Here is a 72,089-nt window from a genome sequence, read left to right on the forward strand (position 1 = left end):
ACGGCCGACAGCGGGCCCCGGCCCCCTCCTCTCCCTCTTCCTCTCTCTCTCTCTTCCTCTCTCTCTCCCTCTTTTTCCTTGGCCGCCGGCGACAGACGGCCGCGGCGGGATGCGCGCCCTGGCGGCGGGCCCCGGCCCCCTCCTCTCCCTCTTCCTCTCTCTCTCTTCCTCTCTCTCTCCCTTTTCCTTGGCCATCGGCCACAGACGGCCGACGGCGGGCCCCGCGCCCCGGCCCCCTCCTCTCTCTCTTCCTCTCTCTCTCCTTTTCCTTGGCCATCGACCACAGACGGTCGGCGGCCGGCCGCGCGCCCGGCGGCCGGCGCGCGCCCGGCGGTGGGCCCCGCACCCCGACGGTGGGCCCTGGCCCCCTCCTCTCCCTCTTCCTCTCTCTCTCTTCCTCTCTCTCTCCCTTTTTTTCCTTGGCCGCCGGCGATAGACGGCCGGCGGCTGGCCGCGCGCCCCGGCCCCCTCCTCTCCCTCTTCCTCTCTCTCTCTCTTTCCTCTCTCTCTCCCTCTTTTTCCTTGGCCGTCGATGATAGACGGCCGACGGTGGGCCCCGACAATGGCGGCGGCAGCGGGCCCGACGGCGGCGGCCCATGCAGTCGCGGGCCCGTCGGGGGGGGGCTGCGGGCCCCACCGGGGCCCGACGCGGCCCCTGTGGCAAGCCCCGGCCCTCCCCTTCTCCGGCGGGCCGGGCCCCTGTGGGGGTCGGGCGGCGGGCCCCATCTGGGGGGCCGGGGCGGCGGGCCCCACCGTGGCGCGCGGTGGCCCCTGTGGCGGGCCCCGACCCTCCCCTTCTCCGGCGGTGGGATACGGCAGGTCCCACGCGATGGGCCGTGATGGCGGCGGGCCCCATCGGGCTCCGGCGGTCGCTCTGTGATGGTTCCCGACGGTGGCTCCGTGACGGCCCCCGCGACGGATCGTCTATTTCAATCTTTTTATTTTTTTATTTTATTATTTTATTATTTTTATTTTTATCTTATTAGATTCAGATGTATTTTAAAATTCAATTCGATCATATTTTAAAATTTTTAAAATATATTGCATTTCATGAAAACGTAGATCCATCAATTGATCAATGTAGAATATTCTATGTTATCCATATAAAATATATATTTAAATATATATTTTTGTACGGATATCATAAAATATATATTGGTCAATTGATTGTCCAGTTTGGACAGTTTGAGAATTACATTTAATTCTATAGATAATTACATTATTCGAATGATATGCGGAGGGTTCGAGAGAAATTTCGGACAGTATTTTTCTTTAGTTCTCCTCACACATTTTGAGTCGTGTGGGGAGAACTAAGGAAAAATACTGTCGAAATTTCTTTCGGTCCTTTTTGCATATCGTTTGATTAATATAATTAATCTATAGAATTAATACAATTTTCGAATGGGATAAGATCTATCTGTACCTATTTGTTGATGATATGATGCATGTATCATGTAAATCTTTTGAAACGATAAAATAATTAATAATATTAAATATTTTGATTTTGATTTTATCGTAGATTTCTCTGAGAAAATGGTCAGTACTCGAGTTCGTGTACTATTGTATTATGATGGCATGATACAGAATGATGAAACTGGTGTGCAGTACAGTCACCCTGTAAATCGGATGATTAGAGTATCTTCATCATTATCACGTCAAGAATTATTGGATCATTTATACAGCAGTATTCCTGTAGACAAAGAAAAATATGAAATAAAATTGAAATGAAAATCTCCTAATCTGTCGGAACAGTTAATGCAGAGTAAATATATCTTGGTTCCAATTGATGACGATGAAGATGTCGAAGAAATGCTGACTTTTCCTTTGAAATATTAAGAATGTCGATTTTTAGAATTATATATTGAAAAGGAAGATGTACCAAACTTTGGATATCATAGTCAGCTTTTAACTCAACGGACAATAATGTTGGGCCTTCCTCACCTTTCGTAACTCCTATGGTGCAAACCGATAGTGTTGAGGCCATTTTTGCAGAACAACATTCCACTACTGTCGGTCCTAGTTGTCCAATTATTCCAAGTCCTATGGTGACTTCTCTTATGTCTTCTGCTATGTGACTTCTCCTTTGCTAGAAGTAGTGGTAAGTGCGGGAAACGACACTCATATAGGAAACGATGATTGGGTAGTCGGTGGAATAAATGCTGATAGTCTAGGCTTTGAGTCAGATGAAAATGGAGATGAAGACTGTTGGATGGATGAGGACAGTAGCAGTAATGATGATGATGGTGAAGATGAGAATGATGATGAAGATGTTCAGGCTAATATTAATGTGGAAGAACCTTAACCTCGTTTGCACGAACCTCATAATATTTTAACGATATAAATTTAGATGATGGTGGTTGTGTTAGTGCTGGTCGAAGATTGAACTCTGACAATCAGTTTTGGGACTCCTCGATGACTGAATTTTCTAAAGTCTAATGTTTGAGAGTAAAGATTATGTAAGGAGAGCTGTTGATCTTTATCACATTATGAAGCATCGGACATACAATGTAGTTCAATCGCATTCGAAATTATGGTCTGTACGATGCACATCATCAGATAATATTCAACATTGTAAATGGAGGTTTCGTGCTGCATTGTTGAAAAAACATGGATATTTTCAAATCACAAAATATGAGGGTCCTCACACTTGTTTATTTACGGGATTGAGTCGAGACCACAAACATGTCAGTGGAAGGATGATTAGCACATTAGTCCGACATATTGTTGAGAAAGATCCCGGTGTTAAAGTTGAAGCTATTATGGCAGTCGTTAATGATCAATTTCAATATACAGTGTCATACAGGAAAGCATGGTGTGGAAAGCAGAAGGCATTAGTTGATATTTATGGAGAATGGGAGCTGTCTTATACTAAATTACCTTATTATATGGCTGCACTTCAACATGCAAATCCCGATACAGTTGTTTCATGAATTTTTTTTCAAGCTGTGAATTCAATGTCGAGTTTTAAATTATATTTTTGGCTTTCAAACCATCTATCCAAGATTTTACGCACTATCGTCCTGTAATCAGCATTAATGGCACGCACTTGTATGGAAAATTTAAAGGTAAGATGTTAATTGCAACAGGAATTGATGCAGAGAATGGATATTTCATTAGCATATGCAATTGTGGATGAAAAGACGACTGCAAGTTGGAGTTGGTTTCTTTTCCAGCTCAGAAACATATCGTTAAAGATAGAAATGGAATATGCTTAATTTCTGACAGGCATCCAGGTATATTAAATGCCATCGCAGATGAGTCTATTGGATGGAGTCCACCACGTGCCTATCATCGATACTGTTTAAGACATATCTACAGTAATTTCAATACTCATTTAAAAAATGTGCAGCTGAAAAGAGCAGTATGGCAAGCAGGAAGCGCTCATCAAGTTCGCAAGTTCAACTTTATCATGGGTAGGATCAGAACAGTGAATGAAGAGGCTTGGAGCTGGTTGTCCGAGATAGAAAAGAGAAGTGGACGTTGGCACATGATGATTGCCTGCGCTATGGTGTCTTAACTACAAATTTGTCGAGATTTTTAACAGTATTTTACAAGGAGCTAGAAATGTGCCAATTACAACTTGTGTTCCAATGACATTTTATCGTCTTGTGAAATACTTCAATACGAGGTATGTTCAAGCCTTGAGATATGTAGAGGAGAATCCAAATAATCTTTTTACTCCTTATGTTGCAATTAAGATTGCTGATGATCAAGTTAAAGCTAACCAGCATCGAGTAACAGCATTCAACCTTCAAAGAGGTATATATGAAGTGCTTACGAGGAGAGCAAGCGGAGGGTTACGAGGTGGAGAAAATTCTTATACTGTTATTTTAGCTGAAAGAAAATATTCTTATAGAAAGTGGAGCATGTACAAATATCCATATTCACATGTTTTAGCTGTGTCAAGAAATTGCTGTACATTTTAGTAATTTTGTGGATGATGCATATACAATTACAGCATATATGAATGCTTGGAGTGGTGATTTTAATCCATTACCACATGAAGATTATTGGATGCATATACGTATGTTCAAATATATTCCTGATCATCATCGTTTGAGACCCAAGCAGAAAGGTAGATCAAAATCAATGAGACTACGAAATGAGATGGATGATAGACAAATAAGAAGTAAGAACCACTGTGGCATTTGTAGGAACAGGGTCATGACCGCCGTCGCTGTCCTAGGATACTTCAACATACTTCAACTTCAAACAGTGGACGAAATTAAAGGCTTCGAAGATTTATTTTCATCATTATTTTATGTATTTCTGTGAGATTGTATTTGAATTTACGTATTTAATATCCTGAGATGAACTGAATTTTGTGTTTAAGTGTATTGTGTGACAATATTGTGTTTAAATTTTTTTTTTAAAAATATATTGTGCCTTATTTTTTAATACATCTGTGATAATATCGTTATTTTAGATTCATTAGCGTATTATGACTTACGATCCACGGTATCTCGATTTTCGAGACAACAGTATTCTTACATTGTAGGAGCACCATCGATCACAGACTATTTTAAATGGCGACGTAAGCATTACAATCCTATTTACAATTTAAATTTTTATTTTAAAATCATGTACGTTATCTAATTATTATATTTTATTGCAGGAGCCCAGACACCTTCGTCTACGACGATCCGATGCTGACTTCTGGAGGATAGAGGACATCCCACATAGAGTGTTAGATTATTTATGATATCTGGGATTTTATGGAGTCTATCGGATTGGTCGTATACAGATGGATGTTGGTCTTATTACTGCTTTGCTTGAGAGATGGTGTCCAGAGACACAAAATTTCATCTTCCATTTGGTGAGGCGACCATCACTTTACAGGATGTCAGCATCCTTACTGGACTACCAGTTGATGACGATCCAGTTACCGGAGTTGATCCCATGCTTACCATTCCGGAGTGGCAGGCTTTGTGCTTGCGATTGCTAGGGTTTGAGCCCGACACATATTTTTTCGATCATTCACGACTCAGATTGAGTGTTTGGATGATCGTTATCGATATTTTCATATTGCGGATGATGCACTAGAGGAGATGGTGCAGCAGTATGTTAGGGGTCAGGTGCTGCGTTGTTAGGTGGTGTTTGTTACCCGATACTTTATCGAATAAGATGAAGTTGATGTTTTTGCCATTATTAGAAGATTTAGACTTCGCTCGTCGACTCAGTTAGGACAGTGCAGTACTAGCTTACCTATACAGAGCTATGTGTCGGGGTTCTTATGCTGATCAGAGCGAGATTGATGGTTATCTTATATTATTATAGATATGTGAATTAAAAATTTTTATTTTTAATATTTAATTATATTTTATATTGGGTATATCATCTATTTAATTTTTAAAATTTGCAGATTTGGGTATGGGAGCGTATACCGACTATCAGTCCATTACGACGACAGTTGCTCGAGATGCCATCAAAGTAGCAAGATCCTGATGTTCCATTCAGACTAGACGGACCATTAGGATATAGGTATCGAAATGTTATTTTTTTTATTTCAAATTTACTATTTTAAATTCGATAAAATTTATTTAACATTAATACATTGTGAAACAGATGGAACGTTACATTCAACGTTCATACGTATCGACGAGAGTGGCACGGGTTTATAGGTGCCAGTTGGATACATTAGTTGATACATATAGACGGATAAATTTTAAATTTTTTATAAATATTATTTTATAGTATTCATAATCTATTAAAATTTTAGCTTATTAATTTTTTTTATTTTAACTATATCAGTTTTTGTGTGAGCCATATACAGATGAGATATTGGCTATACTGCCGCAGATGTGTATAGTTGGACACGACATATGGACTGCTAGGGTGCCACTTATTTATTTTGATATGGTAGAGTGGCATCTTTCCGATCGTGTCCTGCAGCAGTTTGGTCAGATTCAGGGTATCCCAGAGTAGTTTGATACTAGTCAGGGACTTTATCGTATTGATCGACGAGGGAGAGCTCGTATTGACTGGCGTATCAGACATGTAGAGTACATTGATATTTGGGATGCACGTCGAGATCACATTGTTCATGGTGATCCTATTTTAAGAGCCGTTCATATACCGATGACTACATGGCTTGGTTTTTTAGCATTACGATGCAAGTCATTGGACAGTCTCGGTATGCAGTTCCTGGATACGAGGACGAGAGTTCTACTGTGCGTCTTTTGGTAAGATTACGAAAATTACTTTATGTTATTTGTGTGATATTTTTTTTTATATTTTACACTATACTGACTGTTTTATTTTTATTTTGTAGACTGATTCTATGTGGATCTCATGTTGGACGCTCGTCGTGCTTTATCTACGACTGATGAGGACGAACGGATTCGGATACTGCAGGAGATAAAGAAAACAAGTTTCGAAACATTGGTGGCGATTGGTGTTGATCCATATAGCTATGTGCCTTGGTATGGAGCAGCTCCGGCGCCAGATATGAGATATACGCCGTCACCATATGTTTCACATATGCATCACCGCATATTCCGCAGATGTCATCATTAGATGCTGCACAGATGCCACCGCCTTTTGATCCACAGATGGCAGCGCCTTCTTCTTCCTACATCCCCCAGATGACATCATCGGGTACCAGTTGGCCACATGAGTATGATACTTTCTTTTCAGGTCCATCCGTGTATCCAGATGAGAGGGTTGAACGGGTCTCTCAGTCCGTAGATGATCCGACAGCATCAGTTATTCCTGAGCAGTATGATCAGCAGATCTCCTCCATTGATATAGGGGAGGAGCCATCACAGCAGGAGCAGCTGGCGAGGACCTTCCTGAGAAGGTCCAAGCGACCACGGGCACCGCGATGTCCTTGTGGGATTTAGTCTTTGTTATATTTGTACTTAGTATTTTTTACATTTTTATTGTACTATTTTTTATACGTTTGATATTTTTATTCTATTTAATAATATTAAATATTATTTTATTTTATATTATTTAATTTCAAGTGATCGGATATTATGCTTTGTGCATATGGATACACATACTTGAATGTGTCTCAGAACATTAGGAGAGAAAAAGTTATGCTAAAAGGACTATAAAAATTATAACGTAAATAATAATATATCAAATGTTGCTTTTTGAATTAATTTTGATGATTACAAAGCATTTGAGGGATTACTAATGATTTTGGCTTGAAAAAAGATTTATTGTATTTCAGGGATAAAATCGTAATTTTATCAGATCTGATTCGGAAGCCTCAAGAGCAAGAATAAAAGATGTGTAATCTATTGGAGGTAATTTCAATATTTTTGGAAGTGTATTTTGTAAGAAAAATAGGTTTATATTTTTGAATCGATCCCATGAATCGACTCATGGCTAAAAGGACTGAACGGCACGTAAAATTTTTGGATGGTACACTCTGTGAGTCGACCCCATGAGTCGACCCTTTGGCTTCTTTATGGTAATTTTTATTTTTTAAATTTATTATTTTTTTTGATATTTTTTTTAATTTTAATTTTAAATGAGAAAAGTAAGTGAAATGATATTTTTTATTTCAATTAAAATTAGATTTTTTTTTAAATTCAAAATTATTTTTTATATTTTTTTACCGACCCTCTGATGCCAGCGGCCAACGAAAAAGAAGGAGAGAGAGAGAGGAAGAGGGAGAGCGAGGAGGTAGCTCACTGCCGTGCCGCTGTGCCGCGGAGAGACGTCGGAGAAGGGAAGAAGAGGGAGAAGGAGAGAAGAAGGGAGGGGGGAAGGAGAAAACGCCATTCCCTTTGGCGTTTTCTCTTTTTTTTCTCTTTTTTTTTAATTTTTTTTATTTTTTTTTTAAATTTTTTTAATTATTTTTTTAATAAATAAATTTAATTAAAATTTATTTATTAAATTTTTTAATGAGGAGAGTAATTTAAATGATAATTTTTAATTTAAATTAAAGTTAAATTTTTTATTTATTTATAATTATAATTTCTATTTTATTATCATTTTTTCTCTTTTATTTACTTCTTTTATGACATTTTTTTTAAATTCAATTTAAAATTTTTATAATTTTAAATTTTAATTTTAGTTTTCTTCTATTTTTATCTTTTTGGCATTCAATTATGTATTTTTTTCTGTTATTTTTAATATTTTTTAAATAATTATATTTAAATTAATTTAGTTATTTAAAATGATATTTTTTATTTCAATTATAATTAAATTTTTATTTCTTAAAATTGAAAATTATAAATTTTGTTTTTCAATTAGAATTACAATTTCTATTTTTTTCAATTCTATTTTTTTCTTTTTTTTTTAAGATATTTTTTATTTTTTTACAATATTTTTTTCTTTTCTTGAGATAATTTTTTTAAAAAATAATTTGAAATGGACAACGTAATTTAAAATAATATTTTTTATTTGAATTAAAATTAAAATTCTTATTTTTTTAAAATTTAATTTATAAATTTTTTTTTCATATTTTTTTCTCATTTTTTCACTTTTTTATGACATTTATTTTTTTTATCAAAATTTAATTCAAATTAAAATTTATTTTTTTTAATTCAAATTTATAATTATATAATTTTTCTATTTTTTTCATTTCTTTCTGTTTTTATGAAATTTTTTTAGGCTATTTTTTTTATTTCTTTCGAATATTTTTTAAATAAATTAATTTGAATTTGAGAAAGTAATTTGAAATGATATTTTTATTTCAATTAATTTTAAAAATTTTATTTTTTTTAAATTTCAAATTATAATTCTTATTTTTTTAATTTTTTTAAAATTTTAATTTTTTAATGACACTTTTTATTTTTTTTATTTTTTATTTTTTTGAACATTTTGGCAAGAATTTGAAATGATGTTTTAGAATTAAATTTAAAATTTTTATTTTTTTTAATTCAAATTTATAATTTTTATTTCTTTCGCATTTCTTTCTTTTTTTTTCTATGATATTTTTAATTTTTTAAATTTTTGTTTAGATATTTTTTAAAAAAAATAATTTGAAAAAAAATCATCTAAATTATCTTTTTTTATTTAAGTTACAAATTCAAATTTTTATATTTTAAATTTTATTCAAAATTAAAATTTAATTTATTTATTAATTTAAAATTTAAAATTTATTTTTTTATATTTTTTTTGAATTTTTTTTTGAGAGAAAAAATAGAAAATGCTATTTTGAATGACGTTTTTAAAAATATCATTCTAAATGATATTTTTAAAAATATCATTTTAAATGATTTTTTTTTTTTTCGGACAATGCCAATGTAAAAAAAGAGGTGCCGTAAAGAAAACGTCATTCAAAATGATATTTTTCTTTTTATATTATTTTTATAAATAAATTAATTTTATATTATTTATATAAATATTTTTTTTATATTATTTAAGAAAAGAGCTCTGATAAGTTGCATATAAATATCTATTTGGACATTAAACCCGTCATTCTCCCTAGAACTTTCCTCCTTGACATCGCGCCCTAGCATGTGCGATGCCATATGTAAGTTAATGGGCACGTTTTTTTTTGCTAAGTGGTCAATGGCCATGTTTGGTGAGGATGCAGACTGTCCATTCAGCATTCACATCGAAAAACCCACGCACTAATCTGAAAGCGGATTTTTTTTTTTTTTTTTTTGCAGTCAAAGCATAATTAATTTCAAAAGGTGGCTGTACCGGAGGTACAGGACGAGATTGTCCAGTTTTTATGGTCGAGTCCCTGAAAGCATCTCAGCTGTTGCCATAGATGAAGTAGCTTACAAATTACGAGTACCTATACTGACATTTAGATGTGTACCAACTGCATCGAGTGTAATGGACTGAGAATCAAACAGGAAGCCATAAGAATCACGGTTTTGTGTTGAACAGTTGAAAAGGGAGAACTCTATATTTGCTGAACGAAACTGCAAAAAAAAAAAAAAAAAAAAAAAAAAAAAGCAATTTTGTTTTTCATAAAACAGATATTTTAATGCAGAAAATCTGATACCCTGAGGCCTAATAAGTCTATTATTCATCTACAGGAAGCTACTAGAGTAACCTTGTCCCTCGAACTTATATTATTACAGCACAATAATAACAAATGAATTCTTGAAGTTTGAAAGAAATACCTAGAATATCTTGGAGAAAAGTGCGCTTCGTGGGGGAAAAGTGTGCCCACCATTCCCCCCAGCATGCCAGTCAAATCCACTCTCTTTGTATCTTTGTAGATCATATAAGTCAATGGAGCATGCATGACCTAACCTTGACATCTTATGCTGAGAAGAACCACAGCTTGCATTCTCTTCTACCATGCGCATTCCAACAAACGAAGAAATAACAGTATCACTGATTATCCAAAATCATACTGAAGAAGGGATGAGTAAAAAAAGAACTTTCACAATGAACGTCTACTTCTCTTCAGCAATGGGGAGATGTATCGAAAAAGATGGTCGCACTTTTCACGGTGGTATTCGATCAACAAGCACAACTGCCTTATGGCCTCCCTTTTCTCATCATTCTTAGCCAGCACCTCCTCTTCCTTCTCCTTGACCCTCTTCTCCAAAACCTCCTTCTTCTTCTCAGACTCGTCCATATTTCTCATCAATTTCTCCAGGTCTTTTTCCTTTGCTGCCAACTTAGCTTCAAGACTCCCTGCCTTATCTTTTAACATCAAGATCATCCCATCCTTGTATTTCAATCTCATTGTCAGCTCATGTTTCTCTTTTATCAGTATCTCCTTCTCACAAAGCAGCTCCCCCAACTTACTCTTGAGGGTCTTTAGCTCTTCCGTACAAATTGATAATCTACTTAGGATTTGGCAGTGTTTCTGTTCAAAGAGAAATTGTAGCTCATCAAGTTTTGTATCTAGAGCTAAAGTCCCAGAGTCGACTTCCACTTTCACTCTTATAAGCTTATTTTCCACGAAATCCAACTTTTTATCAGATGACTGCTTCTGTTCTTCAAGCTCTGCACATTTCTCCTGCAACACTTCTATCATCTTCTTATTTTTTTCTTCTTTGTCCTTGTTTTCAGTTTCAGTTATTTTAAGCTTCTGGTTTGATAGGCGGAGCTGGACTTCGAGCGTTTGAACTTGTCCTTGTAACTTTGCAATCTCTTTATCAGCATCTGCCTTTCTGATTCAGAAAGTGAGAGTTTTTCCAGGAGTTCATTATGACTCTCCAACAAATTCCTTATTTCTTTGTTCTGCTCTTCGCTAACAGTCTCTGCACCATGGAATTTTGTATGCAACTCCAGATACTGATCTTTGAATTGCTTGCATGTCTTGAGCAATTCAAGGAAGCTACCGCTCAGCGCCTCTAGCATAGTTTCCTGATTGGAAATTTTACTAGTCAGCTTGTCTTCCAAGTCAGTCATCAAAATCTGATTTTCTGAGCATCCATCCCTAATAATTCTCATCTGTTCTTCCTCTCTGTTTTTCTGGATGTGCAGCAAATCCAGCTCTGTTTGAAGTTCATTTGCATGGATGGATGCTTCCTTCATTACTTCTTCAAGCTTCTCCTGGATGGCTAACACATCAGCTCTTGTTTCTTGCAGCCTTCTCTCTAGATCAGTGTTTTGATTGCACAGATCTTCATTACTTTGCTGCAGCATGGAATTTTCTTCCCTCATCTGTTGCAGCTCAATTTCTAGTTTCTCAACGGTAGCCTCTGCCTGCTCTAAATTTGAGGCCAATGTAATTTTTTCTTCCACTACAGCTCCAATTTCTTTGTTCAGATCAGTCAATTGGAGATCTGCTGCTTCCAATTTGACATTCAGATCATCCACTTCAATCTGCAACTGAGATTTACCATATCTTAGTAGTTCTGTTCCAGCCTTTAAACCGTCTATGACCTTCTCAGCCTCCTCTAGCTTGTTTCTGCACTCTTGAAGTATCAAATTTTCCTCTTTCAACTGTTTCAGCTCATTTTCTAGTTCCTTACTTTCAATCTGCAACTGAGCTTTACCACATCTTAGTTGTTCCACTTCAGCCTTTAAATCGTCTATGATCTTCTCAGCATCCTCTAGCTTGCTTGTGTGCTCTTGCAGTATCAAATTTTCCTCTTTCAACTGTTTCAGCTCATTTTCTAGTTCCTTACTGTTAGCATCTGCCTGCCTTAACTCACTCATAGACCTTGAATTTTCCAGGGTCAGTTTATTAATTTCTTCTGCTGCAGCTCCAAGTTCTTTGTTCAGATCAGTCAGTTGGAGATGGGCTCCATCCAGTTCAACACCCAGGTCACTGATTTTGACCTCCAACTGAGATTTATCATATTCTAGTTGTTCTATCTGAGCTTTGAAATGGTTCAGATTAATTTCCGCCTGCTCTATTTTGCTTGAAAGTGCCAGATTTCCTGTGGTCAACAAATGCTTCTCATCATTTGTTGCTTCCAACCTCTGTTTTAACTCATATGCTTCCTGATTTCTAGCCTTGAATTCCTGCTTCAGCTCCTCACAGTTAAGCAACAACTGAGAGCTCTCATTCTTTATTTTCTCTATTTCCACCAAAAGCATTTCTTCTTTATCCCATGCTTGTTGAGTCTTTTCCACAGCTTCATTATGCTCCACTTGCAAAGCATAAAGTTCCTCTTTCTTGGTTTTTAATTGCTGGTTCAGATCATCGACAATATTCAGCATTTTTGATTGCTCGTCTTTCAGTAGTTCAGAGTCAGTGGTCAGATTTTTAATGGTATCCTCAGCTTCTTGCATCTGAGATGATGACCTTAAAATTTGTGACTCCAAAGCTCCCTTCTCTTTCTCACTAGCTGCCAATTTCTGGTTCAGTTCATCACCTTGTCTTTGAGAATCCTCCAGCTTAAGTTTCAATTTTTCATTCTCGGATGACAGGTGCTCATTCTCAGAAGACAGCCTATCAGTAATCAATTTCAGGTTTTGGTCAGTTTCATCCCTGAGGTCTGCCAAAGCTTTATCTGCATCCTGTATCTTGCTCAGAAGTACCAAGTTTTCAGAACTTAATGCTTCCTTTTCTTTGTTTGTATTGCTTAATTGCTGATTCAAATCATCCACCAGCTGAGCCTTCTCTTCCATTTCTTGCTTCAATTTCCTGTTCTCAGGTATCCATTTTGATATCTCAACTTTCATCTGTTCAATTTCAAGTCTACATTCTTCTATGGTTTTTTCTGCATCATGTAGCCTGCTGAAAGCCTTTGTATTTTCTGATATCAGATTTTCATTTTGTTCATTAAAACTTCTTATCCTTTGATTCATGTCAGCTTCTTTCTGAGAGAAAATTTCTAAGCTTTGCTTAAGATCTCCATTCTCATCTTGCAAGAGCTTGACACTCTGAGCAGTTGTTTGGAGATTGTTCTCTAACTTCTCAATTACTGCTTCCCTTTCTGCCAAATTAGCTGTGAGTCTTTCGAACTCAGAAAGCTTTGCATACAGTGTGGCAGCTTCAGTCTGCAGCTCATTATTTCTCCTCTTGCATCCCCCAACTGTTCCTGCAAAGTTCGGTAATCTTCTAACGAGATCTGCACTTCCACTTCTCCTTCTTGAATCTTGCTTGATCTCTTCTTATGAGAAAATTCTTCGGATCCCGAATCTGATGAGTCTGATTCAGAGGAACTGAAGGTAAATGAAAAGCTTCCATTGTCTTCTCTTTTGTGGTGAACTTTCTTCTTTAACTTCCCAATCAAATGATCATAGTGTTCATAGAGAGCTTGGTAGCCATTGTGAAAATCCTTAATAAGTGAAGCTAGTTCGGACTTGTCAAATGAAGTTGCAGATTCACCATTCTCCTCCCCACTCATCAGCTTGAGTATTTTCTCCACATTCTTCTCAACGTCTGCAAAAAAGAAAAATGAAACTGTTTTTCTCGCACTATTTTTTTGGAAAAAAAAAGTGAAATGACATGGAAAAGAACACAGATTACCCTAAACGTACACTATCAGACAGTAGAACAATGGGAATATGTTTGCATGTCAAAAAACTGGGCAAACTGATGTAGCAATAACCATATGAAGGCAACAGTCTTATAGACTATAACGAAAAAATTCTTTAAAAATCTCAGGTACTTGCACTGGTATAAAAGTTCAATCAAAAGACAAGTTGAAACATAACCAGACATCATTTTGATCAATGGAAGCAATTTGTAGAAAGTAGTGACAAAAATCTCAGGACATAATTCAACAAGAGCAGGATTTACAAAGAGTTTATGCTGGAGCAGTACCTTTCTTGTTCTCCAACATTTCTGAGTTCTCAGGATCAACATGGGTCCCAAAAATGGAAGTTAAGAATTTCTCGAATCTGTGTTTATTCTTCATCCCTAAAAGCCTAGCTTCAGTTAGAACCGCTCACAGTAGTCTCTGAGCAAAACTTATTCCATTAACTTGTCTGTGTTTGAGCTCTCATGCACCAGGAATCTAAAAAATACAAGAAAAGAAGGTTTTATCCAGGACACGCAGATGGTAGCAGTGTCATATCTTTTGTAGTATAAACTGCACAAGTAACAAATTAGGTCAGAAAGTGAAATTCACTTATAAAGAAAATTATCAAGACTCATTGAAATTGACTTTTTTTTCTGGGTCAAATGAACAGTTAATTATACCATAAAATGCAGGGACATGGCCATTCTACAGAGACAGGTAAATAGTGCCCAAAACAGTTCCCGTTATTACAATATTTGTAATAAGCAACGTCTTTCACTTCTAGAGACTAATTAAAAGCCTAAGCCTAAGTCATTTTTACTTTGTATGAGATAGTTAACAGGCATTGAATTTAGAAAACAAATTGCAGCAACAAGATTCACCAACATGATAAAATCATGATAAGCAGGGATTGAACATTTTAGATGCATGTTTGCCTATGAAGCCCAGAAAGAAGAAAACATGTCGGCTGTTGAGTGAAAAACTAAATATTAACACCCCAACTCAGATTTTTATAGATAGAATATAGAGGAGAAATTTATGCTCTCCTGTAAATCCAAATATGCACAGCAAGGAGGTTTAGTGGTAGTGTAGAAAAGGTTGCAAGGAAATGTAGAATTTCTTAAGAAGATCATGTTCAACTGTGGAGTTCTAGGAGGCCCGGAAATGTGGCCGATTAGGGGATCATCATCATCATGGTTAAGGGCTTGAATGACATGCATATCATCATTTTCTGCTCTGGTTCCCTCTTGAATTTTTGTACCTTGTGTTGTATTATTCATCAGATTCCATTATTTTCTAACAGAATTAAGAAAGCCTGTGCATAGATATATGAAATTTGCCAAACCAGATAGCTTGTTTATTGTACTTTCTTGTTACTTTGACTTTTGGTATTTTAAATAACTCTAGGTGTCAAAGCCAATGGTTTGAGCCATATTCTATGTTAAAATGTTTGCTTTCGTTTCAGACAAGTCAAGCTAATCCAACCAAGTAGATATCCCATAATCAGTGGATCAAGTTCTAGAATACTGGTAGGGGACGTCATGTAGATCCAAAGGGTAATAAGAATTTGATCCATAGGTTTGTTGATGATGGTCAATTTCTTTTGCCTTTGGATGATTATATTTGCACCAACATTTGCAATAACCACAATGTTGATGTCAGACAAGCTCAACAATGTGTACTAAGGCAAGTCCTACTTAAATAGAAGTTTGCTTTGCAAGCAATCGTACACTTTACGAGAGCACGGTTGTCCTTTATAGAGGCACAACTAAAATAGATCTGAAAGTCTATTTGATAAGTTTATCGACACATAATTGTAGTTAAAGTTGAGACACTCATGCAAATACTGAATAACTTTATAAACTAGCACACTAAGCTATTTTGGTCTTGAAGGCTAGATGACTCATGGATCTACAATACAAAATGCTGTGTCCTTGATGGTTGTTGCATGTATACAAGGTTCTAAGTTTTGAATGAGAATAATTCGAGACATGCCTAGTTTTTAGAGTTCTCATTAGTTTCAGTCAGTTTCAACTAGTTTATATTTCAGTCAATTCCAATGAAGGTTCGCCGAACCAGTACTGGAGATTGTACCAAATGGTGATTGGTTCGGCATGGTATGGGTCCATACTGTGCCATTCTAGGGCATATAGAAATAGAGAGAGGGAGGGGAAGAGGAAAGAGAGAGTGGAAGAGAAAGAGGGGGAGAGGGAGGGGGGGAGGAAGGGGGAGAGATGGGGGGAAGGTTTACTGATGGCTCTTCCGAATCTCCACCATGAGTGGGAGTGAGCAACTATTTCATGGCTTCCTAACCCTATTGATAAATAATGGTCAGTTCGAAGAGGGGCAGGTCATTCACTGTACCCCTTTAACCATGACAGCAGAGTCCGTTGAACCATGCCGAACCAACTAGTTCAAAATGTACAAACCAGACTCATTCGGGACCAGCATGGTTCCACCTTTTAAAATGGTTCAACACTTACTTCCCCCTCATGACTACGTTTCGACACTCCCGTCCCTCCTCATGACTTGATTCTGTGCTCTCCTCCACGCGACTTGGTTATGGGACTCCCCTCCCCCCTCACGACTTGATTCCACACTCCCCTCCTCCTCGTGACTTGATTTTGTGCCCTCCCCTACGCGCAAGCATAGCCCCACCCCTCCAGTTGCTTGTGAAGGTCCACCCCTTGCCACCTGCTGCTGAGCTCCTCCCTCCCAACCTCTCCTTTTCCCCCTCTCTCCCTCTCCATTTGTGGGACAAAGAGAAAGGAAATGAAGCAGCATATCACAAACATGATCCTCCGTTTCAAAACGTTTTTTATTTTTAAATTTCGAATTGAAGTCGGCAAGCATGTTTTTGTGTTTGCAAATGTGGGTTCTGAACCCACACTTCTGAGGATTCTCAAGGGAGGTCATGTCGCTCGTATGGAGAGGCTTGGACTGAAATTCAGGATGAGATCTGACGTCATTGTTGCAGTGAATAGCTTGAAAGGTTTCATCAAGATGACTACTATTGTTGGTTTTCTATGTTACTCTTCCACAAGGTACATGTACAACAGCAAACATGAATTCTAAAACCTCCTCTTGCTTTCAAATATTATTTTTCCTTGAATTCCTGTTAAATACCAAAAGTAACTAAAAATAATGGATGGAAAATCCAAACTTAAGGGTGCCAGCAAGCCAGGCTTAACCTGTCATAACAAGCCTTGGAGAACATGTCCTCAGTTGGCAAGCTTTCTTTTAATGGACTGCTAATAAATATTTAGTTGCAGATTTCCTCAAACTTGTTAGAAATGAGCCTTGTCCCCCATGTGGGCAAAGTTCATTTCTAACTCGTTCAAAGAATTTTCTAACAAGTTTCAGGCCCAGTGCAACAGAGAAGATAGGCCTGAAACTCAAGTCCAACCACACCACACTAGCCCGAATACATTGCAAAAACCACCCAAAATAGCTAAGACGCGGAAAATCCTTCACGCTGATCCAACCCACTCCACATGCAAATTCCTCAAAACTATCAAATCCCATCAAGAAATAAGGACATATTACACAAAAGCAATAGATGTTACACAAAAGCAATCTACTTTACTTTACGAAAATTCAAAAAAATAAAAATCAAACACCCTTTAGGGATCATCATCCCGCTCTGCTTCAATCCAAAGAAAACAACCATAACATGGTCCATCAAGCTTTTCTTCCAACTTTCAACCTAATCTCCTCCAACCTTCATTCGAATCATCTAAACTCAATACAGAAAGTATATCTCCTTCAGACTAAACACCATAAACTCCCATCTGAACTCACATCTAAAAAAGAATAAAAGGAATGGAACTACAAAGCACAAGTCACAGCACATCCCGCTAAAATTTCATAGTTTGCAGATTAAAAAACAAACGATTCTATCAATATTCCTCCTTTCTTGACACCAAAAAAAAACAAAAAAAATGAAAAAAAATCGAAACATACCTCAAATCTTTTCCCCTCCTTCCAAAATCCACCCGAGAAAAGAAAACAAACAGCCGCAAAAGATCTGAAACAAACGAAGCAAATCACTCACGAGCTCCAACTTATCCCGATTAAAAAACAAATTTTTTGAGCTCCAGAATTTTAAAAAGAACTACTAAAAAAAAAAAAAAGGCGAAAAAACACACCTGATCGACGTTAATAGCTATCAGAGTTGCAGTGGAGTCGGGAGGGATGGAGGCCAGAGGGGGGGTTATATTTTCGGAACTTATCGAATGCATTCGCCCTCCAAATTCTAAATCATCTACGAGAATGCCACCTGTGGTCCTTATCTCGTCCTCCGTGGCTTTGTCAGGTGCCGGCCGCTTGTCCTTAGCCGATGAATCAGAGCCGATGAGCCGAGCCGTCAGGATTCGTGGAATTCCTTTTTCCGCGATCCCGTCACAATCGGTGGCGTTACCGCCACCAAGTTTGCCGCTTTAGTCCTACGTGTCGTGCAGAGAACCGCGCCCGCCTAGCTTACCAGTTACCTCCACGCGAAACACGGCAGGTCGGTGCGTGCTCAGTTTCCCGCCACAATTGGTCTACTTGGACTCCGTGACAACCGTCCGATCAGTGGTCCCGTGTCAGGACTACGGATAAGAGACATGGATCAGACGGTCACTAATGTACTGATCGGATGGTACGGCGTGGGCCGTGATGGTAGATCAGGGCGGCCAAAGATGGTGCCTGTGCGGAGATCAAAAGAGACACTAAACTTTTTCTTTGGTGGTCCAATGTAGATCGGATCAGACGATCCGGAATCGTCGAATCTTGCGTTCAAGACAAATGGTACTAAATTGTTAAGAAATTTGAATATTCACCGGCGCTTGATTTCATCAGATCTAACAACTACCGGACGGTGTGGAATGCACGTTGACCGCTGGTGAGCCATGTGATGGGTGTCTCATTCACGTGGGCCCACTGCTACAACGGCCTGGATGCAATAGAATTGGAGCCATTTGTTAATTATTACGAGGATTGAAGACAAAAGCATGGGGTACGGTTGAGATCAGGTTATTATTTTGTTTGTTGAGGTAACGTCCAAGGATTAGGCTAGCGACACCAATTTAGCAGATCCCCTGCAGCGTGCATGTGAAGGGAAGCCAACGCCAGCCACCATCACATATGACCGGGTGGCCCTCGTGACAAGTAAACGGACTTCCCATTTTTATAGGGTCTGATAATTCTCAAATTGGTGCTGGATTGCTATGGAGATCGGGTCCTCCTCTTTATGGAACACTTATTCTGCTCCGACGCATCGATCTAGCTCCGTTAGAGCGATGGAGGGCTATCTGATTCGTTTTTGCCGATAAACTGAGTAAATATTAGAAACTACAAATGACTTCCGCTTCCATGGTTTGTGTGCATAATGATGTAAAGATCATGCTACAGTTCTTGGATGAACCAGCTTTGATGCTGTTGCTACCGAGGATCAGAAAATGAGCTGGAGGAATGGATGAGATGGTTAAAAGATTTAGATAGATGGTTGGAGATTTTAAAGCAGTTGATGATGGTTAGATCCTAATTATAATGTTTGATTCGGTTCTGAAACACTACAAATAGAGAAAATTTATCTATCGGAGTATTTTTAATAGAGATCCTTCAATGTTTAAGTTAAATTATCTCAAGATAATAATGAAATTTCTAAACAGAAGACACATGGATAGGGAATTGGAGTTAGTGCCTGTAAGAAAGAATGAGAGATGGGGAGAATTAGAGTCTCAATTATCCTTTGCCCTGTACTCAATATGGACTTTACTTCAGACTTTTCTGATGAGACTTCATCTAGAAGATTTTTGAGAGTGGTTTATATAAATGAGGGCCAGAGTCCGTCATGATCGAAATTTCGAGATGTGTGAGAGAGATCATTAAAGATAATCGTGTGTATGTTCAAAAGATATAATAAGATGCATAGCTCATAGTTATAGAAGTAGTATAGGCCAGTCGAAATCAAATAGTGGAAGAATTAGGTATCTCCACATGATTTTTGGTCGTGGTCATATGGTAGAAATTGAATGACTGAAGAAATGGTTTCATGGCAAGCCCATGATAAATTTTAATTAGTCAATTGTACCATATCAGCTGTAATCAGTTCTGAAATATACCAAGTGCAGTTGATGTTAGATTTTGTGGCATGCATTTTTTTTTTTTTTAAATTTTTGGGTAAAGCAGGCATGCATTTGATGCAATTCATAAGAAAAGGAGAGTTGACAGCCACCTAATTTGTTTAGATCAAGGCATTAATTTAGTGCACTGAGGAGGAAAGTGGACAATTAACAGCCAGCTTGCATCTAATGGTCTCAAACATAACAGTCTACAATGGTAGACGTTTCTCCAATACGACCAAGCTGGTTCACATGTACCAAGTTCCGCAATAAACGCATGACTAATGTGGAGCTCTAAGAAAAACAATGGGACCCAACGACTTTATAGAGAGTTTTGATTTGGGCATTTATCCCAAATACAACTTTAGACTGCCAGTCATGACGGAAACCAGGTTGCTGCCAGATGGCCGGGGGGGCAAAGTTTGAAAAAAGAAATTAATTTATTGAATTTGAGACAAATCAGGCATCAACAACAAATACAATAAACGCGTAGCAATAATGGGGAAAAAAAAGGAAGCACTGGTGTTACTTAATCATAATATTGCATAAATTTTGCCACCATGCTCAACTAATTATATTAAAATTTAACCAAATGCAGGTCAGGATACTAACCAAAAACAACATACTGGGACAAAACTATGGAAGCTTAAACAAAGGGGAGCTACAGCCGGTCGATGGTATCAGATTAGATTCTTCTAACGTATAGGAGCATTTTACCTGAAAGGAGTCAGAAACTACCTTGTGTTGTATTCTTCTCCGTGGACCACAGGCACATCCGATTCTAGAGTCGTGTAGAACTCTCCTGCTAGGATTTAAATATAAGTGATTGAAATTTGTGGCCCTTGTTTCAAACCCCTGGATGCCCACAGGAAACTTCGACAAAACAAACCTGCCCAAGAAAACGGCGATGCCATCTAAATTTGTAGTATTCTGAATGCAATAGCCATCAACTCAAGACACTTGGAATCGAGATATGTTATCTAGGTATCTCAAAAAAAAAAAAAAAAAAAATCTCATTCACAGTTCAGGGAATCCATTTGAATTTTCTAGAGCATGTACTTCAAAGTCTGCCATAATAATTTTTTCAAACAGTCGCCATCGCTGAAAACTTTCAATTCAAACATTTTATGTTATTAAATTTCTGGTGATTGTGCTATGATTACAAACAGCAAGCATTTATAACTATCTAATAATCATCATATCATGGTTCCCTTTAAAAACTTGGAAGTTCGATACACCTAAGGCAATGCCATCATAGTCACTAGTCGTCCTGAGCCATTCAATCTTCCTATGTGTAAAGCTTGAGTTGGACCCAATTAAGGAGCTGTCAACAAAGATAGCATCCCCACCACCTCAGGGAATTTTACTAATGAACACATTGCAGACTTTCTCCTCACACTGAGTCATGTACATCACCTGATCCCAACTTCTAGAAGTCTAAGGACAATTGCATGCCTCCAACTGGCTGGAATTAGGGGGCTGTTACATACCTTGTTTGAGGTTGAGCAACTTTGTATTCACATCATGCATCATAGCAGTTGGTGCATGTACATGATGAAAAGTGTGTCCCTTGCTGTACCCAGTTATCAGGTTGGACGGTTGGACTGGTCTCAATCAACCAACAAAATAAGTTAATATGGATGTATCTGAGGATCTGGATTGAAACCAATGCATGCATGAGTACATGCCCAAAAAAACGTGTCACACATGAATATTTACCATGCAGAACTTGCAGATACCTACATAGTACTTATAAACTTCAGCTCTAAATGGGAACCACATTTAAATTTTCTAGTTGGGGATTGTAAAAAATTAATTACATTAGTAAGCAAAAGAAGTAAAGATCCATCACTTCATAACACTCGCATGGATCCCCAAAATAGCGCTTTGCTGTGACAGTATAGCACAATCTGGAGGTATTATAAAGCATATATGAATCATATTATGTTTGGTGAGAGCATGTACAAATAATGGCAGGGTCACAGAAAAAGCAAGCAATTTTTTTCACAAACACACACTCAGAGTTCCCAATTCTACCTAAACTGAAATCTTCATGACACAAACACATTATTCTGATCCATATATATACACACTTTTGTAATTTATTATCTGCAATAAGATTTTTTTTAAGTTATAATGTCAAACAACAGGCACATTCACTATGAAATATAAATTCAGTGCACACGCACACAAAATATGTATAAAATGGAGTCCAGATAATCAAGCAAAGAAAGCTAGGCTGTTCAAAACTTCTCAAACAACATCCAGAAAAGATAACTATCAAGAATATAGCAATATTTTGATGTGGGGAGCTAAAAGTATGGATACTTTTCTACAGGAATCACCTTTAAATAATGAAATAATTAGTAATATATTGCAACACATTATAGATGATATATCACAGTTGTAAAATATAAAAAGAATTGTTAGTACACAGTGAAGAATATAAGATGGTAGAATTGTAAATATGCGATATATAATATACTACTAACCTGAAGCTTCAATTTGGATGCCTTATGACGATTGTACAGTACTATGTTGTGATATAAAACTAGTCTTAGAAAGGAGTATGGTGGTTGGGAAATGTTGTTAATGAAATCTAATTATGGTTGCTGGATCAAGTGAGCTATTGAGACGATGAGTTAAAAAAAAAATGATAGTATAGAAAATTCTTTGTGCACCATGGGTGGTATAGAAAATTTGTGGTATAGTGCACTACTTTTATGTGATTGGTCCACATAATCATTTCTTTCTAACGCATATTTAATGCCTACGGTTTGTTTTTTCATTTAAAAATTTTGCATGATGAAAATACTCCTGCTCTTTGGAAAAAATTATGACATCCTGTGACATATTGTGACATCCTGCGTCAAATTATAACTTTCTGCATGTAGAATATTATAATATGGTTCAGGATGTTATAATATAGAAGAGACATTTTTGTCCAATCATTTTTTAATTTGCATTTAATATCTACGGTTCTATTTTTTTATTTGAAAATTTTGAATGATGAAAATATTTCTGCCCTTTAAAAAAAAATATGACATCTTATAATATATTATGACATCCTGCATCAAAATTATAACATTCTGCATGTAGGATATCATAATATTGACATAAGATGTTATAATTTTTTTATAAAAAATAGAAATATTTTTGTTATTTAAATTTTTTAAATAAAAAAATTATAAATATTAAATATATATTAAAAAATAATAATTATATAGATTAATCACATAAAATGATGTGTTTCACAATGAATTTTCTAAACCACTAGCGTTGCACAAAGAATTCCATATGATAGTGTATGTGACAAGCAAATAGAAAAGAATCAGATGCAATATAGACAGACTATCACACGTAGCTACAGAAGAGAGAATGCAAGGAATATTGTCAGAGAAATGATTATTTTTTTTAACAAAAAGTAAAGAAATTGATGAAAGGCCAGATAGATAGAGGGAAAGCCAATAACAAAAAAACAAAGAGAATGGAGCGAATATAATCATATTATATGGGATAATTGGAATGCATAATAATCACTATTTTGTCTGTGAGGATTAAAGATTTTCTAAATGGTAACTTTATTAAGTTCTTTCTTGCTCTTTAGAATGAAATAGTAAATTCATGTCCATCTTTTATTGCCAGTCCCATAATTTATTCGATTCTTTATGTGACAATTACTTTTTTCGCGCTGGCAAGTAGCAAGTCATCTTAGAACCATTTCTTTTCTAGAATGAGAATACGGTATGATTCTTTTTTGTTTTTCTTTTTCAACGTGGATATGCTTTTTTTTTTTTTTTGATAAGAAATGTGGATATGCTTTGGTGGCCAGAACTTGCGAGTAACAATGGATGGAAGTTATATTACTTAAAACAATAGATGGGGATTTTCAAGTGTAATAAGTATTATTTATTTGATCTGCACATAGTGTCATGTAACCTGTCAGATCTCCAATTCCTACATCCATGGCTCAATTGGCTCCAACAATCCAATTCATCATCCTACTTAGAAAAAAAAAAAAAAAAAATCATGACTTTGCTATGATGCTCCTTTATATTATAAAATATATTTAAAATATATTTTATTTTTTAAAAAATAATATTTTTTGTTATTTTTTTTCTTTTCTCCTCTACGTTCCTCTACGCTACCCGCCTGCATTCTCACCCACCACCATCCCCTCCTTTCTGACGCCCGCAATTCCATCTTCTGCACCGACAGCTCCATCTTCAATCCCCCACCCCCTTCCTCTCCTCTGGCACCGATGATTCCACTGCAGCACCACACCACTACCATCCCCACCCTCCCAACCCTCGCACCCGTGATTTCACGCCCCCATTTTTCGACCTCAAGCGCTCGCAGCTGCTCTGTACCAACCTCGAGAGCCCACGATTTTTTTGTGCTGGCCTCAGGCGCTCCAACCTCCGTGGTTGTTTTATGCTGACACTCTCAATCTAAATAATTTATATTTAATTTGATCAAAAATAAATAAATAATAAAATGATAATAATTATTTTTTTTTTAGAGGAACGGGGGTGGATCGTAACAGAAATCAAATTTTTTTCAGTTATTTTTTTTTTATTTTATCTCTCTCTTTCTCTTTTAAAAAATAAATAAATATATATATATATTTTTGAACTTGAGAAATTAGTAGATAGGCCCGATCCATTATGGCCTAAGATGAATTTATTCTAGCATATTTTACTCTTGCATAGTAACAAAAAAAAAAAAGAATGGTGGGCCCGGTCCACCTGATGATTTCCTTTGACTTCCCCGCCAGCCCACTTGAATTCCACGTGCAGCTAGCCGCCAGCTAAATCGCTTCTCTCTCCGCCATTATGATTCCTCCACGTTTTTCCACGTCGTCCCAGCAACGTCCGATCGACCACGTGAACTCCGAGCCCCGCAGGAGGACGTGGCGCGTCCTTCGCAGTCCATCCCCCTGTCGCGCCCTCGCGGCCCCACCAACCCACGCGACGTGGCCCGTCTCCCCGCCTGCCGCGCGCGTGCGGTTCTCCCAGCTCCTTGGGCCCACGCGCCCGCCTCCCACCCCTTCCCAGCCACCATGAGGAGGGACGGTGTTCTCATCAGCCCTCATCTCTCGAACAGGAACCACCCTTTTCCACCAGTCAGAACCTGGATCAAAGAAAAAGAGCCAGTGGAATGGCCAAATTTTGTCGACGTGGTATTCGTTGTACTTTTTTCGTACAATGTATTTGTTGTACTTCTAAGACGGAGGATTCACGGAACTCCATGTCCGATGAGGTCCCCGGTATAGGAAAGCATTTTAGAACCCCCCGTGTCTTCATGACTCATGACCATGTTCCCTTGCATATACTTTCGTGCTACAGTATATTTTAATTTGAAACCTTTATCCAGCAAGAGTTCCATATAATTTAAAATAATTGGATAGCAGGACTCAACCCGCAAACTGATCGAATAAAAAAAAAAAAAAAAGAGAGATCTAGGATCAACCTAAACCAACACACTTTTTATAGATAGCAATTAGATGGTTGCCAAGGGGATGAACTCAGCTTGACCATCAAGATGGTTCTCTAATCAAAGATGTCGAAGGAGAATTTCTTAGAATTGGCTTTCAATTTGGAGAAGAGTTTTGAAGTTTTAGGAGAAGGTTATGCATACACAAGTGTTTGCTCAAAATACAGGGTTTAGCCGCTGAAGAACATAAACCGACCAAATTAAGTGAGCTAGCGCCCCCTGGGTCAGGCTGTAACCGTCCTCCTCTTTAACTGCGAATAGACGGTTATCAGGATTCAGGGAGTGGAGGATGGTTGGCCAAGGGAGCTCCACGTCACCAGTTCCGGCCCAATTTATTAAAAAACACTCGTGGATATTTTATTCCCCTCACTTCCTTACTTGGAGCTCGAGGGGCCAAGAAAGTAGAACTTCCCCCAACCAGAAATTAGTTAAAAAAGGATAATATATATATATATATATAGATTTTATTTCGTAGATACACACAAATCTATGGATGTGGTGGAACAAAACGATTGAACCTCAAATGAATTATTATGTTATTCAGAAAGACACGATGAGATGTTTTCCTATTCGTGACTCGAAGTGATTGCTTCATCTGAAAAGCGTCACGAGGAGAGAGAAATAAGAAAGAGAGAGGGAGAAAGGGTGAAGAGAGAGAGATTCTTTCGAGGTGAGTCCTGTTACAACCTCCATCCTTTCCACTTCTGGAAATTTTAGGGTTTCTCGGTTCGTCGCTTTTTGCTCCATTATTTTGATTAATCTATGTACGGAGTCGGCGTTCAGGATACAGTTCGATGTTTAACGTTCGAAACGATTTCGGATTTTCCGGTTTCTTGCGTGAATTTTCGCTCGTTTTGGTTTGGCCTGGAAAATTAGGGTTCGTATTTGTTTCTTTTTTTTCTTTGAAACACTCGTTATATCGGTTTCTCTTCATCTCAATCTCGCTTTCGTTTTTGTTCATTCTAATTCTATGTGATTGCAATCTGATTTTTTGTTAATAAAGCACATGGATTCGTGAAGCTTGGATTTTTTGCGATTAGATGATTAGTTGGACAGTGGAATCGGTAATCCAATGCTCTGATTAGCGGCATTTGAGTAAAGGAGTCTAAGAATTTTCTGATGCTTAAAAGATGTCTCCTTTTTTCCTGGTTTCTTTGCGGCATTGGATTTAACTGAATTCTATGCGGAGTTTTCCAAGAAATATTGGCCTTTTGATGTTGTTCTTGCCTTTTTTTTTTTTTTTTTTTGTGTAAACGTGTTTTGGTTTGTCTAATTCTTGCTCCGTAAACCCTAGGAACAGATTGTATAGTTGATTCCTTTTTGGTTGTTTGATTTGCCTGTCGATTTAGAACAGCATAATTAATTGTTGAAGTCCTTTCTGTCTTTATTTGTTAACAGCTACATGCGTGTTAGGGTTTTTGCCGCATATGCGATACGCACTGATAAAAAGTGGTGCAGGGTTGTTGACGAAGCTGTGGATTTGACTTGCAGTTCATGCAACTATGGATTTTTTTGAGATTGTTTTTAGCCCATCTGGCTCCTGAAGTTTGCCCGTCCTATTCTGTTCAAGTGCTTCATTTGAACCGCATGGAAGGGAATGCTGAAGTGAATGAGACCATAGAGAGCTCAACAGAGGCTGCTCACCTCAAAAGGAAAGAGAATGATCAGCCACTGCAGCAACCAGATAGTCACAATGCATTGGAAACAGCTGCTCCAGTTGTCTCTCAAGAATCTGATTGGCCTGAAAATTTCTCTCTGCTGCGTTCATCTGAGATGTTTCTGGAAACTATGGCTGGAAAGAAAATAAGTCACAATACAGCTTCACAATCTGGGACTGAGCCACTTTTTGCAAACCCTGGCTCTTCAAATGATCCTGGAGTTATGGTGGAAGAGCTGACTCTGAAGAACTACAAGCGTCCTAGCTTGTCTATTGGTGGCAGCTCTAGTAGTGGAGAAAGGCCACTTGTGAGGAAAGGCCTATGGCAGAATTTTACAAGGCTTGCAGATGGACTGAGAGATATGGCACCGAAAGAATCAATGACAATGGACCATCAAGAGGATACAGGGAAAGTCTTTCCGCTCCCACCTAGAGTTCAGAGACCTCTGCCTTGCGTACATCTGGACCCAAATCATTCTAAGGTCTCTGAGCATTTGGCTGCAAGTGATAAGTGCATGGCCTCAAGAAATGCCCCGACAAGATCGCCTAGCTGGATCCGAACTAAGGTCCTACCTGCATCGGGTTTCCACAATTTTTGATCAAAAACACCTTGAAGGGTAAGGGGGTCGCATATAGACATCAAGGAACTCATGATGCCGCTGGCATGCTGATCCGATGTCAAAATGTCGAAAGGCCTAATGCCAATTGTGAGATAGTTGCTAATTTATCCCATAGACCCAGTGCAAAAGCAGATGGAATGGCACTTCTTGGTGATGGCAATGGTGGGGTTTCAGATCCCCATTACATTGGAATTAGCTTGAGGGAATGGCTTACCCTGAAGCGCCACAAGATAAACAAGATCGAGAGGCTGCATGTCTTTAAGCAGATCCTGGAGCTCGTTGATATCTCCCACTCTCAAGGACTTGCTTTACATCATTTACGGCCATCATATTTCATAATACTGCCTTCAAATCAAGTTAAATATGTTGGCTCTTTTATCCCCCAAGGTCAGATGAAGCAGTTGTCAGGCTCAGTAAATCAAGATTTTTATCCTTTGGAGCATCACTTGAAAAGGAAAAGGTACATGGAACAGGCCTGTGAAATTTTGATGCTAAAGCATCAACAACTTATTGAACACCTTAGTACCAGTACTCAGCATCATATTTATCCTCCCAGGGTTGGCTTGAAAGGGAAGGGTCAAGGTGGAGAAATTGATGTCCATGTTTCTAGTGCAAGAAATTTTGAGTATGATTTAAGGGAACAATTAAGATTTGGGGAACCACATGACACTTGTAACATATCCAACAGTCCAAGCATATCTAGTTCCAGCACCCAGCAGTCAATATCTGAATTTTTGAAGCTGGAGCAGAGTTGGTATGCTAGTCCAGAGGAGCCAAATGAGAGTATATGCCCTTTCTCCTCGAACATCTACAGTCTTGGGGTTCTTCTTTTTGAGGTGCGAAAAAGGTTTACTATGTGGCGAATCCTTTTGATACTATATATTTTGAAAAAGTGTGCACCGACCAATTTTTTAGCTATATTCTTAATTATCATGTGATGGATTTTTTGAGATTTTTCTTAATTATAGATGCATGTAGTCCATAGAGTACAACATATTTACGTTATAATTCAGATCTTTTTTGATCCATTTAAAACATAGTTCCTTGTTTGTTGTTTTGTTTTCCTTGGATTTGGATTTGTATGTTGCAGTTTGCTCCTTTCAAATGACTGGAGTTGTTTTGCATTAGGGGAAAGCATTAGAAGATAAAGAGAAAGGCTATTAAAAATAAATATAATTCTTTTGTATGGAATAAGACCATAATATCAATTGGTTTGCTCCTGACCATTGTGTGATAGCCATCAAAATTAGGTCTTTCACAAATACATATGCATTTTCAACATATTGTGTGCCTCTGCATGGCCTGCATTACTTTTCTTGGGACAGTACAACCTGTTATTCAGAAATTCCTGAGGCCTTTTTTTTCATGACAAAGACTCATGATAAATGTGGCTCCGGAATGCAATTTGTTCTTTATCAGCTGCAATACTTAATATGCCTAAAAGCCAAAGTTCAAGTGTTTGGAGATTTCCAATCTATGCCTTCAGGCTGCATTTGAATGGCCAATAGTTAACCAGGGCATAAATAGATTAAACCACTCCCTAATTAGATAACCATTGATTAGAATGATCCGCTATGTGGTTGCATTTCGAGGGTTAGTGGGATATGTCATGGAAAAAATGACAGACTGAGAGGAGAGAGAGACAGAGAGCGCCAAGGCAGTTAAATTTTTTTCATACTCCCCCATGAAATAAAGTTAACCGGCTTCAGCTGCTTTTTGGGCACTGAACTGGTTAAGTTTAACATTGCCATTTTGGGTTCTTGTTTGGCTGGGTGAACCTGCTAACCCATCCTTAAGCACCTCATAATTAGCATCTGAATAAGGTCTAAACAGTTACAAAATGGACAGTGAAAAGGTAAGATACAAGGATTTCCATTTCTAATACAAGGTTTAGAAGTGTACAAACACTATTGTTCATGTGTTGTAAGATGTTTAGATCAAATTCAGCTGTGTGAATCTCTAATCAATCAGTTTGTCACGCTTTTTTTTTTTTTGCATCTCAACTCTATTGTTGCCTTTCATTTTGTGGACATTTGATGCATAGGTAAAATAACTTCCAAAACATAGGAATTGGGCTCATCCTCCCCCTCTCCTTCCCCCTTCTTTTCTCTCGCCCTCCCCCCTCCTTGCCTCTCCCTCTCTCTTTCTCTCCGTGCTTGTATGCGATTCTGTGTGTGTAAACTTGTACACCAAATTATTGTGTATCTTTTATCAAGTATCCTAGGTATTGCAAACATGCAGATATATGTAAAACATTGTTCGATAGGTAGTCTTTTTACCCAGCAGATGATGTAAATGTTAATACTTAATATGATATTCTTTTTTCTTCGTCTTCAGCTCTTTTGCTATTTTGAATCATGGGAAGTGCATTCTGCTGCTATGTCAGATCTCCGCCATCGGATTCTTCCTCCAAATTTTCTATCAGAAAGTCCTAAGGAGGCTAGTTTTTGTCTTTGGTTACTGCATCCAGAGCCTTCTTCTCGTCCAAAGACAAGGTGATATATTGATAGAGTTGATTGCACGTACAATTTATACATTGTGACAATACTTTATATATGTGTTTGCGCATGCTGTGTATAAGTGTACGCATTTCTAATTAAAAATTCAAAATAAAGCTTTCCTATGGACTCTTTCATTTTAATAATCACAATCTTTATTATGATTATCTTTTTCATTTGGCAGAGATTTACTAAAGGGCTGCAAGAAAATAGCTTTCTGTTTGCCTTTTCTAGTACTTTGTTTCTACAATAGTCATGCCTAATAATTTGAGGCTCACAAGCATATTATACTTAAATAGATTGATAAGTAAAATGAACCCTCCAGGTTGACTTAGATTTCATTCCAGGTTGTTATTTGAAGAACAGGAAATGGTCTTTTTGCAGCCTAGGCTTGTGAGAATGGAAGCAAATACACATCTCATTTCCTTAAATCATGGGAGTTAATCTAGTCCAGTGGAAAAGCAAGAAGAGGGGAAAAGTCCCATGAGCAAGAGGCTGAAATTGAAACTACAACATTATACCATAACATGCTAATATCAGAGCCTAACTTGTTGCATCCACTTGAGTTTCACTTTGTGGCTCCATATCCATGGTGTGCAAAAGCATTACCATCTTAAATTCAAGTTTTTTATTTTAAATATTTCTGATGCAGTTAGTTTTCCATCTTTAGCAAATGCCATTACATTTTCATGTTTGGTGATCAGTAGTTTTTTTTTTTTTAACAAGCAATCTTGATGATTTTTTTCTCTTGATTTCTGCCAAATTCTCTGTTATCACTAAACCCATTTAATTAAAATTGATGGTCACATGAAGATACCTTGGCTTTTAAGTAAAGGGCTTGAGATATTTCTCGCACAAGACTAAACTCCACATGATGTCCAAGGTTATGTGGGTAGTGCTGAAGATTCTTTCCTAGATATAGCCCAAAGGATGTTAGATCCTTAAGTATAGGAACCCATTTTGGCGTGGACATACTCCATCCAAGATAAGCTTATTTTTGCTCGTCATAGACGCCTTATGAACTTCAAGATAATGAGCTGCTAGAGATTTACCCTTTAGTTAGGAAAGGATGAGAGAGCCATAAGTTAGGAAAGGATGAGAGAGCCATAAGGTTCAAGAGTGCATTGGTAGAGAAAGGAAATAGCAAGGTAATTTATAAACTTGGGATTCTGATGGTAGGGAACCATCACAAGCAACTACAGAAGAAAAGTGACCCACCATGGTGCCATTCAACCAAATGTAATGCTCTAAATATTGCAGGAGACTATTTGTGAGAACATTGTCTTTGATAATTGGCTGGTGTAATGCAAGAGCCTTTGACTGGTCAATGAGGCCCCAAGCAACAGAAGAAATCTAGATATGGGAGGAGGATGAATTGAGAGTTTATAAGTTGTAACAGTTAACCAATAACTGACAGAAAAAGCCACACTACACTAGCTAGAGGACAGCACACCTGTGTATCCAACATTTTGCTCCCTTCCCTTTCCATCAAATCCTCTAGTCTTAGGACAGCAAGCTACAATTTGCAACCTTCCTGAAACATGTTTGAGAAGGCACTCTGTGAACCCACATATTTGTCCATCCCATAGAAGTGATAATTGGTAGACTAGGGTGTCAAGTCCATTACCAAGCAGAACTATTGCTTCTCTATTAATCCACTTAGTTCAGGTATTACTTTTGGCTTCTATGATTCAATCAAAACATGATTTAAGAGGTGAATCTGGCCGGTGAACAGTGCATTGGACTAAGCTAACTTATGCACAAGGACTACATATGAAAGTTGTTTTGGCTAAAAGCTTAGGAGAAGCAATGTGCACAACACATTTGTACGGAATGGTATTTCTTGGGGGCAGATGCATGGTCCTTAGTGCAATGTGCACTACATATTAATATGGTATGGTATTTCTTGGTGGCAAATGCATGGTCCTTAGAATTTTGAAAATTGCCAATTCCAGGCAATGTCCTTTACCAATCAATAGGAGTAAATAATTACATAGATCTATGCTACCACATGGAAAAATAGTTCTGCCTGTAATAACTTAAAAGTTGTTTGCTATGTATACTAGACCCAAACTTCAAAGAAGGCCTTCCTTTGTTTGTCCCTTTTTTAAATGTAATTTTTTTCTGCTTCAGCATATAATGGTTCTAGTACAATAAGAATACCATTTCAATCCGCAAAGATTTGGCATCATAATATGCAGTAACCTTATTTTCTTATTTGAATTTCCTCTTCTACCTCGAGATCATTCTCCCCCCCCCACCCCCAAAAAAAAAGAATGGCCAACTCTTGATTTTTAATTACACACACACACATACATATGTATGTATGATGTATGTATGTATGTAGTGCTATTGATTGCTGGTAGGATTTTTTTCCTCCCTTTTCGTAAATAAAGTCATCCTCTTATAATTGGTGATTCTCTTTCTCCTTGTCCAGGGATGTACTGCTACGTGACTTAATATCTGAAGGTAGAGATTTGTCATCCTCAGATTGCTCATCAGCAGCTATTGATGAGGAAGATGCAGAAGCAGATTTGTTGTTACATTTCCTCTTATCTTTGAAAGAACAAAAAGAGAAGCGGGCTGCCAAGTTAGTAGCAGAACTTGGATGTTTAAATGCAGATGTTGAAGAGGCTGAGAAAAGACACTCATCAAGAGTCAATTTTGTTTCTAATGTCAAAGATCTGCAATCTAACTTCAGTGATATCTCAGAGATGTACTCTTGCAAAGAACCTGTACAGGCGGAGGATGTATCTAGGATGTCCAGGTCAAGCATTTATCAGGAGAGGTTGATGAGGAATATAGATCAACTTGAAAATGCATATTTTTCCATGAGATCCAGAATTGAGATATCAGAAACTAATGCTCCAACACGTTCAGATATTGATATTCTGAAGATTCGTGGTAAATGTTATGGAGTTGAGAATGATACTGATGACATGTGGAAGGAATCATCTGACCGTCTTGGAGCTTTTTTTGATGGTTTATGCAAGTATGCTCGATATAGTAAATTTGAAGTTCGTGGAAGTTTGAAGAATGTGGATATCCTTAACTCTGCAAATGTTATTTGTTCATTGAGTTTTGACCAGGATGAAGACTACTTTGCTGCTGCTGGAGTATCAAAGAAAATTAAGATTTTTGAGTTTAATGCTCTTTTAAATGACAGCGTTGATATTCATTACCCTTTAATTGAGATGTCAAGTCGATCCAAGCTCAGCTGTGTCTGTTGGAATAATTATATCAAGAACTATTTGGCTTCAACAGACTATGAAGGTGTAGTTCAGGTCTGTATTGCTCATATGATTGTTTACTAAAATTTACCTTATAACTCTAATCATATTGTTTCTAGCTTAATTTGGTTAATGTGGTACATAGCTTCAATTTCCATCCTAAATTTGTATATATCTATGTCCTCATAATTATAGCAGTATTTTTTTTCTTGTTAGCCAACTTTCTTGATACGAGTCAATGCATAAAGTTGAGAGTTCTGTCAGAATTATCTTGGTTATCCAAAGATGAAGGGTAAAGTCTTGTTATTTGGGCAGAGGCCCATGATTTGCTGTGCATGAAATTCTTTTGTTTTATAGAAGTCTCAATGTTATTAGGTTGCATTCACTATAAGTTAGTTGGCAGTATTTGCGAAGAATTTGATTGCTTAAAGTTTGACTTCTGCTGAAGGTGTTACAAGTGAACTAACCTTATCTGAAAAGCATAGATTAAGTGAAAAGGATAATCATTTCCACAACCTTAATCATCAAGTGTAGCCCCTAATATCTGGGTTAGCTTTGTGAGACCTCATTTACCAAGTATGCTTATTGAGAGCTATCTTTGATGTTACTGCAAGCTTAATATTCATTATGAATCCTGAAAATCTAAAGCTGATCGGATTTCCAAATTTCATATCTGTTGTCTTTTGCTGCAGAACTGTGTGGCACTTGCTGTGATCAAACAATAGTTGTTTGGAGGTATCAATTTATCTTTCCAGACTTAGTACTGGGGATATTAGTTGAGCTGATTTTAGGCTCATTTTGAGTAGTTCACGTGCTTCTAGAACTATTAAGATGTGCTTCATGAAAACTTAAGATATTAATAGAGTCTGCTGGGTTATGGTTTTCATCAATATATCCAAATTATCTCAGCATTAATCTTGCACCCCCTCTCTTGGTGATATCATGGCTGGTTCTTCACAAAAATTGGAAGTTGACTACTTCTATTGCACATTTATTAGAGGATCATAAGATTAAAAACAGAATGGAAATACACTGTTTTATTTTGAAGAGGGCTATTAAGCTATGCTGCATGGTAATTTGTATTACTGTTGTACATGGACATTTTCACTGTTAATGTATCATCCCATTTCTTAATAGCTGATATTCTTGAATTTTGAGGTGAGCATATTGAAACACATATAAGGTGTCTGCACAGGCCCTTGGTATTCTGTCACTTGCATTTGACATGAATATATCTGGGCATGGCTGTTAGTTCTGTCCGGTTAGAGTCCGTGAAAATTGAGAGAATCTGGATTCCTCAAGATTGAATCACGCAGCTGATATTTTCCTTTCCCCATCTCCCTGTATATTCTTCTTCACTTGTCTTTTCCTGGTTGCCATGGTCGCTCGCTTTTTTGAAGTTTTTACATATTAGGATCCAATCCAGATTGGTGATGCAAGCAAAGATTTCAAATTTGTGTGCGCATATAGGATTCCAGTTCCATTCCTTTTGTCTTTGTTTGTATAGATAGTTAACAATGGTCGAAGAAAATTATTGTTAGTTGAAACCAGCGGCATACAGTTGAAACTTGAAAGTGTATTGTTCATTTGTACAAGGAAAATAACCGGTGAGAGATGGTTTGTGAACATAAGAGTGATGGTTATGTGACCCAAGAATCCAGGAGCTGGTGACACAGGGCGTGCCAGCCAGCGACCATCATAACATATGTCATCATCTGCCATGCTGAAACAAAAAAAAGGACTTAATATCCCATATTTAAGTAAACTAAAAAGTGACATGATAGGTGTTTTGTTGAATGCTGGTGCTAGCCTGGCATGGGCTGGCATTTGCAACTCTGGTTTTTAATCAATCTTCAGATTTCAGATACTTGTATGGTTTTAATACGAGGAAAGCCTCAAATGGTTTTGACTACTTGTTCAGTTTGTGCCTTGGAGATTTGCAGACTCATCTATTAAAATCATGCTTAAATCCCTCCTTTCGCCATAATTTTCCATGTGTAATTTATATAACCAATGCAATAGATCCACAAACATATCAACTAGTGTTCCAAGCTGCTTCCTTGAAATTGGGCAGCATTTGTTAGAGGATTGATGTCATGCCGAGAGTTGCTTATAGAAAAGTTCATCAGACAGTGAATGATAATTTGATTCCTAAATTTAATTCTCTATGGTGGCAAGCCTTGTAGCCAGTGTTAAGAGATGAATTGTTCTGAGACTTAATTCAACTTCTATTTGTAATTTAAATGTTTCAAAAATCTTTGTTGATAAGGTGTGTCATTTCAGGCCATAAAACATTATTGTGTTTTGTTTGTTCTGGATATGCTGCATATAGCTCAGGCTAGTCCTAAAACATATAAGATTTCAGATGAACTATAGCTTGTTTTCTCTTTTCTTTTTCTTGTTCCCGAAGGTGACTTTTATTCTGATCTACCATTTCTTGTTCTTTAGTTATAAATTCAGCATATATTGCCATTGAATTGAGTCTCGTCCATCAAACTCTTCTTGCTCTTCTTCTTTGACTAGGTTTTCTTGCAAGGTTATGTAATTTGATTGGCATGGATGGCATGCAGTTATGGGATGCAAGCACCGGTCAAGGATTTGCACAGTTCATAGAGCATCAAAAAAGAGCTTGGTCCGTCAGTTTCTCACAAGTGGATCCAACTAAGCTTGCCAGTGGAAGTGATGACTGTTCTGTGAAACTTTGGAGCATTAATGAGGCATGTTTTCTAAATCAATATCACATCCAAGAACTGGATGAATTTCAGATATTTTAAAAGTTGATCTCATTTAGAATAAACATCTTCTGAGACTAAAATGTAAATAAAATGAACTCCTGAGTGGTGCCTTTGACATTGCAGAAATTTACTAATTTTGACATTTATCTGACATCTTGCAATTGCCAATGCTGTTATGGCACCAGTTATCCTGTCAATTTAATAATAAAATGCATAGATCACACTTTTAAACATGAAGATATAATGAGTTTGTAAACAAGCAAGGGGGAACAAATACTATGTGGTAGTACTTTAAGTCATAAAATGACCTTGTTTTTATGCTTCATAAGTTTAGCTTAATCATTCATGACGTACATTGTTGTTCCTTGATGCCAACCAATGTTGTTTCTGTGAATGGCAGAAAAATTGCCTCGACACAATCAGGAATGTGGCCAATGTATGCTGTGTCCAATTCTCATCACACTCCTCCCAGTTGTTGGCTTTTGGTTCTGCTGATTACAAGATATATTGTTATGATCTACGGAATACTAGAATCCCCTGGTGTACTCTGGCTGGACATGGAAAGGCAGTTAGCTATGTGAAATTCTTAGACTCAGAAACACTTGTTTCCGCATCAACTGATGGCTCCCTCAAGCTTTGGGATCTCAATAGAACCAATGCTAGCGGGTTGTCGAGTGGTGCTTGCACTCTGACCTTAAGTGGTCATACCAATGAGAAGGTTTGCAACTTTCTTGATGGTTTCCATTTTTAACTGTCTAAGGTTTGTGCTTGTTTTATAACTATTAGAGGTCTAACTGACAGTTGTTAGTTGTGGTTCCTGCAGAACTTTGTGGGTTTATCTGTTTGTGATGGATATATAGCATGTGGCTCGGAAACAAATGAAGTAAGTTTATTTACAATTTTAAAATGTCTGAAACTTGAACTATAGCTATAACCCTTTTTTCTTTCACCTGTCCATGGCTCATTGGCTTCTGAATGGCACCACACTTTTTCATCCACTTCGTGTTGCTTGTTAGATATAGTTATGATTTAAATGGTTAGACCTATGCACCATCTATCTTAAAAATCAATTCTTTTAGTGATACCCAGGAAGTTCTAACGCACATGACTTTAAGATCACGGAGATGATGTTCTGTATGTGGCAGCTCGCTTGGCTGTTTAGCTAGATGACTTGGCTGATATAGATGTATCTTATTTTGGAAAATGTCTGGTATAAATGTTTTGCTTTTCATGACTCCATATCTGTAAGCTATAATCCTGTAGGATAAATTTAGTTGGCTCAAGTATATTCCATGCCAATTCACATTCTCAAAACATTCAATTTATCAACCAGCAACTGCTATAAAAATCTTGCGATCTTATTATCCTACTTCCTATGAGAGAGAGATGTGTACACAGGACAAATCGTGCCTTACAAAGATATTTCCTTGCAAGAACCTGATTTGCTTGCCATGGTACTTCTGTGCACGTCCACAACTGGTTATGTTTATGGTCACTTTAACTGTAGCAGCGTTATATCATACCCAGGCTGATGGGATGTTTTCCCAGGGCAATCCAGACAAGATTAGAGGCTCAAATAGAAACAAATATCTGTTTCGGTCATCTGGCCATGAGATTGATCATGCACCACTCGTTACACATGTTTCAAATGGCTAAAATAAACAAGCTCTTTCTAAAATGCTGCATTGTATTTCTGTCCAGGTTTATGCTTACTATAAAACTTTTCCCATGCCAATAACTTCACACAAGTTTGGCTCCATTGATCCAATCACGGGGCAAGAGACAAGTGATGATAATGGACAATTTGTCTCAAGCGTCTGCTGGAGAGGCAAGTCAAATATGGTTGTTGCTGCAAACTCCAGCGGTAGCATAAAGGTGTTGCAGATGGTTTAAGAGAAGAATCTCTTGGTAATCTTAAGGAGACAGACTGCCACTGTAGCTATCCAGTGATCTGCCAATCCCATAGACTGGTGATCATTATTTTGATATTTGGAATTCATCCAGATTAGCCACAAGTGGTGCAGATCTTAAAATTCCTTCACTTTGCAGTGCCATTCTGGTTCAGAATCAGATATATAAGGTCTACAGGTAACAGAAGATATGGTGAATTGTGCAGATCTGTGTTTAAGAATTGCTCCAATTTCTCTGAGCTTTTGTAGCCCTATGTTTGTTCTTCATGGGTAACAAGGATTTGATCCGATGCCTGGTGTTCACTAGCATGCAATGTCAAACAAGCCGTGGAATGGAATTCTCTCTCTATGTTGACTAGAGAGTTAGCTTTTTCTTGACATTGCAAGGAGAAGGAATGCCGAACAGGAGATCGTATGCCAAGAATAGGAAAAAAAGGGCTGACCTATTCAAACATGTACCCACCTAGATGATATGCAAATCAGAGTTCAGTGTTTGCTCGAATGATGAGAAATTGGCTGCCATCAGGACATTTACTGGACTAGGATTTGAAAACGGGATGTGTATACAGGAATTTTGTAGAGGCTTTCAGGGTTGTATATCATTAATGTAAACAGTACGATACCAAAGAGAATATGCAATTAGTTTTTAGCATTTGTTGTTTAGGGGCGTATTGTACCCTGTTTTTAAGGGAAGGAGGTGTATCAAACAACGTTTTGCCGTCAAGAAGGAATATATCTACAATGTGAACTGTAGCACAAAATCACCATTCTTTATTTAAAAATAAGATTTGATGTAAATTCGATTGAAATTAGACCATTGTAACTTTTATTTGCATAGGATGCTTTTTGGATGTAACAAAAAAGGGGGAAAATCAGATTTGTATAGATGAAAGCTGTCAAAAGACAATCTATGACATGGTGATAAAGGTTCAGGAAATCCAACAGATGTTATATTGGAATTTCTGTTTGAACATAATGTTTAAGTGCATGCATCATGGTATGCTGTTCTTTTTCACCACTCTTATTGTCCTTTTTCAGGAAAATATCATTGCAAGCATATACCTCCTGAAAGACATCGATTTATTGCTACCACTTAATGCAAGCATTTTACTGAGAGATGATTTAAGAATTATAACAAGAATCCCAAAAACGTTATATTAGAATATTGTTTTTGAATGTAAATTTTTTGAACTCTATGATATTATAATCTCTTTTACCTCTTACACTTTCCAAGATTATGTAATGACAAGAAGAAGCCTCCCGAAAAAAACCTTAATTACAAATTATTTTAGTCAATACAGCCAAAGAAAAAGGATTTTGAAATTTAGAACCTCCAAATGAAGCTTGTGCATGCTAAAATGCATTGTATTCAGTGGAAAAATTGAATGAATTTGAGAGGCTGAATTGCTCATTTGTGACCTTTGGTGAACTGCTTCGGTCGGCACCCCGGCAACTGGACATGAATCTTTAGCTAAAGCAGCCAAATATCTCGTTTGAGGAATTTATCACACCTAAAACTTGTGCTTTATCATAAGTAACTGAGGCAACTGACCAAGGAGGAAAATGGAACCAGGTATGACCAAGAATACATGTTGGTACTACAAAAGGAAGCAGTCTATAGAGAATGTTCTGACACTACAATGAAGAATTGAAAAGCTGCTAAATAAAATGCGACTCAAAAAGACATGTAGCTGTTTTGGTTTTCTTGGTTTCCAACAGGGAGATTTCGCACTCACGATTGTGCAGAATTAAAATTGCATCCTGCTGTTAGTGCAGGTATGGAGCGGCATTTGTAACACAAGGTTATGAAAAACTTGCGTTACAAAATGCTGCATCATGACACTGTTTATCATTTGTGTATCATGCATTGCAACTGGGTTTTAAACAATGAGTTATGCTCTGCAAGAAGGAAGCTCAGTATACAGGATCTGCACACGTACTTGGTGTGCTGCTGACTATAACTACCCCGTGCCACTTCTTTGAAGCATAATGAGCTTTTGATCCTAGTATGGGCTTTAAGACCTGTGCTATTTCTCAATCTGAGACATGGCCAGATATCCTTCGCCTTGGGTTCATTGCGACTGTTGGCAGCTGGCTCCCAGAGTTCATCCGCAAACTGCTCCCACAGTTTAGCTGCGCTGGCTTCAATGTTCTCCCTTTTTGGTGCTGTCCTGAATAGTTCAAAAAAGTAAAACAACCAAGTTTAATTTAAAACCCAAGCACTTCAGGTTCTGAGCAAGTATAACAGAATAGTCTTTTTCCTTCAGCTATAAGATCACAATATCAAATAATTGCTTAGAGAGGGAAAATTGATACATATCAGAGCGAGAACCAAAAAGGGACCTAAAGCAAGTAATATGATACTTGGTGCCAAAGATATAAACAATCAAAAGTCCAAGAGTTTCTAAACAATAAGATCTCCATTTCAGCAAAATACAAGGTTGTGCATTTTGGCTTTGTTGTTCATATATCCAACAGCAAAAGGAGCTGACAAGTATTTGATCTTCTACAAAAGAACCTGCTTAAAAATGTGATTTCACAAATCTCTTACAATAATTCTTTGGTTGGCTTCGAATAGACAAACGCTAAAGGTTTTAATCAAAGTTGGATTTTAAATACTATTAGTTGTTAGAAAGTTGTTTAAATATGACATTGTGTGCATGGCTAATGTTTATGTACCATGTGTTATGTATAAAATGATATGACAATTTGCATTGTCCAGTCTGCCCTCATGATTCAGTTTGCTGAAACAGCTCCATGAATTTGATCTGTTCGATGCTCGTACATATGATCTTGGTGGAGGTGAGGTGAGCCTAGTTTTTAAGTTTGGTCCCATATATCATAATGTAAGAAAAACATATCTGAATTGCACAATGAATGACTATCTCATCTATAGCACCTAAAAGACTCATTCCCCCTATTTCAGAACAACAGAACCTATATTACAACTCCAGTTATTAAGACAAGTAATGAATATATAGGTAAAGTGGCAAAGAATCAAGGTGCACAAAAAAGACTACATAAAAGCAACAGGAGATTATAGATTACCTGTTTGCTTGTTGGCCTTCCCATTAACTTTCCTCGCCGAGGTTTTCTTGTTAGAGTCGGGAGTCACCTGAGACGATAACCTCACCGAAGCCATACTGGTGGACAACACATCTTCTGTGAGAATTGTACCAAATGCATTCTCATATCCACAAATTGATGCCTCCTCACTTCCAGACTCTGAACTTTTATCCTTGAAATTAGCACTAGTTTTCTCCCTCTCTATAACCCTGTAGGCATACATCTGAAAAGGAATTTCGGAGACCTGGATAGTTTCTTTTCTTGCCCAGTTCGTGAATCTCTTAGACAGACTCGTTTCAATATCAAGGTAATCCACCGGAGGTACCACTGAATCAGGCCGGCCATGATCAGGATTCAAAATCAGAAACCGCTTGACATAACGGAGAACTCTACAAAGAGAAGAGAAGCTTGGCCGCTGTGAAGGATCAGCATGCCAGCATCTTTTTGTTAGGTTGGTGAGATATTTCGGAGATTGAGATGGAAACAACGGCCTCTCGCCAGCCCTTATGTTCTTGCTCATCTTATCTCCCTGAAGATGATTGTCTTCAAAGGGAACCTTTCCTGTCAGCAACTCGAAGCATATCATTGCAAAGCTATAAACATCTGCTTTCTCTGTGTACTTACTACTACCAGCGTCCCCTGACTGCTCCTGCTCTAAGAGAACCTCTGGGGCATACCAGATGCATGAATTCATGGTAGCTGCTTGGTTTGCTGAAAATTTTGAGTTCTTCAAAGCTGACAGCCCAAAGCCAGCAATCTTTACATGCAAATAACCATCAGGAGAAGAATTCCTTAGCCTGACCAAGACATTGGAGAAGTTCAAGTCCCCATGATATATCTTCCTTGAATGCAGATACTCCATTCCTCTTGCAATCTGAAGCATTATGTCCACTGCCACCATTACAGGGAAGGGGATTCTTCTCCTCGAGCTACAGATTTCTTTGATATGACTGGAGAGATCCTTGCTCATGAGATCCATGAGCAGAAAGCCCTCTTTCTTCTCTTCATCATAGAATGAGTACATATAATGCATCACATTTGGGTGATTGATCGATGATAAAAGAGAGATTTCATTCATTAGTGGCTCAATCTCCCCAATGACATGCTTCACAGCAAAGCTCTCCCCCATCCACTGGACTTCCTTGTAGTTACTCGTCCCAAATCGCCTTCTCACTTGGTAGTCCTGTGATCCCATGAGGATCGAAGCTGCGAAAAGCTTCCCTTTGGGACCCATCAGCAACTCTGCAAGCCGGTTCTCTTGTTTTGTCATTGGTTTCGACCCTGCACTTCTCTTCTCGGCTATCATTTCCGACAAAATCCACCTATCCTCTTTCCAAGCACTATCCATCCTACTACAAATATCTTGTGAAACTAGGTACAATTTACCAAACTTATGCTGAAAGAGCTTCGGTTCCATCCACTCCCTCTCATACTTCTTTGAGAACATAATCCTCTTCTGATGGATCTCTTCTTGATCACACCCCGTCATTTCTCCGACATTCTCGATCGCCTCTAGCACGACAGGAATGCACCACAGAAGGTTGTGGAGATGGAATTCGACGCAGTCTGTGCTCTGACTGAGGGCGATGGCTTTCCCCCACCAGTCCTTGGGCTCGAGGCACTGCTTGATATACTTCTCCCCCTCTCGGAAGATGCGGTGCAGCTCCTTGAAAGGTTGCTCGAGGGCCTTCCACTTAGTGAGCTTCTCCTCGAATCTCAGGTGGTGTCGGAGCTCATCGGCAATCCCCTCGAAGGCAGTGTTGAAGGCGTCCACCAGCAGGCAGCACTGGCGCTGGTTCATGCGTATCTCTTCCCGGAACACCATCAGAGCCTTGAGGCTCCCCAGGACTTCTCCAGTCTGCTGAAACTGCTCCATCCAGCAAAGGAATTTTCCTTCTTTGTTCTGCTGGACTATTTCGGTCGCTAGGCAGAGATCAAGAAGATACAAGCATCAAGCCATCAGACTAAACAGATTATTACGACCTCGAATTTTCTATGAAGAACCTTACAGTATCAAGAATCACATATATAAAATTCTTTTCTTTTCTTTTCTTTTTTTCCATGGCAAAGGGAGGTTGAAACCGGCAATAGAAAATTCATAAAGAGATGCAATCAAGAAAAGCATAATTTTTTCAGAGGAAAGATTCTATTACAACCAAGAAAAGGTTTTTTTTTTTTTTTTTTTTTTTGTTGAAAAAAATTGGGCGGGGGGGGGGGGGGGGGGGGCGCGGGGCGGGGGCGTGGGGATCAAAACTAGAAACAACCTTATGCTAACCTTTTATCGTTGTATCCAAAATCAGACATTAATGAATGCACAAATTTCCTCCAAATTTCATTGGAAACAAAGTGTAAGTTTTAGCCTTCTATCAACCTAATTCAACCCACAACCCCGAGAACGAAAAATCCACAGTTGTTCAATGAAACAATTTTTTCTAGCAATATCTAATCAAAAAAAAAAAAAAAACATAGCCTTCAATGTTTCAAGAAATTAAAAGATTATATTCATATCAACATGCATCGAAGAAAAATACGAAAATGGTATTCTTACCGGATTCTCACGATTCCGCGACGATTCCAGCAGAATCAAGCAATCGAAGCGACCAACTCGGGGTTGAAGACAAGAAATGGATTCAACAGGGATTACAAAAGCAAGGGTTTTTGATGTGATGAAGGTGATTAGAAAGAACAAAAGAGATGGAGAGGAGATGCGAAGGAAGGGGGCCGGTTTGGAAATTAGTGAAGAATCGAATCGTGGGCGATGGATCCGATTCGCTCCACCTGGCCGCTTTGTTTAGGAATTGGGACGAGGTGGGAAGGGGGGAAGAAGAGGATCCCTGGGTGTGATTTGGACCTGCGGTTAGAGAGAGTCTTTAAGGACGCATTTCCGTGTATTTTTTTTTAAAAAAAAATAATAACGGTATAATAATCATTATAATTATTTAATCACGATTAAAACTGGGCGAGTGAGGGGCTTGCCGCGAACTTTTTTGAATTACAGGTTGCCAACCAGTAACCACCTCCAACCGATACCCGGTCAAACCCAGCATCTCCCTCCGCCCTCTCCCTTCCCGATGCTGACGTGGCCACGAAACCGCGTTCTCTTCCGTCTTCCTGCCGTCTCACGTATCCGACCGCGGAAGTGCGAACTGGAGAGATTAAAAATATTTAGGAACAAATAAATGATACAAAATTATTAATAAATTGTGGTGCCATTCTTCTCTTTTGCCCAGAGCCAGTACTATCATTACATCATTAGTGACCTATAACAATATCATTAATCTATAACCCAAATTAATTTATGATAATAAAAATTATTGTAAAATAATTTAAAAAAATCACCAAATTGTGGATAATATGCAAGGCTTTGATAATATTTTAACTTTCTTCTCAACATGTTTAGTATTTTGTGTTAAGCTCTCACCATATGCATTGTTTATTTTATTATGTTATATAAAATTCATATCTCAATTACAAATCTCAACCTTTTAAAGGTTGTTGATCTCTTTTCCAACAGACTATTTCTTAGCAGGCTCCCACTCACAGCATCCAAGTACTTTACCAAGTGATGAATCCACCTTTCAACTTGCGAGTTTGTAGCATCAGCGGAAGCTGGATTTATGATTCATGAATCTAATTCAAGATTGATAATTACTGGTGATAGCTATCTTTTTGATACCACTATTTTAAGAGCCAAACTGAGGGAGGCCTTATTGAATATTTCATATGCGAGGTTGATCTTGGACGATATTATCTTATCATTGAGGTGGAATTAGTCATGATGGTAGGTTGGATTCAGGGGCGGATAAGGGTTGCTATCATGCACCAATTTCTCCATGATATTTGGAGATTGGTGACTAAATGTTCCTTCATGGACAGTGGATTATCTCCTGTGTTGCTGATCATTTAGGAAAGGTATTATGAGCCAGAATGGGGGTTGCTTTGGCACCATTGTGATGGCATGTTTGGTAATTTCTCGAAACACAAGACTACTCGTGGAGGACTGGGGACATTGGCGTGCCCGGCGGAAGAAGTTAGCGGGCGGGGGATTGGTCACAAAAAAAAAAAAAAACCGCAACGTGGCAACCTATCAGTCTGTCGGCGACGCGCTCAATTTGCTATCGTGTGTCGAACTCGTCAAAAGCTCATCATACGACCGATTGACCACTTCTAACGTGGCTCCATGTTTAGTATGCGTTATGACATGAGCATGGAAGATAAATTCTAACCCCAGTTATATTGGATGCTGGAACTTTTTTAATGAACCCTCTATTTCCTTGGTCCCTTGGTCTTCTTGCAGACAAGGCTGCCATTCTCATCACTAGTTAATATTTAATGGATTAGGGGCATCTTTCAATGCGATCTTGGTCACCTTCAAGGAAGTGCGTGTTGTAGAAAAAGAATATTTGACCAATGCCGGGACAAAAATGCTCAATTGACAAGCAAATTCTAGACTTTTCTCGGAACATCTGGTCTTGTCTTCTGCAGCCCAATTAAGACCAGCGTCGAACTCGGCTCTCCCGTATGGACGCATGCTAGTGGGCACCTTCATAGTCGATTCCTATTAGCTGTTAGCTAGCTGGTTCGGTCCTTTTAAAGGCAAACCATAACTTTCAGTCCATCTGCTTTATTCGCAATTGGCCAAAGATGTCCAATAGCTATGTATAGCTTCGAATCCCTCTAGTCCAGACGAGTGTGGTTGAGAAACCATTTAATTTTTAGAAAAAAATTTAATGGCATCCCTCCAACTTTGACGTATTCCAGAGACACTCCCATAATTTTTAAAAATTTACAAATCATTCCAAAAATATCCTCTGACTCCTATCCAATGTTGCAAGCCTCTCATTTCAAATGACCAAAATAATCCCATAGTTTTCATACCTCTACAAATTTTCTTTGACCGTATGAACGAATGAAATTTGAAGTGCTTTGAGATATGTACAATCAGTGATCTTTAATTATGGATTATATCATAAAGATGCTCTAAGAGATGTGCGATGAATGAACGAAGAAATTTGGATTATTTTGAGATTTATATGGTGAATGATCTTTTAACTATGGATTATATCCCAAGTGTTCTTTGAGACCGATGCAGGTGAATGAAGGAAAAAATTTGGAATGCACTGAGATCTATAGGATGGGTAATCTTTGAACATGGACTATGTACTAAAAATATTTAGAAATTTATGCAAGTGAATAAATGAAAGGATTCAGATATTTTGAGAGCTGTAGTAGGTGATCCTCGATTATAAGCTATATACTATGCGTTCTTTGATATCTGTGTGGATGGATGAATGAAGAAATTTGAAATATTTGATAGCTTTACAATGCGTGATTTTTGATTATGGCTATATGTGCTAAGTGTGCTTTGATTTTATTATTTTATCATGTATATATTATTAATCGTATATTTGATGATTAAAAAAAAAAGTGATCACTTTGTATGAAATAATAATTAAATAAATTACATACATAATTCGCCTATTAGTTTTATGTCTTGGGTGCACGGTACCCAAAAATAGTCGAAAACCCCATTATATCTCGGACATATATATAAGCTTGTAGTAGTTAATTAAAGATCCCTTGTGGCATAGGGGAAGCGAAAGGGGAGGATGCAGTGGTACTTCGTCGCTTCTCTTCTCACTCTCCTCACTAGCTCCCAGGTAATAATCCAGGAAAACAGAAACCCTAATAATTTCTCTACCATCTCTCCTCTCCTTATCTCTTGCCTTCTTCTTCTAGTCGAAAGCATTTCCTTTTATTTCTATCGAGGAACTAAGTTAACTAATTCTTCAGATCCGGTTCGATTCCTGTATTCCTGTAACAAGCACTTTGGGATATGATTTCATACCGATCGATACTATTTTTACGTAATATGCTATCAAGAATCCAAAATCGCTTTCCATTTTGCACTTATTGGTGAGATTTGAGTAGTTACCGTTCGATTTCTTTGCATAGATTGGTTCTGACCTCTATTCACCGTAGAAATGCCAGTTAATTTTTTGATTGCCAAGTTTCTAATACGAGTAGTATAAATCCATCATCCATACATACCATCTCCGTATTCCTTGACTCGGACGACATAACTGCAAACAACTCGTGAGACATGATCTTTACCAATTCCTTCTCATTTTTGACCACCATCGATTGAAACATCCATCTTAACACTTTTATCATAAGCTATCGTAGCCGTTTGTCAAAAAGCAATTTCGCCGTATTCTGAAAGGTCAGAGCCTCGCAGAATCCCTCGTTTTGAAACTATTTTGCCATGTTCGATCCCTTTCATTTTTCAATAACTAACCTTCCTTTGTCTTTTCTATATATTGTTTTGTCTTCTGTGACATAGGCTGAACGTTATAGCTGCTCTAGTTCTTATGGTGTTAGACGATTCAAATGTGCTATTTTTGTTACGCACGCTTCCCTGTTTTACCACCTGTCTGATTCATACTTTGCCATCTCAAGAAATAAGAGTTTAACTGATTAATTGATTTGTATCTAGCTTTGCTTATTGGTTGTTTGCTAAATCTCTAGAATTACCTTAGGTACTTGTGAGTGCCGGAATTCTGATTGAATTAAGTACAAGAGGAATCATGAGCCGAACTTCTCTTAGAACATGTAAACGTTACATTTATTCGAAGTACATTGTTTCATTTTATTCCTCAAAGATTGCAAAAATTATGGAAACTGATGGTGGATAATCTCTCTTTTTGGTCTTACATTGCCAGTGTAGACTTAGTGGAAACAAATGTTAACCTAATGTATGTTCTCTCTTGCTTTTTCTTTCCTATAATCAGGGAATCTTGACAACACTTTCACAAAGTAATGGCAAATATAAGTACGATTACGCAACTGTCCCATTTCTTGCTGAAATCTTCAAGGTATTTCTTTCATATCAGGAGTCTTCCTTGTCTGTTCATAGCCTGATTTTTAGAAAGAACTAAAAGCACAGCATTTTAAGTAAAGATTTACTGGAACCTCAGAAGCAGTTTCGTTTTGTTTGAAAGTTAATTGTAACCTGGTGTTGCTGACATTATTTTCTTGCTTTTGAACTTCAGCTTCTGGTATCAGGTTTCCTTCTTTGGAAAGAGGGCCAGACATCTCCACCAAGAATGACTACAGAATGGAAGAGTGTTCGTCTCTTTCCAATCCCTTCAATCATTTACCTAGTCCACAACAATGTGCAGTTTGCTACCTTAACTTTTGTGGACCCATCAACATATCAGATAATGGGTAATCTGAAAATTGTCACAACAGGGATCTTATTCAGGTACAACTTTAGGGATTTTGAAGGGTCTCGATGAACCAAATAATTAGGTTCCAACCGAAGAATTCCTTTAGTGTTGGTTATCTGGTATTGTACCATGTATGGATACTAATTAGTTTATTAGGATATTAGTTCTTGATATAATTTCCGAGTTGTTGATTACTATGCAATTAGGTTGTTCCTAAGGAGGAAGCTGTCAAATCTGCAATGGATGGCCATTATTTTGTTAGCTCTTGGAACAACTACGAGCCAGGTTCGCTTGATGCAATGGAAACTCTTTTTTTTTTTTTTCCAGAAATGGAACTTGAGTTCCATCATACCATCATTATCTTACTTTTGGGGGCTAATGTTTATCAGGCTGTGGTTTTGTTGCTTATTTGTTAAGCATGAAATACTGCAAGCAAACAGATAATTGTTAGTGATTTTAGATATAAAGTTTCTTATGGCATTGTGGATGTTCATTATGTTTTATCTTGTCACATGGTGGCCTGTAGAAGTAGGAGAACAGATTTGGTTTGTTTCGCATGTTCAGATTTCAAAGTCCAAACATGTTAGGTTTGTACATGCAATTTTACATGTAGTTGATGATCGTGGCAGTTAATGCATTGTGCTCTATTCTGCATGTACAACTTCTATATATCAGTATATGATTTTTATATGCTAAGCTAAGTAATGTAGACCTTCTTATTTATTTAGTCCATAATTTCAGAATGATCTTATATCAATTATTTAAACATGCTTTCTGGTTTATATTCTGGAAAACAGATATTTATTTAATTCATTTTCTTTTGTTCTCAAAACTTCTGGAATGTCTGACCACTATGCTTTAACTGTGATTCATTTGGATCAAATGGACTAGTCTATGCTCCATCTGATGGCCTTTCGTTCTGCAAGGGGATTGGTTTCTGACAGCCATTATATCCATCATTCACCAACGCTTACTGGGTTAATGGAAATATGAAAAAGATGGAGCAAAACAAATGAGCTGACAAACAGAACCAAGCTTACTAACATTCCTCTGCTTTATGGGTAACTGTGAATCTCCAATCTACAGCCTTTTCTATGCAGCTTCTTTGTTATCAGTCATCTGTAACACACTCAAATTTGGCTCTGGAATATCCCATTCCACACCCCCATCCCTCTCCAAATCTCTGCATTTTACTGATAGATTTTTGGCTAACCTATCTACTGCAGAATCACAACCTAGGACACCACCTTTCTCAACCAAGCAATTGCCTTTGCTGGTTTGCCAGTGCTTGCTCATCTTTTTCTTTATTTGGTTATATCAATAACTTCATTACTATCTAAGATGGATGTAAACATATCAATCTAAGTGAAAACTTTTAGACATGGTCTTTGATGGGCCTTTCCTGAGGTCAAAATAGAGATCGCCAATGACACCTGCAATGTTGACCTAAGCTAATGCTAAGCTTGTGTCAAACTTAAGCTGAACTAACCTAGCACATTGTTGTTCATATCCTTCTTTAATTTTTCCTCAAGTTTTACCAAGACTTTCTTTTTTTAGTCTGTGTCTGTGTATCTATGGATCATGAAGAGAATGTCTGATTTTTCCATTCTAGACCAAGCTGCAATTTTGTTCTTTCAGTTTCAGGATGCTAAATGAAACCTAAATGTCATCTTGGTATCAACAGAGTTGTATTTTAAACGGTTTTTAGCATAGATGGAAGTTTGCAGCCTCTCCTTAGGGAATGTCCTTATTTTATATGCCTTGCCCTCTTACCTTGCTCTGTCCATTGCAATTAAATTGTAAATCTATATGTCCTTTTCAACTTAAAAGGAAATTGCACAAAAAATTTGCCAATAACACAAAACCAGGCTTCTAGAAATTGATTTTAAGTAGCATAGAAGGGACATTTACATATGTACATATCCATGTCAAACAAGTTATTATCAATGTTTCCTTAAGATAACTAATGCAAGTTGATGGAGCAATTCACACATCACGAAGGTAGTAACTTGATGTGGTTGCACAGTTGCTGCCCTAGCTGCATGCAAGCTCAGAATTAATTAGAGCATTCTTGTTTTCTTCTAGCTTCTCTCTCTCTCTCTCTCTCTCTCTCTCTCTCCATGTGTATGGTTGCACATCCACTCTGCTTAACATTTCCATTTCTTCAGCCACATGTCAAATATTAGTTGAGAAGACCATGATGGACATTATTGTGTTCCAATTGATGTTATGTATCATGAATTTTTTTAAATATAATTTGTCCAAAGAATTGTCGATGTTGCATTTCGAACAATGTTATTCATCTGAATTAAGTCAAATTTTTTGCACGTTACAACTTTCCTCAATTATTTACAGGAAATACTTTCTTGTTCTGATGCAGGTAAAGGGTTGTGGAGAGTCTTCATGTGACTCCCTTTTCTCAGCACCAATAGAGGGATACATGCTGGGGCTCTTGTCCGCCTGTCTTTCAGCTCTTGCTGGTGTTTATACAGAATATCTTATGAAGAAGAATAATGACAGCCTTTACTGGCAGAATGTTCAATTATACATGTAGGTACCTTATCTGCCCATCCAAAACTGTGGCATTCATTACTTGAGCTTTGAAATTTGTGCAATGTTTTCCTTTATACTAAAACAGTGTGTCAAATGTTGACATGGATCTGACTGGAACCAGATAGCTTCATTCAGGTCTTTAAAGAACCAAAGAAGTGATCTGAATCTATGATGTTAAATGTTCAAAACCACAACCTCAAATTAAGATAGGAAACTTTAAAATCATACCTTCCCCGACTTTCAGAAGGCCTATGCTGTGAAGACTTTCCTTTATTCTTAGGTATTAGAGTCAGCCAAAACTCCTCACTATCAAACTCATTTTGCCACTCTAAACTATTACACCCACTATGGTTTACCCACTCCGATCTCAATCTTGTCACAGTGATTCCTAATTATGGTTTTTTAATTGATGTCACCATCTTTCCTTCTTCGAGTGAAAGGAGGAAAAAAGGAGCGATAAGAAAGGCATACTGGTAGTTGTTCTTTTTCTTAAACTGAAAGTGTATTGATGTACAAGATGTCTCTTTGTTTGTACACAGACACAGAAGGGACCGCTCAAATGCATTAAAACTCCATAAGATCACCTTTAGATGACCTCTAGCAGCTGATTATTACAAGAAAATAAACAGCCAGATACAAAAATACTCCTCAAAAATATTAGTAGAAAAAAATCACAAACAGATCTCTAATCCCAACCCTGACATGAGAAAGGCACACATCTCTAGCTATATCAAAATTAAACATCTGGGCATAGTTCCTTCTCAAGCACTTATCCTCATTGTTTGTGCATGGCGGCTGATCCTTTGTTTAATTTACGTCAGGTTTGGTGCAATCTTTAACATGGCATGGCTTTTTTGGGAAGATTTTAGAGTTGGATTTGAGAAGGGGCTTTTGTGGCGCGCCTCTTTAATGGATACACAATTACGACATGGTTGGTTATATTAAATTTAGGATCTTCTGGATTGCTGGTGTCATGGTTGATGAAATATGCGGACAATATTGTCAAGGTAATGCTACCTTTTATCTTGTTTATCTTGGCCATCAATGTCTTTCCGTATGCCTTACTCCTATACCATCTCAATCTTTGTGATTTAAACTAACCAAAAACAAAAAATGCCTTTTTCCGGTTTCCTATACTTATATGCAGTTAAATTATTAAGACACTCTTATATTATATAATTTTCTTTTTGGGAATAACTTTTTGTAAATTTTGGTTGTTTTGGGTCAAAATTGAAAAATAATTGATTATGAGAGGGAAACTTGCCACACAATTAAGATGACCTGCGCTTGAAAATGTTGCAAGAGGTCATGGCCCTAGGAATCTGCAGATTTCATTCACAAATTCATTTGCTGAAATGATTGTAGTGAGAGATGAATACTCATGAATTTAATTGGACAAAGAAGGTGAAGGACAGTATGGTGTCGCTAACCAAGTTTACGAACTTCAGTGAGATTTTTGACCTATAAATCTAAACGGACAATTGGAGCTTTTCAATTACCAAAACAGATAGTTGGATTCCTGTACTCCAATAATGTTTTATTTTAGCTTGCACATATTTTCATACACATGCATTTGTTAAAGTGGAAAATCTGGTTTTGATTGCATCGCTGTCTGTATTTGACGACCTTCTAAAATTGAGCTTAAAAGTTGTCGAAGGGATTTGATTGTGCTCACAAGAGCCTGATAAGCAATGTGTTGGGAATACCATACATAGAGCTACTTTAAGAAAGTGGGCATATCTGTGCTTTGGTTGTTATGCCTTGTTATGAAACATAACTTTTGCCATTGTGTCTCATAATATGCTAAATTCATGTTGCATTCTTCATGTCAACTCCTCAAATTTCCAGGTCTATTCAACATCAATGGCAATGCTTCTAACAATGGTTTTATCAATATATCTTTTTAATATCAAGCCTACAGTGCAGGTATAAGCTTACTTTGATGTTGAGACAGTTCCCAATATTGTCATATGCATTCTAAGACCAGCTGTTCATACAACTCAGTGACCCATATGTTATTTATTTCTCTCAGCTTTTCTTGGGCATTGTGATCTGCATTATGTCGATACACATGTACTTTGCACCTGCAAATATGCTTGTAGACCTGCCAACAACATCAAAGGCGGCCTCTAACAGCTTGAGTGAAGTAGCTGTCAAGCGCACAACAGAATCGTGATTACTTATTGTTAGTTCTCTTGTTGGATGAACCAAAAATTTAGTGAAACAGTATCTCTTGATCCCGAATGGCGTTTTCCCAATATTTACAATCCACAAACATGAAGATTTTAGTGGCAACCAAAGGATTATGCAAGCTTCTGACCTCCAACCAAAAAAAAAAAAAAAGGGAAGGGATTCAGCAAACATGAATACTAGCATAAGAGACAAGCTGCTTTGAGACCACATTGGAAGCAAAACTTGAAACCGCAACATGCGCAGGTTTGCATAATGTCTCCAATAATGCAGCAGGTGCGATTCGTAGATATATCAGTATTAGACTCTGCACTGCTAGATTGACAATGCTGCTGATCTTCAAATTAGGAAATACTTGTATTTTTTTTCTTCAACTTTGGAACCTATTACTGTTGAATGACACAGCTGATTGTTGTGAAGAAGCTGGAACTGTATATGTTCACTGTTGCAGCTCCATTATTGCTGTAACATTCCATTATTTGTGAACTTTGAGTTTTGACCGGAGATAAATTGGTTCCCGTTGTTATTCAAAACTTTGAGCGAAAGCTACGTGACAAAAAAGAGATCCTCGTATGCCTATCTCGCCGTAAGTGGTTCAGGCTGAGCGCACTAACTTGATCTGAAATTTGGCTCCCGAGCCAAATTAGCTTCGGATGGTGCTAATATTTTTAGATGGTCGGGTCCGTTGTAGGGCTGGGCGGATTCAATTCTTTTATATTTATTGAGATTTGGCCCAATTCTGAAAAATCCATATCCTAACCCAAATGAAATTTGTGCCTTCGTTTAGCCCATATATGGGTCTAAAAGTAGTTTTCTGGCTAGGTTTTCGTCCGTCTTGACTCTCATCCCGTTGCGTCTTTATATATAAAGTTTAAGTAATGCTACTTTCATGTACATGAAAAGTAAAGTTCCTCGACATAATCTATCGGAGCATGATTGAGGGTTCGTCCAAAAGTAGTAGGATAGTGTATATTGTCTATCAGATTTGACTGTTTAGGAATAACTTTGTACTGGATACTAAAATTGTGCGTATGTGATGAGTGCTTGAGAGAACCTGTTGCTTAGCTGCGGAGTACTGTTACTTTAATATCGCTTGTTCGAGCTTTATTATCTTGAGTTCCTAGAATTTTTTTGCTGTATCTGCAGTAACTCGGAGAGTTCTGTTCATTTTCTAGAAGCCTCTTCCTTCGAAATTTGTCAAGGTCAACTTCGATAGCAGTGTCAGGTATGGTAGAAGTGGTTTGAGTTATATCATCTGAAATCATGATGCTAGGCTGTTGGCAGTGGGGGGCTCATAATTTTTTGAGTCGGTCATCTTCGGTGCAGAGCTTTGTGCCACTTGGACGGGCATCATCTGTGCGAGATAGAAGTTGCAAACTGAGGATCTTCATTGAGGATGATTTTGCTATAGTTATCGACTAGATTTAGGAAGAGACGAAGCATCTGGATGTTCACCTGCTTCTCTGCGATATCTAGAAGTTCCTTAGTCACTCTATCGTGATGACTGTTCGGCATATTTTTCGAGAGGCTAATAATTTAGCAGACTGAATTACTTTCTTTGTTGCCGAATATACTGGAGATTGGACCTAGTGTCAACTGTCAAGGTGACATTTGCATCCGAACTCTGAAAGATATTTTATATTTTGACTTTCTAGATTGTGCTCGCATTAGAACGGTGTGACCGTCCATTTGTACTAAAAAAAATAAATAAATAAAATTTCCTATCACACACTATAAGAGGTTTAGGATAACTTGCTTGGGTAATCGAATCTGGTGAAAATAGAATTTGAACTTAGATACGATGCAATTATTAATAAATTTTTGAAAAACTTGCAGGTTAATATCTTAGCCAGAGCCAATAGAAGGAGAGACCACCCACGCAAGCTCATCTACTTCGGGCAACACTAGAAAGGGAATTTAAGTTTTAAAAAATTGAAAGACAATAGTTTGAACCAAGCTTTTCAATTTACGTGTCAGGTGTGACAAACATTTAGCTGTTTTCATCCATTCTTTCTCTTCTTTAGAAAGATATCACGTCTCCGATCCGAGATTGTGAGTCGAAGGTCATGACAACCGCCGTATACTCATAAAATTTTTTTTTTATAAGCATGCAAGACTTCTCATCATGACATCATACACATAAAGTTAAATAAATTTCAGTCTTAATGATCAAACCTTAGTTTAAATAATAAATCAAAACTCAGTGTCCAAAAAAAAAATAATTGTCTGATAAAGTCAACACTTAAAATGAAAATTTTGCATCAATTCTAAGAAAAATCTTAAATCAAATAAACCAACTCCATCTCTAATCGCTCTCCCAACCGAATTTCGTATCACGCTAATTTTCTAGAATCTGTAAAGAAAATATAAACTCATCGTGAGCTAAATAGCCCAGTAAGCAGTGTATACCTTTATCTGAATAAATCAGGCAATAATACTGTACATATCATTTTACTGATAATAACAAAATCAATATGTAAATTCATGAATTTATAATTTAATTCATCACACTACCAATCATGTATAAAATTTTAATTCATCATAATTTCAAATTATACTTATCATCTTAAATTCATTAAATTTCTTAAGTTCTTCTTATCAACCATGAACTATGACCATATTTTCTTTGTGGCAGGGTTATAATACCGCGTATCTTCTTGCGGTAGGCTGCGAATCATCTGGCAGCAAAGTCCTTCGAAACCGCTGGTCTCTCTGGCAGTTTGTCGCTGGTCACTCTGGCGACATGTCGCTGGTCTCTCTGGCGACATAAACCCTCAGAACAAATCAATTGCCAACGTACATGCTCCCATTGGCGGGATACTTTACATAGTCAGGTTGTCAATTCATATCATCTTCTAATTCATATATTATTTTGAAAATAATATGAATAAGTGATATTTGAGTCAATCAATCATATCATTCTTTATGATCATACATCATCATAATAATTTTCAACAAATATTTTCAATCATAAATAATTTTCAACAATTATTTTTAATCATAATTAATTTCAACAAATATTTTCAATCACAAGCATGCCATGAATTTATATAATTCAAATTTATAAATTTATCAGATAAATTTAATAAAAGTAAAACACTACTTACCTCAAAAGAAAATTCAAATTAGGGATCCTAGAAATCTTGAAAATCCTTCTCCAGACCTGGTACGTCAAATATCATATTTTTGATCAAAATTTTATCAAATAAAAATAATAAAAATTTTAAAATTCAATATCCTCACACGGATCAACTAGATGACAGCATCCAAATTTTTTTTTAATTATTATTATTATTATTATTATTATTATTATTTTCAAATCTATAAATCCTAAAAAAATCTAAGAGAGAGAGCAGAGAAAGAAAATAGGAAGAGAATCTAGAGAGAGAAAATGAAGAGAGAAGGTAGAGAGAAGAGAAAGAAAAGAGAGAAAGGAGAGAGAGAAAATTTTATTTTTTTATTTTCTTTTTCTTTTTTTTTCCCTTTTCCTTCTTCTTTTTCTTTTTCTTTTTCTTTTCCTTCTTCCCGCGGCCTTCTTGGGCCGAAACAGGGGAAGACCGTGAGGTCCCCCCCTCGGTGGCTCAAGCTCCGACGAGGTGGTGGCTTGGCCGGAGGTCTGGCAACGACGGCCGACCATGCGAAGTCGGTCGGCGATGGAGTTCGGCCGGCAAGCTTTTCTTCTTTTTTTTTTTAATTTCTCGAAAAACAGAGGATCCGTCCCCTTTCTTCATGATTTCTGATCATTGGCCGATCGCCGGCAGCCAAGCACTCAAGGGAAGAGAGAGAGAGATGGGAGGTCTGATCTCGGGGATGAGACGCCGCAATCGACGGTGTCGGTGGTCGGAAAAGAGAGAAAAATGGTCGGTCAAACAGGGGTTTCACGCTTCATGGGTTTTCTGGTGATCTCGATGGCCGGCGGGGGGTCTAAAGCCATGGAGAGAAAGAAAAGAGGGAGAGAAAGGAAGATTGAACCCTTACCTGAACTCCAGTGGTCTCTTCGACCTTCGATTTTCAACGAACACAAGAAGAGGGTGCCGCGACTTCCAAGGAAAAAAGAGAAGAATTGGAGCTCAACAACCACTGGTGGAGGCTGGAGAAGGAGAGGGGAGGCTTATTTATAGAGGATCCTAGAGTTTCAAGAGTCCTAGAACCCTTCTCCGATCGGGATTCATCGAAGAAGAAGACTCCCTTCGAAAGTCTTCTTCCATTCCCAGTTTTTTTTTTTAAATTGGGCTTGGGTTTAGTGGGCTTTAGGCTTGGGTTATAACATTCTTCACCCCTAAAAAAAATTTCGTCCTCGAAATTTTTTATACCTATGGTCTCGAAGAGTTGGGGATATTTTTGCTTCATTTCTTCCTCTAGTTTTCAAGTAGCTTCTCTTTCCGAATATCGACTCCACTGTACCTTGACATAAAGAATGTTGCGATGCCTCAACACTTGTTCTTTACGGTCCACAAACCATATCGGATATTCTTTATATGATAGATCTTTTCTAGCTTACAAGGATTCAAGTTCCACGATGTGACTTAGATCTGATAAATATTTCTTTAACATAGAAATATGAAAAATATTATGTACTCCTGCAAGTGAAGGTGGTAAGACAAGTCTATACGCCACCTCACCAATTCTTTCCAAAACCTCAAACGGACCCACGTATCTAGGATTTAATTTGCCACGAATGCCAAATCTTAAAATTTCTTTTGAAGGAGACACTTTGAGAAATATATGGTCACCAATTTAAAATTCTAATTTTCGTCTCTTATTATCTGCATAACTTTTCTATCTGCTTTGTGCTGTCCGAAGTTGTTCTTTAATTAATTGAATCTTTTCAACTGCTTGTTGAATAAGTTCGGAGCCCAATATTCTTCACTCATCAACATCATCCCAGTGAATCGGTGATCGACATCTTCTATCATATAATGCTTCATAAGGTGCCATACCAATGCTAGCCTGATAACTGTTATTATAAGCGAACTCAATCAAAGGTAAATGCTCATCCCAAGAACTTTTCATATCTAAAATACAAGTTCTCAACATATCTTCTAAGATCTGAATAGTTCTCTCTGACTGGCCATTGGTCTGTGGATGAAAGGTTGTACTAAAGTTTAATTTTGTTCCTAATGCCTTGGGTAAGCTCTTCCAAAACTGTGATACAAATCTGGTATCTCGATCTGATACAATGGTCACTAGAATTTCATGTAGCCTTACAATTTCTTTCATATATAATTTTGCTAGTCTTTCCAAAGTGAATCCAACTCTAATTGGTAGAAAATGTGCAGACTTTGTCAATCGATCTACAATCACCCAGACTACATCATTTTTACTTGGAGTCTTAGGTAGACTAGTTACAAAATCCATAGTGATATATTCCCACTTCCATACTGAAATATCGAGAGGTTGAAGTAATCCTACAGGTCTCTGATATTCAGCTTTAACTTGTTGATACACCAAACATTGAGCCACAAATTGAGCAATCTCTCTTTTCATATTATTCCACCAGTACATTTCTTTCAAGTCCCTATACATCTTAATACCTCCCAGATGAACTGTATAACCGGTCTGATGTGCTTCTGAAGTATTTTCTGTTTGAGTACCAAATCATTGGGTATGCAAACTCTATTTTCGAATCTCAACGAACCATCATCATGTATCTTGAATTCAGATTGAACACCAGCTTCCACTGAATCTCTTATTTTCGTTAATTGTGGATCACTATTCTGGGCGACTATAATCGTTTCAATGAGTGTTGGCTGAACCCTCATGTTGGCTAATCGTACTGTTGAGTCATATACTCGAATATCTAATTTCAATTTTCTTATATCCTTCAATAATTGACTTTGATGTATAATTCAAATAGCCAAATTTCTTATGATTTTCTACTAAGGGCATCAGCGACAATATTAGCTTTTTCAGGATGATAATGAATTGTTAAATTATAATCTTTCAACAGTTCTAACCACCTTCTCTATCTCATGTTTAATTCCTTCTGCGTAAAAATATACTTCAAACTCTTATGATCAGTAAACACTTCACATTGCGCACCGTATAAATGATGTCTCCAAATTTTCAAGGCAAAAATCACTGCTGCTAACTCCAAATCATGTATCGGATAATTCTGTTCATATGATTTCAATTATTTTGAGGCGTAGGCCACTACCTTACTATTATAGCCCAAAACCCTTTTCAGCCCACAAAAGCCCAAACAGAAAAAAAAAAAAAACAGAGCAACCAGGAAGAAGACTCCCGGTAGGAGTCTTCTTCTCCGGCGAAACCCATGGAAATTAGGAATCCTAGGACCCTTCGGAGTCCTAGGACTCTCTATAAGAAGACCCCTTCCCCTTTAGACTGAAGATCGACCTCCTCCCTCTCTCTTTCTCTCCGTTTTTCTCAAATCGAAGCCGCGGATATCGTTCGGGTTCTCGCCGTGTTTTCTCGCCGGCGAGGTCACCGGAGGTTAAGGTAAGTTTTCCCTCTTCTTCTCCTCTTTCTTCTTCTTCCTCCCCGTGCAATTGTGCGCGGCTGCCGGCGACAAAAGTCGCCGATTTTCGGTCGGAAAAGGGACCTCTGTTTTTGGGTCTCTTTTCCTTGAAGTTTTCGGCACCGGCGATCGGAATTGATCGCCGGCCACCCTCCTCCGTGACCGGGGGAGTGATTCCCGTCGGCCGCCGGCCTCCACCACGGCGGCCGTGGCCCGAACGGCCGGTCAAGGCCGGAGAACCCCCACCGTCCCCTGTTCGGCCTGGAAGGAACCAAGGAAAAAGAAGAAGAAGAAGAAGAAGAAAAAGAAAAGAAAAGAAAAAGAAAAGAAAAGAGAAAAGAAAAGAAAAGAAAAGAAAAGCAAAGAAAAGAAAAGAAAAGAAAAAAAAAAAAGAGAAAAGAATAAATATAATAATAATAATAATAATAACAAAATATATATATATATATGTAAATATATATATATATACTTATATATATATATATAAATAAGTGAATAAATAAATAAATAAATAAAAAATTAAAATTGATGAGAGAGAGAGTTTCTCTCTCTCTTCTTTCAGTCTGAACCCGGACTTTCTCTCTCTGGAATTGGACTTTCTCTCTCTCTTTCTCTCTCTAGAATTTTCTCTCTCTAGCTTGTTTCTCTCTCTCTTGATGGATTTCTCTCTCTAAAATTATCCTTCTAGGATTAGCATAGGGGAAGGCTTCATCTGATGATTCTGATCGAGTTTAGAGACGAGTCTGATTTTAAGCGAGATTTTAATTTTGGGATTTGTTAGATTTAATTTTGAATTAAATTAATGTAAAATATAATTTTGGATAATAGGCGCGGAAGAATCTACTAGAAGTTAGTTGATCCATTCGTTCAGTACTCCGTGAAAGGTAAGTAATGAATCATCTCCTCGAGATATTCCATATTTATTCTGAAAATAAATAATTATTCTCTGAAATTATGTATGATTATGGAATTATGTTTTAAAAGAAAAGTGCTTTTGAAATGTTATGGTATATTGATTTATGCACATGTTTAGTGAAAGATTATGATATATATTGTGGTACTAAGTGTTTTGATATAGATCGGATTTATGCTCTCAGCCTAACTATGTTTCAGTGGGCCCCGCCAATGGGGATTATACGTTGGTACTTTGTGGACCCTGCCAGTGGGGTTGTGCGCTGGTATTTGTGGACCCTGCCAGTGGGGGTTGTGCGCTGGTATTTCTGGACCCTGCCAGTGGGGGTTGTGCGCTGGTATTCTGTGGACCCCGCCAATGGGGGTTAAACGTTGGTCATAGTCGAGGCTGTTGAGTTACGAGTGTTTTGAATCGAATCGGATTTATGATTATATTATATGTGAATATTTGAAAATATTTGATAAGCATGAAATATATTCTTATGTTTATTTGCAGCATTATTCTTGAAAATTAGATAATATCTGAAATATCTGGTAGAGATATTTGTTACTTACTGGGCTGTCTAGCTCATTACCTTTCCTTCTATTTTTTCAGATTCAGATAATTAATTTCAAGCGTGGGAAGAAATATTGGGACAGAGCTTTTAGAAGCGAGATTAGCATTGTCAACTTCATTGAACTTAGATTTATTGTCTTTATTATTTTAGTAAAAATTTTATTGGATGTAAGACATTTGCTTTAATTACTTGAATTAAAGTTGAATAATAATTATTTGAATTTATTCCGCTGCGATGCATTGATATCGTGATGAGATGCCTTGCATGCTTATGGAGAGAGTTCTTCATGAGTATGCGGCGGTTGCCGCGACCCTCGATTCACAAATCTCGGGTTGGGGGCGTGACAATTAATATGGTATCAGAGCATAAGTGGATAAATTATGACACATAGAATTTGACATAGTATGAGTATAAGTGGGTAAACATTAGGAATATTGGGACGTTAGAATATGAGCATCATAATAACCCATCCTAACAAATAGATAAATGAATCTAATAAGGTTTTACTACTACAAGGTTACCATGCCTCCCCGTAGAATGACAAGAACTACTCAAGGAATTGTAAGAGAGACATCACAACCACGGGATGGTAGCACTCCCCATCTGACCAGTGGCACCCCTCAGGAGGAGGGAGTTGTAGATCCTAATGGGAGTACTTCGAGAGCACGTCAAGAACCAGATATGGCTCAGTTAATGCAGACCCTAATCATGATGGTACAAGCGCAACAACAAATACAGCAAATATTTGAACAATAGCAGATACAACGAGATACACAACAACATCAGCATCCACCACCACAACATGGAGAGCAATCAGTACAACGGAACAATATTTCAGAATTTAAAAAGCTTGCTCCTCCAGCTTTCAAGGGGACTACTGAACCTTTGGAGGCTGACAACTGGATAATGGAGATGGAGAAGGCCTTCGCTGTCCAAGAGTGTCTCGATGAAGAAAAGATTCGATATGCAGCTTATTTACTACAAGGAGAAGCATACAACTGGTGTCAGCAACTACAACGCAAGCATGAACAAGACGGCGAAATACTTACTTGGGAAAGATTTCGGATTGCATTCTATGATCAGTATTTTTCTCGGAGTATAAGGATCCAGAAAGAGCAAGAGTTTATTTATTTGAAGCAAAAGGATATGAGTGTGACTGAATATGAAGCAAAATTTACAGAGTTAGCAAAATTTGCTCCGAGATTAGTGGATGGTGAGCAAGAACGTGTTCACAAGTTTGAGATGGGATTGAGAACTGAGATTCGAAAACAAGTGGTTCCATATGAATTGACAACTTATGCAGATGTGGTAAACAAAGCACTGATAATTGAAAGGGAAGTCAATGAAGAACGTATGGAAAAGGAAAGAAGGCAAAGAAAGAGAACACAATCAAATGATACCCAAGGGCAGAATAATAAAAACATCAAAAGATCAGCTAAGGGAGCAGTAGACAATAAGACTCAACAGGTTGATGGTGAGCCGTGCTCCAGATGTGGTAAAAATCATGAAGACAAGGATTGCTATTGGAATACCGGTGCTTGTTTCAAATGTGGACAGAAGGATCATAAAATTGCTAGCTGCCCGCTAAATGCTGAAAATCAAGCTGGCAAAAGAACTCATGAAGGACAACATAAGGGTGGTGGACAGATTTCTAAAACCCAGGGAAGAGTTTATGCGCTTACTCAACAGAATCCACAGGCTTCCAATACTATGGTGACAGGTATGAAAAATTTGAGGACGAAATTTCTTTTTAGGGGTGAAGAATGTTATAGCCCAAAACCCTTTTCAGCCCACAAAAGCCCAAACAGAAAAAAAAAAAAAAAAATAGAGCAACCGGGAAGAAGACTCCCGGTAGGAGTCTTCTTCTCCGGCGAAACCCATGGAAATTAGGAATCCTAGGACCCTTCGGAGTCCTAGGACTCTCTATAAGAAGACCCCTTCCTCTTTAGACTGAAGATCGACCTCCTCCCTCTCTCTTTCTCTCCGTTTTTCTCAAATCGAAGCCGCGGATATCGTTCGGGTTCTCGCCGTGTTTTCTCGCCGGCGAGGTCACCGGAGGTTAAGGTAAGTTTCCCCTCTTCTTCTCCTCTTTCTTCTTCTTCCTCCCCGTGCAATTGTGCGCGGCTGCCGGCGACAAAAGTCGCCGATTTCCGATCGGAAAAGGGACCTCTGTTTTTGGGTCTCTTTTCCTTGAAGTTTTCGGCGCCGGCGATCGGAATTGATCGCCGGCCACCCTCCTCCGTGACCGGGGGAGTGATTCCCGTCGGCCGCCGGCCTCCACCGCGGCGGTCGTGGCCCGAACGGCGGTCAAGGCCGGAGAACCCCCACCGTCCCCTGTTCGGCCTGGAAGGAACCAAGGAAAAAAAAGAAGAAGAAGAAGAAGAAAAAGAAAAGAAAAGAAAAAGAAAAGAAAAGAGAAAAGAAAAGAAAAGAAAAGAAAAGCAAAGAAAAAAAAAAAAAAGAGAAAAGAATAAATATAATAATAATAATAATAATAACAAAATATATATATATATATGTAAATATATATATATATATACTTATATATATATATAAATAAGTGAATAAATAAATAAATAAATAAAAAATTAAAATTGATGAGAGAGAGAGTTTCTCTCTCTTCTCTCTCTTCTTTCAGTCTGAACCCTGACTTTCTCTCTCTGGAATTGGACTTTCTCTCTCTACTTTCTCTCTCTAGAATTTTCTCTCTCTAGCTTGTTTCTCTCTCTCTTGATGGATTTCTCTCTCTAAAATTATCCTTCTAGGATTAGCATAGGGGAAGGCTTCATCTGATGATTCTGATCGAGTTTAGAGACGAGTCTGATTTTAAGCGAGATTTTAATTTTGGGATTTGTTAGATTTAATTTTGAATTAAATTAATGTAAAAATATAATTTTGGATAATAGGCGCGGAAGAATCTACTAGAAGTTAGTTGATTCATTCGTTCAGTACTCCGTGAAAGGTAAGTAATGAATCATCTCCTCGAGATATTCTATATTTATTCTGAAAATAAATAATTATTCTCTGAAATTATGCATGATTATGGAATTATGTTTTAAAAGAAAAGTGCTTTTGAAATGTTATGGTATATTGATTTATGCACATGTTTAGTGAAAGATTATGATATATATTGTGGTACTAAGTTTTTGATATAGATCGGATTTATGCTCTCAGCCTAACTATGTTTCAGTGGGCCCCGCCAATGGGGATTATACGTTGGTACTTTGTGGACCCTGCCAGTGGGGGTTGTGCACTGGTATTTGTGGACCCTGTCAGTGGGGGTTGTGCGCTGGTATTTCTGGACCCTGCTAGTGGGGGTTGTGCGCTGGTATTCTGTGGACCCCGCCAATGGGGGTTAAACGTTGGTCATAGTCGAGGCTGTTGAGTTACGAGTTTTTGAATCGAATCGGATTTATGATTATATTATATGTGAATATTTGAAAATATTTGATCAGCATGAAATATATTCTTATGTTTATTTGCAGCATTATTCTTAAAAATTAGATAATATCTGAAATATCTGGTAGAGATATTTGTTACTTACTGGGCTGTCTAGCTCATTACCTTTCCTTCTATTTTTTCAGATTCAGATAATTAATTTCAAGCGTGGGAAGAAATATTGGGACAGAGCTTTTAGAAGCGAGATTAGCATTGTCAACTTCATTGAACTTAGATTTATTGTCTTTATTGTTTTAGTAAAAATTTTATTGGATGTAAGACATTTGCTTTAATTACTTGAATTAAAGTTGAATAATAATTATTTGAATTTATTCTGCTGCGATGCATTGATATCGTGATGAGATGCCTTGCATGCTTATGGAGAGAGTTCTTCATGAGTATGCGGCGGTTGCCGCGACCCTCGATTCACAAATCTCGGGTCGGGGGCGTGACACTTACCCTATTGCATCAATACACAGCTAAGTTTCTTTTTAAATGCATCACTATATATTGTGAATCCTTCATTTTCTGTTGGTATAGTAAGGATAGGGACTGAAACTAATCATTGTTTTAACTCTTGAAAATTCTGTTCACAATCTTTGGTCCACTCGAATTTAATCCCTTTCTGAATAAGACGAGTCAAAAGTGTAGCTATGCGGAAAAATCCTTCTATAAATCGCCTGTAATAACCTGCCATTCCCAGAAAGCTCCAAATCTCAGAAATATTTATATGTCTGTTCCACTGCATCACAGCTTCCACTTTTGTTGGATCCACAGAAATTCCATCTTTAGATATGATGTATCCTAAGAAGACTATTTTGTCCAACCAAAATTCACACTTCTTTAATTTGGCATAAAGCTTTTCTTTTCTTAATATTTATAGTACACACTGTAAATATTCTTCATGCTCCGATTTGCTTCTTGAATATATCAAGATATCATCAATAAATACGACAACAAACTTATCAAGATAGGATTTGAATATTCTGTTCATTAAATCCATGAAGGCCGCTGGAGCATTGGTTAACCCAAATGGCATCACTAGAAATTCATAATATCCATAACGAGTTTTAAATGCAGTCTTTGGTATGTCCTCTGCTTTGATTTTTAACTGATGATATCCTGAACGAAGATTAATTTTTGAAAAAACTGGTGCACCTTGCAGCTGATCAAATAAATCATCGATTTAAGGTAGAGGATACTTATTTCTGATAGTATTCTTATTCAACTCTCTATAGTCGATACAAAGCCTCATACTACCATCTTTCTTTTTCACAAACAAGACTGGAGCTCCCCAAGGAGACACACTAGGTCTTATAAAATCTTTATCCAATAAATCCTGTAATTGATCTTTTAACTCTTTTAACTCCATGGGGGCTATTCGATAAGAAGCTTTAGAAATCGGACCGGTATTGGGTGCTAACTCAATGGTAAATTCAATTTCTTTATCCGGTGGTAGTCTGGGTAAATCATCAATGAATACATCTGAAAATTCATTTATGATAGAAATATCCTGTAACCTCAATTCATCATGTTCTGTATTTTTTATTGATACTAGATAACCTCTACATCCTTTTCTTAGCATCTGTCTAGCTTGCACAAGTAAAATAATACATGGAGGGATGGTTTCTGTACTTCCATCAAAACTGAATGTTAATTCTCTCGATATTTGAAAGTTCACTCTCTTTCCATGACAATCCACAGAGGCATGATAAGTAGCAAGCCAATCCATTTCTAGAATGACATCAAAATCATGCATATCTAGGACTACCAAATCTATCGATAATTCTCTTTCTCTAATTCTGATACTACATGACTTGCACACACTTTCGATACTCAAAATACCACCTACTGGTGTCTCAACATATAATTTAGTTTTCATAGGTTCACATACTATATCATGTTGTCTAATAAAAGTAGTGCATATAAAGGAGTGTGTAGCACCAGAATCAAACAAAATTGAAGCATAAATACCAGATACAGGAATGATACCTGTCACCATAGCATTAGTGGCCTGAGCATCCTGTTGTGTGAGTGCATAGATCATTTCTTGAGCTTTCGGCTTTTGACCTCCATCCTTTGTTTGTGGATCTATTCTCATTCCTCTGGGGGCAATCTGCAATTTTGTGTCCCTTCTTTCCACATCTCGAACATCTAGCCATCTCATTCTCATGGTTCTTATCATTTGCTGGCTTCTTCATTGGACCCTTATTGTTCTGAATTCGTCCTTGAGTTCCACCAAACCTATTTCTCTTCTTTTGATTCCGTTTTCTTTCTGCATGTGCTTCATTAACTTCCCTCTCAATTATTAGAGCTTTATTCACAACTAAGGCATAAGTAGTTAACTCATAGGGTACAATTTATTTTTTAATTTCAGTCTTCAGTCCTATTTCAAATTTATGTACTCTGTCTTGCTCAATCTCAACTAATCTTGGAACAAACTTGGCTAACTCCGTGAATTTAGCTTCATACTCTGCAACGGATCTATTTTTCTGTTACAGATGAATGAACTCCTGCTCTTTCTGTATTCTGACACTTCGAGGAAAGTACTTGTCAAAGAATTCACCTCGAAATCTCTCCTAAGTGAGTGGTATCCCATCATGTTCATATTTTTGTTCAAGTATACACCATCAGTTGTATGCCTCACCTTGTAACAGATATGCTGTGTAGCGGATCTTCTCATCATCGTGGTATTCTTGCACGGTGAATGCCTTCTCCATCTCTATAATCCAGTTGTCAGCTTCTAGTGGCTCGATGGTCCCTTTGAAGGCTGGAGGAGCTAGCTTTCTAAACTCGATGATGTTGTTTCTCTACATCGGATGTTCTCCATGTCCAAGTGTCGATGGAGGATGCTGACGTGGCTGTGCATGTTGTTGTTGAAGTAATTGTTGCTGTATTTGAACTACTCTGATCAGAGTTTGCATTAGTTGAGTCATGTTCGGCTCTTCCTGTACTGTCAGAGTATTTTTAGTAGGATCAATGATTCTCTCCTGTTGAGATATGTCGCTATTCAAATGGGGAGTGTTATCGCCAAGTGAATTTGATGTCCCTTCTACAGCTCCTTGAGTATTCTTCATTCGTCGTGGAGGCATATTGACCTATGACAAATTTGAGACGATAACTTATCCTTAATAAAGTTATAAACTTATTTAAGACAGGTCAGATCATCATTATAACTAACCTCTCAAATTTTCTAATATCTACCCATCACTCGCTCATTCTATTCTATATGTCTTTATCTATTTACTTATGTTCTGATACCATATTAATTTGTTTACACTCCCGATCCGAGATTGTGAGTCGAAGGTCATGACAACCACCACATACTCATAGGAAACTTTTCTTATAAGCATGCAAGGCTTCTCATCAGAACATCATATACATAAAGTTAAATAAATTTCAGTCTTAATGATCAAACCTTAGTTTAAATAATAAATCAAAACTCAATGTCCAAAAAGAAAAATAATTGTCTGACAAAATCAACACTTAAAATGAAAATCTTGCATCAATTCTGAGAAAAATCCTAAATCAAATAAACCAACTCCATCTCTAATCGCTCTCCCAACTGAATTCTGTATCATGCTAATTTTCTGAAATCTGTAAAGAAAATATAAACTCATCATGAGCTAAATAGCCCAGTAAACAATGTATACCTTTATCCGAATAAATCAGATAATAATACTGTACATATCATTTTATTGATAATAACAAAATCAATATGTAAATTCATGAATTCATAATTTAATTCATCACACTATCAATCATGTATAAAATTTCAATTTGTCATAATTTCAAATTATACTTATCATCTTAAATTCATCAAATTTCTTAAGTTTTTCTTATCAACCATGAACTATGACCATATTTTTTCTGTGGTAGGGTCATAATACCACGTATCTTCTTGTGGTAGGCTACGAATCATTTGGCAGCAAAGTCTTTCAGAACCGCTGGTCTCTCTGACGGTTTGTCACTGGTCTCTCTAGCGACATATCGCTGGTCTCGCTGGCGACATAAATCTTCAGGACAAATCAATTACCAACGTAGATGCCCCCATTGGCAGGATCCTTTACATAGTCAGATTGTCAATTCATATCATCTTCCAATTCATATATTATTTCGAAAATAATATGAATAAGTGATATTTGAGTCAATCAATCATATCATTCTTTATGATCATACATCATCATAATAATTTTCAACAAATATCTTCAATTATAAATAATTTTCAACAATTATTTTCAATCATAATTAATTTCAACAAATATTTTCAATCACAAACATACTATGAATTTATATAATTTAAATTTATAAATTTATCAGATAAATTCAATAAAAATAAAACACTACTTACTTGAAAAAAATCTAAATTAGGGATTTTAGAAATCTTAAAAATTCTTCTTCAGATCTGGTACATCAAATATCATATTTTTTATCAAATTTTATCAAATAAAAATAATAAAAAATCTTAAAATCCAATGTTCTCACACGGATCGATTAGATGACAGCATCCATAATTTATTATTATTATTATTATTATTATTATTTAAATCCATAAATCCTAAAAAAATCCAAGAGAGAGGGCAGAGAGAGAAAATAGGGAGAGAATCTAGAGAGAGAAAATGGAGAGAGAAGGTAGAGAGAAGAGAGAGAAAAGAGAGAGAAAGGAGACAGAGGAGAGAGAGAAAATTTCTCTCTTTTTTTTATTTTTTTATTATTTTTTTCTTTTTTTTTCTATTTTTTTCTTTTTTTTCTTTTTCTTCTTCCTTTTCTTTTTCTTTTCCTTCTTCCCGCGGCCTTCTTGGGCCGAAACAGGGGAAGACCGTGAGGTCCCCCCCTTGGTGGCTCAGGCTCTGACGAGGTGGTGGCTTGGCCGGAGGTCTGGCAACGACGGCCGACCATGCGAAGTCGGTCGGCGACGGAATTCGGCCAGCAAACTTTCCTTCTTTTTTTTTAATTTCTCAAAAAATAGAGGATCCGTCCCCTTTCTTCGTGATTTTCGATCATTGGCCGGTCGCCGGCAACCAAGCACTCAAGAGAAGAGAGAGAGAGATGGGGGGTCCGATCTCAGAGATGAGACGCCGCAATTGACGGCGCCGGTGGCCGGAAAAGAGAGAAAAGTGGCCGGTCGAACAGGGGTTTCACGTTTCATGGATTTTCTGGTGATCCCGATGGCCGGCGAGGGGTCTAAAGCCATGGAGAAAAAGAAAAGAGGGAGAGGAAGGAAGATTGAACCTTTACCTGAACTCCGGTGGCCTCTTCGACCTTCAATTTTCAACGAACACAAGAAGAGGGTGCCGCAACTTCCAAGAAAAAAAGAGAGGAATTGGAGCTCAACGACCGCTGGTGGAGGCTCGAGAGAGAGAGGGGAGGCTTATTTATAGAGGATCCTAGAGTTTCAAGAGTCCTAAAATCCTTTTCCGATCGGGATTCATTGGAGAAGAAGACTCCCGAAGGGAGTCTTCTTCCGTTCTCAGTTTTTTTTTTTTTTTTTAATTGGGCTTGGGTTTAGTGGGTTTTAGGCTTGGGTTATAACAAAAGGAGTACAAAATGAGGCCGAAAAATTTGATTTGGATAGAGTAGAAAAGAAAGAGAAAATATATTTCTACATTCATAAAAGAGAATGATTTCTTTATACCTAAAAAGATTTTACTGATTTTGTCCTAGATCCAATTGAATTAATACGCCATTAAATCCATATTATGTATCAGAATATAATACAGTATATATGTATATCTTTCGATTTTTATTTATCAAAAATATCACAAATATATAGAAAATATACTATTAACAAATTCTAAATCGTAGATTTATATATACCCTGACATATTGAAACGACTGCCATTATTGCCATTAAATCAATAGCGATTCATACAAGCTAAATCTTCTAATTGATAATTGGGCTAAAAAAATAATTTACATTTAGTGAATTTATTCGTATATGTATTAGTATTAAATTGTTTATCTTCATTCAAAATTTTTTTTGGAGTTTCTTATGTTGCTTTTGTCATTACAAAATACTATATTTTTATTATCAACCAGGAGAAAATATAGAATGAGCATAGGGTAATAATTTCATATTGATCCAAATTAATCCATATGCTTTTATTTTTAATAAGATTCCAGCTAGAAGCATGCATATATTGTAATGTGCTTTTCCATAGATATTTGGTAACCATATATACATAGATATAATCGATGATTTGATGATATAAGTAATAAAAAACTTAAAATATAATATTATTTTTAATGCCACATGGTATGATTGATTAGTTAATCTTTCAAAATCTTTCCAACCAGGTACCAATAATAATCGTTAATCAATTATGTCTATTTTCGCCCGCACATTTTTATATACAAGCCCACCATCGTCTCTCAAAAAGAGAAAGTCTTTGTGCACCGCATGCGGTGCAATAAATTTGACGTGTAGCACATCACTCAATTACCTTAAAGCATATAGCATACTTATCGATGGAACATACATTTAATGCCACCCAACTTTTTCTTTCTATAATTTTTAGTGATGAAAATATCCTTCCCCTATACAACAAAAAAAGAATAGTATTATTACTTCTTAATGCTTTGTATTACTTTCTGTGAATATATATGACATCCTGAACTATATGTATGACTTTCTGTATATTTATGACATCATGAATAATATATATGACTTCTTGATATATTGTATGACTTCCTATGAATAGATATGACATCCCGAACAATATATATGATATTTTGTAAATATATATGACTTCTTGTGAGTATATATGACATCTTGAATAATATATATGATTTTCTCTGAATATATATGACGTCCTGAATAATATATATGACTTTCTAACACCTTATATGACTTCCTGTGAATATATATATATGATGTCCTGAACAATATATATAATTTTCTGATGTCATATAAAGTGTTAAGAAATCATATATATTGTTCGGAATGTCATATATATTCACAGAAAGTTATATATATATTGTTTGATATATCATATATATTTATATGAAGTCATATAAGATATTAAAAAATAATATATATTGTTCGGAACGTCATATATATTTATAAGAAGTCATATATATTCATAAGAAGACATATATATTATTTGAAATATCATATATATTCACAAGAAGTCATATAAAGCATTAAGAAGCCATATATATTGTTTAGGATGTCATATATATTCACAGAATGTCATATATATTGTAATTCAGAATGTTATATATACTCATAAGAAATCATATATCTTGTTTAGGATGTCATATATATTCATAAAAAATCATATAAGATATCAGAAAGTTATATATATTATTCGGAATATCATAAATATATAAGAAGTCATATATATAGTTCAGAATGTCATATATATTTACGAAAAATTATACAAGGTATTAAAAAAATAATAGTACTATTTTTTTTTTGTTATATTGAAGAAAAGATATTTTTATTACTAAAAATAAGAGAAAAAAAAGCTAAATAATATTTAATATCTGTCCTACCTAAATACACTATATGTCTCAATATTATTAGACGATGTGCTATTATGGTGCACAAGGGATTACTCCTCTCAGAGCTCTGAGGGCATGGAGTTTGTGAGGAGGGTGAAGAGCAAGGCGAAGGGG

General features: G+C 37.2%; 4 protein-coding genes across 4 annotated transcripts; 2 read left to right on the plus strand and 2 right to left on the minus strand.

Moving 5' to 3' along the window:
- Positions 1 to 9,861: 9,861 nt before the first annotated feature.
- On the minus strand, positions 9,862 to 18,037 carry LOC105047556 (uncharacterized). The gene is given in 6 exon segments (XM_010926524.3): positions 9,862 to 11,043; positions 11,046 to 13,355; positions 13,358 to 13,711; positions 14,096 to 14,363; positions 17,757 to 17,820; positions 17,942 to 18,037. Coding segments are annotated over 4 exon segments (3,498 nt in total). The 5' UTR covers positions 14,190 to 14,363; positions 17,757 to 17,820; positions 17,942 to 18,037; the 3' UTR covers positions 9,862 to 10,303.
- Positions 18,038 to 25,820: 7,783 nt separating this feature from the next.
- LOC105047555 (protein SUPPRESSOR OF PHYA-105 1) lies at positions 25,821 to 38,858 on the plus strand. The gene is given in 9 exon segments (XM_010926522.4): positions 25,821 to 26,066; positions 26,795 to 27,629; positions 27,632 to 28,509; positions 30,011 to 30,168; positions 32,609 to 33,455; positions 35,972 to 36,118; positions 36,537 to 36,854; positions 36,960 to 37,019; positions 37,838 to 38,858. Coding segments are annotated over 8 exon segments (3,339 nt in total). The 5' UTR covers positions 25,821 to 26,066; positions 26,795 to 26,890; the 3' UTR covers positions 38,030 to 38,858.
- Positions 38,859 to 39,645: 787 nt separating this feature from the next.
- On the minus strand, positions 39,646 to 43,948 carry LOC105047554 (uncharacterized). Its single transcript, XM_073258975.1, has 3 exons — positions 43,661 to 43,948; positions 41,095 to 43,035; positions 39,646 to 40,217 (listed from the first exon to the last, which is right to left on the minus strand). Exons 2-3 carry the CDS (start codon positions 42,986 to 42,988, stop codon positions 40,081 to 40,083), a joined length of 2,031 nt encoding a protein of 676 aa, XP_073115076.1. The 5' UTR covers positions 42,989 to 43,035; positions 43,661 to 43,948; the 3' UTR covers positions 39,646 to 40,080.
- A 2,701-nt stretch (positions 43,949 to 46,649) lies between these two features.
- LOC105047552 (CMP-sialic acid transporter 1) lies at positions 46,650 to 53,562 on the plus strand. Its single transcript, XM_010926518.4, is given in 9 exon segments — positions 46,650 to 46,772; positions 47,904 to 47,987; positions 48,165 to 48,376; positions 48,548 to 48,626; positions 50,722 to 50,891; positions 51,716 to 51,789; positions 51,792 to 51,901; positions 52,743 to 52,820; positions 52,927 to 53,562. Coding segments are annotated over 9 exon segments (1,002 nt in total). The 5' UTR covers positions 46,650 to 46,721; the 3' UTR covers positions 53,071 to 53,562.
- Positions 53,563 to 72,089: the final 18,527 nt, after the last annotated feature.

The sequence above is a fragment of the Elaeis guineensis genome, chromosome 6, assembly GCF_000442705.2.
Source record: "Elaeis guineensis isolate ETL-2024a chromosome 6, EG11, whole genome shotgun sequence".
NCBI classification, from domain to species: domain Eukaryota; kingdom Viridiplantae; phylum Streptophyta; class Magnoliopsida; order Arecales; family Arecaceae; genus Elaeis; species Elaeis guineensis.

Bases quoted from the DNA above. Each gene is read 5' to 3' on its own strand.
- LOC105047554 (XM_073258975.1), bottom strand. From the start codon at position 42,988: ATGGAGCAGTTTCAGCAGACTGGAGAAGTCCTGGGGAGCCTCAAGGCT. The intron at 40,218-41,094 runs GTAATCTATAAT...TGAACTATTCAG, and splicing joins GAAGGCCAACAAGCAAACAG to GACAGCACCAAAAAGGGAGA.